This window comes from Gossypium hirsutum, chromosome D11, assembly GCF_007990345.1.
Source record: "Gossypium hirsutum isolate 1008001.06 chromosome D11, Gossypium_hirsutum_v2.1, whole genome shotgun sequence".
In the NCBI taxonomy this organism is placed as follows: domain Eukaryota; kingdom Viridiplantae; phylum Streptophyta; class Magnoliopsida; order Malvales; family Malvaceae; genus Gossypium; species Gossypium hirsutum.
The window spans coordinates 35,111,581-35,183,669 of record NC_053447.1 but is presented as its reverse complement, the minus strand read 5'-3'; the positions used below and the strand labels follow the sequence as shown (position 1 = coordinate 35,183,669).

Here is a 72,089-nt window from a genome sequence, read left to right as displayed (position 1 = left end):
TTCAATGACTCCATCTTTAGTTCTTCCAAACTGTAATAAAACATCAGTAGTACCTTGTAAGTATCTTAAAATCCACTGAACTGTTTTCCAATGTTCTTTACCAAGATTCACCATGTATCTGCTAACTACACTGACTGCATATGATAAATCTGGACGTGAACAAACCATAGCATACATGAGAGATCCCACTGCACTAGAGTATGGAACATGTGACATGTACTCAATCTCATCATCTGATTGTGGAGATAAAGCCGATGAAAGTCTGAAATGGGCTGCTAAAGGACTACTAACAGGCTTAGCACTCTGCATATTAAACCTGTAAAGAACTTTCTCAATGTACCCCTTCTGACTTAGGTACAATTTACTTACTTTTCTATCTCTGAGAATCTCCATACCAAGTATCTTCTTTGCTGGCCCCAAATCTTTCATCTCAAATTTTTCACTTAGTTGGGCTTTGACATTTCCTATCTCTCCTTTATCTTTCACTGCTATCAACATGTCATCAACATAAAGGAGTAGATACACAAAAGAACCATCACTATTTTTCTTAAAGTAAACACAACTGTCAAAGCTACTTCTTTTGAAATCATGAGAAGTCATAAAGGAATCAAACCTCTTGTACCACTATCTTGGTGACTGTTTCAAACCGTAAAAGGACTTTTTCAGCAAGCAAACATAGTCATCTTTTTCTGAGGCTGTAAAACCCTCTAGTTGTTGCATGTAAATATCCTCCTCAAGTTTTTCATGCAAAAATACAGTTTTTACATCTAACTGCTCAAGCTTCAAATCATACATGACCACAATACTAAGCAAAGCTCAAATCGAACTATGCTTCACAACTGGGGAGAACACATCTGTGAAGTCCACTCTTGGAATTTGACTGTAACCCTTTGCAACAAGTCTTGTTTTATATCTGGGTTCTTCAACTCCTAGAGTCTCTTGTTTCTTTTTAAACACCCATTTACAACAAACAACATTTTTACATTTAAGAAGTTTCACAAGATCTCATGTTTTGTTTCTATTGAGTGATTCCATCTCCTCTTACATAGCAAACATCCACTTTTCTGAGTCTTCACAACTAACTGCATCAGAATAATTAGATGGCTCTTGGTTTGCATCTATATCTTCAGACACATTTAAAGTATAAGCAACTAGATCAGCCTCGGCATAATTCTTTGGAGGTTTAGTTTCTCTTCTAGTTCTGTTTTTGGCGATAGAGTATTATGGTGAAGAAACAACTCTATTTTGAATTTTAGTACTGGCTTAAGGAGTCGACTCTGTTGTAGATTCTGGATTAATCTGATGCTCTACCTGCTTTTTATTTTCTTTATTGGAAGAGTCTTTAAGAGATAAGTTAGGTAGCATAGTAGTTTCATCAAAAACAACATCTTTGCTAATCACAACTTTTCTATTTTTAGGACACCATAACTTATATCATTTTACACCAGCTTTATAACCAAGAAAAACATATTTAATTGATCTCGGTTTCAATTTTCCATTATCAACATGAGTATACGCAGGACACCAAAAGATTTTTAAATCAGAATAGTCAGCAGGATCACCAGACCATACCTCTTATGGAGTCTTTTTTCTCAATGGCAATGAATGGAGATCGATTGATTAAAAAACATGCAGTAGAGGTTGTTTCGGCCTAAAAAAAACTTTGCTAAGTTGGCATTTGACAACATACATCGAACCTTCTCTATGATCGTTTTGTTCATTTGTTCTACAACGCCGTTTTGCTGTGGAGTATGACGAATTGTCAAGTGTCTCATGATCCCTTCTGACTAACACAGTTTATTAAACTTATCAGAACTGAACTCTAAGCCATTGTAAGTGTGGAGGTATTTATTTGTTTTCTCGTCTATTTTTCAATCATAGTTTTCCAAGACTTAAATGCAGAAAACACATCGCTTTTCTGCTTCAGGAAGAACGCCCAAACTTTTTTGAAAAAATTATTAATAAAACTTAGCATATAATTAACTCCACCTCTCGAAGGCACTCTAGATGACCCCCACAGATTAGAATGAATATATTCCAATGTTCCCTTCGTGTTATGGATTCCTCTAGTGAATCGAACTCTCTTTTGCTTCCCAAAAACGCAGTGCTCACAGAACTTCTATTTGCAAATTCCTTGCCCATCAAGAAGTCCTCTGTTGCTCAATTTTGCCACATCATTCTCACTCATATGCCCTAGGCGCATATGCCAAAATTTAGTAATATCATCATCTGACAATGATAAGAAAGCGACAGCTATATCACCAGTAACAGTAGAACCCTGCAGAACATATAACTTGGTAGTCTTTCTCTGCCCTTTCATCACAATTGTTCCAACACCTACAATTCTACATGAAGCTTTATTTCCCATCAAAATAATACCTTCACACACTGTTTCGTAAGTTGTAAACCAATCCCGATTGGGACTCATGTGGAAGGTGTAGCCCGAATCAAGGATCCACTCCTCGTTCACTTTAGAATTATTGACAGAAGCGACTAGAAGTTCATCATCGCTGTAGTCTTCTACAACATCAGCTTTACCAGAATTTTCTGGTTGTTTTCCATTTTGATTCGCAGCCTCTCTTTTGGTCTTGTTCTATAGCTTATATACTCAGATTTAATGTGCCTTTTCTTCTTGCAGAAGTTACAAGTTTTACCTCTGTTTGAATACTTCGATCTACCCTTAGATTTAACTCGAGGATTCTGTTCTTGTGTCATTCCACGATCATCATCAGCATTCCGATCTTGCCTTCCACGAACAATGAGACCCTCTACCTGAGAGTCAGTTTTAACTACAAGATGTTCCATCTTATCATACGAGGTTAAAGAATCATAAGTCTCATCAACTGTAAGAGACTCGCAGCTATATAAAATCGTATCTCTAAAGGTTGAATAAGACAGTTGCAATGAACAAAGTAGAATCAACCCTAGATCTTCTTATCATACTGAACCTCCACGGCCTCCAAGTTTGAGAGAATTTCTTTAAACACTTTTAAGTGTTCGTGCACAAACGCACATTCCTCCAAATGATGAGCATAAAGACGCTGTTTCATATGCAGCTTGCTAGTTAGAGTTTTCGACATACATATTTGTTTCAACCTCTTCCATAATCCAGCAGCGGTCTTCTCCTTCATCACATCCTGCAAAATTTAGTTAGACAAATGCAGATGTAACTGTATTAATGCCTTTCGATCCTTGTGCTTCTTCTCTTCCCCCGTCAATGTTGAAGGCATCTTATCTACCCCTAGCAAGGCTTCCTCTAAGTCCATCTAAACAAGAACTGTCTGTATTTTTATCTGCCACAACGCGAATCTGGTGTTGCGATCCAACAACCGAATTTCATACTTCAAAGACGCCATTACTGTGATTGAGATGAACAAACCGAAAGCTCGGATACCAATTTGAAAAAAAATGAAACATCGGTAATGACAATGTATCACGAAGAAAAAGGGAGAGAAAAATAAAGAACACACTGATTTTACGTGGAAACCCTTTCGAAAAAAAACCATTGGCAGAGGAGAAGATAATTCACTATGTCGAATTCGAATGAATTACAAGAGGAGTAGACTATGTCTATTTATAGGCTTGTAAAATCATATTCTAATAGGAGTGTAGTAAGATTGAAACACATTATTCTAATCAATATCAAATAGATGGAGCTTAATAAGGTTTAAAAAAACCTTATTCTAAAATAAAATAAAATAAGTGTAGTTTTATATGGATTTTACTTTTATTTTATTTTTCCAATGTATTTTATTTAAATAAGGATCCGGGTCACTTAATTCTAACAGTATCAATACCCCTGTGCTGTATCAATACCGTTTTGAGCTTTGAAGTTGAAATATTCAAGAAAAATACCTTATGTATCAACACCTTGTCCAATGTATACAAACTTCTTTCAAAGTATCAATACTTTGAGCTTAATATCGATACCAAAACGTCACTTGATGTTTTATTTCATGTCAAGGTTAACTTACCACCTTAGTCTTTCATATTTTACCCTTTTTTAGCCTTTGTTTACTTGTCAACTTTAACCATATCAATCCATATACCAAATTATCTCCAAACATCCTTTAATATTAATTTCATGTACCAATTCATAAGCATATAATTATCTCATATGATTTTAAGCAAATATCAAGTTTTTCAATTAAGTCCCTTTTTCATTTCAGCCTTAAAATATATCAACTTTGTTATCAAAAGTCATTACCTAACCACTTGTTTCTAAACACATGATGTTTTGTAATGAACCTTATGAACATGACATTAATTCCAAATGTAGAAATTTAACACATTTATCAACATTTTACAAATAAGTTGCTTATAGGACTTATTCTAAAAATCCTCTTTATATGACATTACTATCATTAAAATTTACCAATAAATTTGTCAGTTAGGGTCTCCTTAGTTCATTTTATATCAACCACTTACTCAGTATTTCAATAAAACATTTACACTTCCTTTATGTATTAGCAAAAGCATCTTTTGTAACAATTTCTTAGTATTATAATTCTTTAATTATTTATTCCTCCTCCTCTGCAATCCACATCCTTAATTAAATATATATATTTGGCTCTTAACATATCATGCCTATGTGTGACATTAATTAAGGATTCTTTAATCACACACATACTCTTATCAAGGTTGTCCATTTGAGTGAGGATCACTAAAATATTTATATCTTGGTCTACAAGATTAGAAATTAAGATCAGCCTTTTTTTCTTGAAACTAGAGCCGATAAAAATTTTACCATAAAAAATTTTGGGATTTTAATTAAGTCAATTAATAAAATTTTGGGATTCGAGAACTTTTTTTCTTGACCAAAACACTTTTTATACTTTTAAGATTTAGTCCCTAGTTCCAATTAATGTAACACCCCATACCCGTCCTAGACCCGTAGCCCAATATCGAGATGCCACACCACAGTCTCATATCGAATTCATTGTAAATCAGAGTTGAAATGCATGCAATTTCGTTTTACTTTAGTTATTCTAGCATTTATGAGAATATCAAGTCATGAAAGCTTAGTTTAACATTTAATCATACAAACATACGACAAATAAACATAGAATGTATATATCTCGAGCTGTAACACCCCAAACCCGGCCTAGACATTATGGCCGAATCTAGCGATGTCATATGGAAAGGGATTTGAAGACAAGATTGTTGAGTTTAAAAACCGTTACCGTAAGTTAGCTTTTATTTAATTAAAAAAACTAGTTGATTTGCTTTAAAACTTGTCTCTTAGTGGAAGCTTTTGTAAACAATTAATTTAGGGAAAATTGTTTCTATTTACAAAAAAACCTTAGTTTTTAAAAAAAATCGTGTTTTGTGGAGTTACAATTTTTAAAAAAAATCCATAAAAAATAATATAAAGTCCCAAATTTAAAGCCAACCAGTCCATAGTCCAAAAGATACATCAAAAACCCCAAATAAGTAATAAATTATATGCATTAATGGAAAACAGTCTAAAATTTATATGTGGCCACCGTCGAGTCCTCCGCTGCACCGACCCATCAACTCTGGGGATTACCTGTACAGATTAAACAGAGAAAGGGTGAGTTTTCACAAACTCAGTGTGTAATCCCCACAGAAAACATGCATACAGATAATCAACAGAATTCAGTTAGATACAGTCTGGGGCCTGTGCCCATCATAGAATCAGTTTGGGCCTTAGCCCATTCAGATACAGTCTAAAAAATACATTAGGGCCTTGGCCCATATCAGATATAGAATGCAGATACAGTAAATCAGAATCCTACCCACCAGCCTCTACACACCATCTCCGTCCAACCCTACACACTATGTGGGGATTAAATCAACCCACCCATCCCTACACACCAAGCTGTACAGAAATGCGACACATAATCAGAAGGTTGCAGCTGAGCTGCCAGATAACAGGCTTAATAGACTTTCAGACACTTCCTCCAAATATCACCAACCCACCCCGATGCAAAGCAACATACAAAATATGTCATGCCATTATGCAATTAATAGTACATACATTTAGATATCATAAGTCATGCTCGGTATAGAAATCAAATAGACAGATCACACATATAGAGGTCTAAGTAAAGCTTACAAACCTACAGTAGGTCCACAATCGACTTGGGCGACCCGTGCAACCTTACAGAACTTTTTAGAAAAATGGGCTCACACGTCCATGTGGCCTACTCGACCCAAATTGGCCTTAGCCACGTGATCCATTTTTAATGTAACTCGTGCTAGTTAATTATTCATATATGTTTTCATTATTTACTTATATGTTCCTTCAAAGTTGTCTACTTGAGTCACTATTACTAAATTATTTATATCTTGAGCTAAAAAATTTCGAATTAAGATCCGCTTGATGTCGTTGAAACTAGACTCAAATACCTTTCTACCATGAAATTTTTAAAATTTTTGGTTTAGCCAATAAGTACAATAAAATCTTCAAACTTACCCCTATTTTGCTATCTAATAGCTTAGTCCCTTCTTTGCTAAAAATTAATTATCTCTTACTAAAAAATTTGGATGATGTTTCCATTTGTTTTTATTGAAAATAGACTCATTAATAATTTAAACATGTAAATTTTTACCCCTAATTATTTTTCTCCAATTTTTGACGATTTTCCAAAGTCAGAACAGGGGAACCCGAATTCAATCTGCCCATGTCTCACAAATCTTATTATACCTCACGATTTACAATTCCATTACTTACACTGTTTCTTCTATGAGAAACTAGAATTAATAAGCTTTAATTAAATATTTTGTTCATTCTCTAATTCGATTTCCACAATTTATGGCGATATTTCAAAGTTAGCCTACTGCTACTGTCCAAACAGCAAGCAATTTTGGCTTTTCGCTGAATCCCTTTTTTTATGTTTCGGGTACACACCTGGTTTTGTTTGATGCTCAAGTAGTCCCCGAGCACTCAAAAGCCTATAATCAATATGCTCAACATCAATTGAATGGATTTACAAGCGAATTGACAACCAAGAACGAACAGAAACCCAACACACCATCAACGATAACCCTCCATTTAACTATTGTTAAGACGAGAACACCGAATTCACCAGTCCGAGCCACCCCCTACGCCCAAATCGCAGCGAAAAAACATTACCACTTCAGTCATTAAGGGATTTATGACAGAAGCAAAGTGAAACACTTACCGAAACTAAGCGAGCACTAACCGCGTGCGAAAACGAAGGAAAATAAATAAATTAGGGAAAAATTAAGAAGAAGAAAAAGAAGAGAAAGATAGAAAAACTCAGAGAATTTTGGCAAGAGGAGAGGGTGAAGAATAGACGACAGAATTTTTTTGGAAAAGAGAGTCAAAATTCGGTTATGGGAAAAAAATAAATTAAAATCCCGATAACCCCCAAAATGCCTTAATCTTCTCCCCTAATTCCCACCACACATCCACTACTCAGAATCCCCCTATTACACAAGTTTATCTTGAAATTTGAGCAAAATAATAATAATACCCTTGCCTACATAGGGATTCGAACACAAGACCTCCACCACAATAACACACCATTTAACCATTAGACCAACAGACCCATTCTGATGTAATTTACCCAACAATCAAATAAAAGCCTACTGAACAAGAGTAATGCCTAATTCATTCAAAATACCAAAATTTTCCCAAGCGAAAGCTTGAACTTGGGACCTCCCAAACACTCCCAGAACACATAACCACTAAAGTTGATAGATATTTGTGTCATATTTTCACAATAACGTACTTAGAAATTATAGATTACAACTCTACCCTCTAAAAGAAAATTTCGTCCTCGAAATTTTACTTGATCAGAACAGATGAGGATATTGCTGATGCATCGCATCCTCAGGCTCCCACGTGGCCTCATCAGTGCTATGATTACGTCACAAAACCTTCATTAAGGGAATAGACTTTTTCTGAAGGACCTTTACATCACGCTCCAGAATCTGAACCGGCTCCTCCTCGAAGGTCAAGTCTGGCATAACCTCAATCTCCTCAACAGAAACAACATACGTGAGATCAGAGTGGTAGAGCCCCAATATCGAGACGTGAAAAATATCATGAATATGGTTCAATCCCAGAGGTAACTCCAACAGATAAGCGACAGGTCCCACAAGTTTCAAAATGCGGTAAGGTTCAATAAACCGAGGGCTCAGCTTGCCCTTGCGGCCGAACCTCAGAACCTTTTTTCATGGCGAGACACTGAGAAAAACTAAGTCCCCCACAAAATACTTGATCTCACGTCTTTTCAAATCCGCATACAATTTTCGCATATCAGAAGCCGCTTTTAAATGATCCTGAATCAATCTAACATTATCCTCTGTCTCAGAGACCAACTCAGGACCCAAAACACATCGCTAGCCCAACTCAGTCTAACATAAAGGAGGGCGACACTTACGACCATACAGTGTCTCGTAAGGTGCTATCTAGATGTTAGACTAGAAGCAATTATTATAGGCAAACTTCACTAACGGCAAGTACTCCTCCCAACTGCCTCGAAAATCAATAACACAGCTCCTCAACATGTCCTTCAGTATCTGAATCACCCTCTCCGACTGACCATCTTTCTGAGGATAAAAAGCAGTACTGAAGTCTGATCTTGAATCCAGAGCCTCATGAAGCTTCTTCCAGAATCGAGACGTGAAACGATAATCCCGATCGAAAATGATCAAGAAAGATACCCCATGCAGTCTCACTATTTCCAATATGTAGAGCTTAGCTAATTTCTGAAGAGAGAAGTCTGTCCTTACTAGGATGAAGTAAGCAGACTTGGTCAATCAATCCACGATGACCCAGACAGAATCCTTCTTAGTGGGTGTTCGAGGCAACCCACTAACGAAGTCCATCATTACTCGCTCCCATTTCCATAACGGTATATTAACTAGCTGCAGTAAACCTTAAGGTAACTGATGCTCAGCCTCAACCTGCTAACAAGTCAAACAGTGAGCAACGAAGTCAGTAACCTCACGCTTCAACCCTAGCCACCAGTACAATTCCTGAAGATCTCGGTACATCTTGTTCCCGCCGGGATGCATAGTATAGGGACTACCATGCGCCTCTCTTAGAATCGACTGCCTTAAATCCTCATCATTCAGTACACAAATTCGATCGCGGAAACAAAGTACCCCATCACTATTTATCCCAAAATCAGTAGTGTCACCATTCTCAACCGACGACAACGCAACCTAAGAGACTTATCCCCCAACTGTTTACCTCGAATATGTTTAATCCATATCAGTTTGACCTAAAGTTCTACCAACAAACTTCTATTGTCGAATAGGCTAAGTCAAGCGAACATCGCTCCCAGATCGGTCATAGCCTTACGGCTCAACGCATCGGCCACAATCCTAAATAATAATCATAATCCTTAAGCAGCTCAACCCATCTATGTTGCCTAATATTTAACTCCTTCTGAGTGAGGAGATATTTGAGGCTCTTATGATCAATGTAGATAATACATTTCTCACCATACAGATAATGCCTCCAGATTTTTAATGCAAAGACTACGGCGGCCATCTCCAAATCGTGCGTCAGATAGTTCGCCTCGTGTGTCTTAAGCTGACGAACCATCCTACATCAACACACATCCCAACCCACTATGTGATGCATTACTATAAACCGTGAACTCCTTTTCAGGTTCAGGCTATACCAAAACAGGAGCCTTAGTCAGTACAGTCTTAAGCTTCTCAAAGCTCTCTTACTGCGTATTAGTCCAATCAAATGGTACACCTTTACGTAACAGCTTAGTCAAGAGTGCTGCGATTAGTGAAAATCCTTCCACAAATCGTCGGTAATAACCAGCCAGCCCCAAAAAGTTACGGATCTCAGATACATTCTTAGGGTGCTTCTAGTCCAATACAGCCTCAATTTTTTGAGGATCGACTCGAATCCCCTCAGCAGACACCATATGACCCAGAAATGTTACTTCACGTAACCAGAACTCACACTTGTTGAACTTAGCATAGAGCTATTTTTCCCTTAAAATCTGAAGAATAATCCTAAGATGCTTGTCATGCTCATCCTCAGTCCTCGAATAAACTGATATGTCATCAATGAACACAACTACAAACCGATCTAAGTAGGGCTAAAACACTCGATTTATTAAATCCATAAAAGTTGTCGGTGCATTAGTCAGTCCGAATAGCATCATTAGGAACTCGTAGTGACCATGACGAGTCCTAAACGCCATCTTATGAACATCAGCCTCCTTAACCCTTAATTGATGATATCTAGATCGAAGATCAAAGCTCCTCGAAACTGGTCAAACAGATCATCTATCCTCGGTAGGGGGTACTTGTTCTTAATGGTCATCTTGTTCAGTTACCGGTAGTCGATGCACATCTGCATGGATCCGTCCTTCTTCTTTACAAGAAATATCAGTGCTCCCCACGGAGACATACTAGGGCAGATGAACCCACGATTCAATAACTCATAAATCCACGGAGACATATCGGGAAGGAACTTTACTCCAAACTCCACTTCACGATTCAGAGGTAAACCCAGTAGCTCTTTAGGAAAGACGTCTAAAACATCTTTTAACATTCTGATATCCTTAACTGTAGAGTTTCCATAATCCAAAACACTTACATAAGCCAAGAATGTCTAACATCCCTTACGAACCAATTTCTCAGCTACTAGTGCAGAGATCACATTAGCTAAGTAATTCTGATATTCCCCAATCACAAATACTTCATTACCCCCTTCAGTCCTCAAAATGACCCTCTTAGTCGCACAGTCCAAACTGACACAATGTTTGACCAACCAGTCCATCCCTAATATCATATCGAACTCCCCAACGGAAGCTCCATCAAATCAACCAGAAATACCGTCCCTTGAACCTCTAAAGGAACATCCCTGTGCAATTTACTAACTCTAATAAATTACCCTAGCCGGCTCAGCACAGTCACGTCACTAGAAGTACTCTCAACTGGAATCCCTAGGTTTTTGGAAACAGAACAGGAAACATAGGAATGTGTAGATCCTATATCTATCAAAGTAGTGTAAGGCACATCAAAAATAAGAAACGTACCCGTGATGACGTCCAGAGCATCTCTATCCTCTCAGAAACAAACAGTATAAACTAGGGCCGACTGTCTCACCTCAGCCTGTCCAGCACCTCTACTCGGTGCTCTCTATCCACGACCCATACCATTACCACCCCTAGCCTGACCACGACCCCTAGGCGGCTACTGAACTACCGTCGGTGGCTGTGCAGTACCATAACCCGCAGCTTGCACCTGATTAGCCCTCAGTGGACACTCTCGAACACAGTGCTCAGTAGACCCACATCTTGAACAAGCCCCAATCATCCTCCAATATTTGCCCAGATGGCGTTTTCCACAATGCCCATAAAGCGTGATCCGAGTAGGTGCAATAGGGGCCCCAACTCTAATTGACCCACCAGATCTGACCTTTTTCTTAGGCCTCATCACAGAACTCGAGGGCTTTGAATCTCTCTTATTATTGCCTCTCTCCTTATCCCGATTTTGGCGCTCAACACACTCCATCTCCTCAGCGATCTTCACTTTTTCTACCAGTGTTAAAAACCTCTGCAGAGCTATCAAAACTTGCAAACTGTCCCTGAATCCATTCTCGAAATGAACACAACGATCATATTCAGTCGCCACTATGCCTGCACATAGTGACTCAATCCAAGAAAATCGACCTCATACTCGGCCACTGAACGATCCCCTTGCGTAAGATTCAAAAACTCACGTCTTCTAGCGTCAATGTAGCTTGCCCCCACATATTTACCTTGAAAATTAGACTTAGAGAAATCCCAAGTTAGTCGTTCGGGCTGAGTGCCCTCCTTCACGGCTAGGAATCATTGGTATGCTTCATTGCGAAGTAAGGAAACAACCCCTTTCAATTTTTGTTCAAGGGTAAAGCCCAAATCGTCCATGATTCTTTTCGTGGCCTCCATCCAGTATTCAGTCACACTAAGGGCGACTCCAATGACACCCATGAATAGCTTAGCCCTATTGGACCGGAGCCGTTCCGTAACCGACCCTCGGCCTCCAGATCCAATACAGTGTACTACCAATAGTAGTTTCAGAATATGCTACTCATTTTCAAAAACTTATCAGAGCTTTTCAAACACTTACAGAATCGATGCCGGAAACTCGATGTACAACATACTCAGTCAAAAATATTTTAAATCATTTAACAATCATCTCTTTAATACCAAGTTTTAAAACCCAAATCCACAGCCGATTTTTACAACCTGGCTCTGATACAACTAAATGTAACACCCCAAATCTGGCCTAAACGTTATGGCCGAATCTGGCGATGTCACATGAAAAGGGATTTGAATACAAGATTGTCGAGTTTAAAAACTGTTACAGTAAGTTAGCTTTTATTTAATTCGAAAAAAAAAAGTTGATTTGCTTTAAAACTTGTCTCTTAGCGAAAGCTTTTGTAACCAATTAGTTTAGGGAAAATTATTTCTATTTACGAAAAACCTTAGTTTTTACAAAAAAATCGTGTTTTATGGAGTTACAGTTTTTAAAAAAATCCATAAAACTAGTATAAAGTCCCAAATTTAAAGCCAACCAGTCCATAGTCCAGAAGATACATCAAAAAACCCAAATAACTAATAAATTATAGGCATTAACGAAAAATAGTCTAAAATTTACGTGTGGCCACCATCGAGTCCTCCGTTTCACCGACCCATCAACTCTGACGATTACTTGTACAGATTAAACAGAGAAAGGGTGAGTTTTTGCAAACTCAGTGTGTAATCCCCACAGAAAACATGCATACAGATAATTAACAGAATTCAGTTAGATACAGTCTGGGGCCTGTGCCCATCACAGAATCAGTTTAGGCCTTAGCCCATTCAGATACAGTCTCAAAAATACATTAGGGCCTTGGCCTATATCAGATATAGAATGCAGATACAATAAATCAGAATCCTACCCACCAGCCTCTACAAACTATCTTCGTCTAACCCTACACACCATGTGGGGATTAAATCAACCCACTCATCCCTACACACCATGCTGTACCGAAATGCGGCACATAATCAGAAAGTTGCAGCTGAGCTGCCAGATAACAAGCTTAATAGCCTTTCAGACACTTCCTCCAAATATCATCAACCTACCCCAATGCAACGCAACATATAAAATATGTCATGCCATTATGCAATTAATAGTACATATATTTAGATATCATAAGTCATGCTCGGTATAGAAATCAGACAGACAGATCACATATATAGGAGTTTAAGTAAAGCTTACAGACCTACAGTAGGTCCATAGTCGACTTGGGCGACCCGTGCAACCTTACAAAACTTTTCAGAAAAATGGGCTCACACGCCCATGTGGCCCACTCGACCCAAATTGGCCTTGGCCACGTGATCCATTTTTAATGTAACTTGTGCTAGTTAATTATTCATATATGTTATCACTATTTACTTATATGTTCCTTCAAAGTTTTCTACTTGAGTCACTGTTACTAAATTATTTATATCTTGAGCTAAAAAATTTCGAATTAAGATACGCTTGATGTCATTGAAACTAGAATCAAATACCTTTCTACCATACAATTTTTAGAATTTTTGGTTTAGCCAATAAGTATAGTAAAATCTTCAAACTTACCCCTATTTTATTGTCTAACAGCTTCGTCCCTTTTCTGCTAAAAATTAATTATCTCTTAGTACAAAATTTGGATGATGTTTCCATTTATTTTTATTGAAAATAGACTCATTAATAATTTAAACATGTAAATTTTAACCCCTAATTATTTTTCTCTAATTTTTGATGATTTTCCAATGTCAGAACAGGGGAACCCAAATTCAATCTACCCTTGTCTTACAAATCTTATTATACCTCAAAATTTACAATTTCATTACTTACATCGTTTCTTCTATGAGAAACTAGACTCAATAAGCTTTAATTCTATATTTTTTTCATCCTCTAATTCGATTTCCACAATTTATGCTGATTTTTTAAAGTTAGCCTACTGTTGCTGTCCAAACAGCAAGCAATTTCGGCTTTTCACCGAATCCTTTTTTTTTGCGTTTCGGGTACACACCTGGTCTTATTTGATGCTAAAATAGTCTTCGAGCACTCAAAAGCCTATAATAAAGATACTCAACATCAATTGAATGGATTTAGAAGCGAATTGACAACCAAGAACGAACAGAAACCCAACTTACCACCAACGATAACCCTTTGTTTAACTGTTGTTAAGACGAGAACACCGAACTCACCAATCCGAGCCTCCCCCTACGCCCAAATCGCAGAGAAAAAACATTATCACTTCAGTCATTTAGAGATTCATGACAAAAACAAAGAGAAACACTTACTGAAACTAAACGAGCACTAACCGCGTGCTAAAATGAAGGAAAATAAATGGATTAGGGAAAAATCAAGAAGAAGAAAAAGAAGAGAAAGATGGAAAAACTCAGAGAATTTCAGTAAGAGGAGGGGGAGAAGAATAGGCAGCAGAATTTTTTTGGAAATGAAAGTCAAAATTCGATTATGGGAAAAAATAAATTAAAATCCAAATAACCCCCAAAATCTCTTAATCTTCTCCCCTAATTCCCACTACACATCCACTATTCAGAATTCCCTTATTACACAACTCTATCCCAAAATCTAAGAAAAAAAATAATACCCTTGCCTGCATAAGGATTCAAACACAAGACCTCCACCATAATAACACACCATTTAACCACCAGACCAGCCGGCCCATTCTAAAGTAATTTACCTAATAGTCAAATAAAAGCCTACTAAAATACCAAAATTTTCCCCAGCGAAGGCTAGAACTTGGGACCTCCCAAACACTCCCAGAACACATAACCACTAAAGCTGATAGATATTTGTGTCATATTTTCACAATAACAAAATTAGAAATTTTGGGGCGTTACACAAGCACTGAGATCACTTAGAAAATTTTCCCAAAAATGTTACGTAGGTATCAGTACCACCTCTATGGTATCAATGGTATCGATATTTCCTTTAAGTGGTACCAATACCACTTAAAAAATTAATACCAAATTAGCATTCTGTTTCTCACCAAATTTCAAAGCATCAAAAAATATTGGTACCTTTTGCAATGTATCGATAATTACAACACGAGTATTGATACTCAGGCCAGGGTATCGATACCAAATTGATATTCTGACTCCCTGCACTTTTGAAAATACAGAGACATCGTTCTAAAAGCCTTAATATCATTACCTTTGCTTAAGGTTACAAAAATTTAGCATATAAGAGCATTTAAATCATTCAAACTTAGTCCCTAATCATCATGCTTCATTCACCTAGCCACATATGCATCAAAATGTCTAAACAATAAACCACAAACCCGAAATTCACCATTAATGACCCAATTTTTTGCTTTTATCAAGAACATGCGTTTTAACGATTAACAACTTAGTTTTAAATACTAGATAACATTAAAAACTAATAAGGAATTAAACTGTTACCCTAGATGAAGAAATGAAGAAAATCCATGCGTTTGATCGAAAACCTGAAAGCTTGAAAATGGAGGACCTATGGCATTTTTGGGTGTTTTTCTTGATCTTTTATAGAGGTTTAAAGGTTCAAGGGTGATAGATGCTACAAAGGATTCAGAATTGGAGTTCAAATTTGATTGAAATAGCAAGAGAGAATCAAGGGACGGCAACACTAATTTTGGGAAAGAGTTAATGTGAAAAACTATAGGTGGGAAGAAGAAATAGGTTGGTTTTTAAATTTTGGTCTAATTGCTTCTTAAAAACTCACAATTTTGACTCTTTTACAAATCAATCCTTTTTCTAAAATTAAAGGTATTTAAAACTCATTTTCAGAAATTGATTTAATTTTCTAAAAACCATAGTTGAAAACATTACCGGTATGTCATGTCATAGAATTCCAAACACTCGAAGGCTAAAATTCCTAAAATACCTCTAAAACTCCTAGGCCATATTTTGGGGTGTGACAATTAACATTTCACAACATACTTTTTATTTCATTTTTCTCTATCATCCTTTATTCTTTACTTTTTTTATATATTATTTTACTAAAAAAATCTATCTCATATTATTTTCGACCCAAGGGGTTTTGGGGATATTACAATAAATATCATAGTCCGGCTCGATTTTCATAATTTTATTTTTTCGTTATGCCGAAAAATAATTTTTGAACCAGATTTTTTTCAACACTTTTACCATTAAAAAATATGTTTGATATTCAAATGAAATATTCCCATTTTTAAAAAAAAAAGAGAAGAAGAATATTTATGGTAGAAGTCCTTGAATAGATGATCTATAAATAAATAGTAGTATAAGAAATTGTGATCATTTTTAGAGGAAACTATCAGAGATGAAAACAAAGAGGATTTTTAGTAAGAGCATGTGGTTAAGTTAAAAATCTAGTATGGAGTTCAAGGATTAAATTGAATAAGTTAGAAAAGTATAGAGACTAAAGTGAAATTATCCTATTTTTATTTTGATGGAAAGGACTTAATGGCAATTTTACCATTACTAAAAAAATCAATGGTTTCATGATGGCTTTTAAATGATTTTTTATTAAGTAATAATATTTTAATAAGTAATAATATTTTATTAATTAATTTTATAATACATTAAAAAAGAGAAAAAAAAAGAGAAAGATGATCATCTTTCTTTCTTTTTCACGTAAAAGAAAAAGGGGGAAAGAAAAAAAATTGCTTCCATTATTTTTCTTCAAATTCAAGTATAAGGTATGGTTTTTCTTCAAAAAAATTTAGATTTTGAGTCTTTAAAGCTTACTTTACATATATATATCAATAGTTTTTTTATTTTATCAAGTATTTTGAAAGTTGTCATTAAAGGATATTGATGGAAGCTTAGAAAACTTAAGTGAAGTAGGTATATTTTTAGATAGGAAATTATTAGAAGATGAATTCTACCTTGTTAGAAGTGTGAAAAAGAAATAAAAATGGATGGAAAGTTTACTTGGTATATTTGGCCATGTTAAAGGGAAAGTAGAGAACATTGGCCACTTCGTGTAATATTGATGCTAAATGATAGCTTGTGAAATAGTGAGTACTTTAGTGAAGATGGAATTGAAAACGGATAATCGAGTCGAAAGATATGCGAATTTCAGACTAGGAAACTTAAATTGCTAACTTGATCAACCATTCATATTTAAGTTTGTTTTTATTAGTTTTAGTATTAGAATGGATAAATGGCATTGTTTCGTATTGAATTGCTCCTATTGTAGCTAAAAACGAAGCGAACATCTTGAAGGAGAAAGGCAAAGAGAAGGAGTAAAGGGATTGAAACTTTGGGCTAATATCTTATTTTCATTACATAAAGCTTTAGAATATCTAGTTTACTATGACTAGTTATATTTATATTATTTTATTTTATTTTATGAGTTTTGGATGAGTTTGAATGATTTAGTTAATATTTATAAAATTATGTTTCGAGATGAATACTATGTTTTTCATATGATCAAATTAGCAAATTCATGGTTATGATTTTGATTTAAGTATTATGATTTTAGATGATTTAGCAAGAAAATGTTTAATATGATTCAAATTGGAAGCCTAATTTTCCATTAGGCGATATATGATTTAAAAATGAAAAGAAATTGAAATGAGAATGATATGAAAATGGAATTGAATTGAAACGGATCATGAAACTTGGTTTTTACCCCGTTACACTATGTTAGACTAAATCAGATATAATTGGCATGTCATAGAGTCTTTATATTAGAGGATTTAGAACTCCTCAATTCTCAAATGGTCGAGGGAAGAAAGGCCAAATTGGTCAGATTTTATTATTATTAGCCCCAATTCCCAGAGGGTCGTGGACTACTTTGATAACCATCGTTGTCAAACAACTCGAGGTGGTAGATTCGTGTATCTAGTTATGAGTTTAAACTTTAGTACGGGGTCCAAATTGAAATAAAAGCAAAAAAAATTGAATTTATTTGTGTTGAGTATGAATCCTATTTCAGTCAAATTTGAGAAATAATCTTTCAGTTAAACTCTGTTTATTTGTTTCAATCAAACTCTGATTAGTCTAGATTATTTTATTATTATTTGACCTATGAATTTAGCCTATAAATAGACTCTTTTACAACATTAGAAAAACACCCATTAGAAATTAGAACTCATAACACATTTAAAGAATTTTGTGTTCACGTTTTGAGGGTTCTTAATTTTTGGGTTTTTGGGGTTTAGTTTTTATCTCTATCTTTCGTACTCTTCGTTCTTTTGCCATTATAGTAAAATTATCTTTGCCCATGGTTTTTTATCCTCTTTGGAGGTGTTTTTGTGTGTTCAATTTCTCAATTTATTCCTCTATTTTTTTACTTGTTACTTAATCGGGTCGATCCCCAACAAGTGGTATCAGAGCTAGTTTAATTTCATAGATCAGCCCGTTCAGAGATGGCAGCAACATGGTTTGAAATTAAGAAGTTCGATGGTGAGATAAATTTCAATCTGTAGCAAGTTCGAATGATGGCAATTCTAGTTCAAACCGGCTTGAAAAAGGTTGTTACCGGGAAAAAGCCTGAGAATCTAAATCAAACAGAATGGGAAGAGCTTGATGAAAAGGCCTTATCTGCAATCCAGTTGTGGCTCGCGAATACGGTATTACAGGAGGTATTGATGGAGAAGATCTCATCCACCTTGTGGAAAATGTTAGAAACTCTTTATGCGACTAAGTCTCTAGCTAACTGTTTAGTGTTGAAACAATGTCTATTTACGTTTCGCATGAGCGAAGATGAGCTTCTTAGAGATCACATCAGTCAATTCATTACTCTTTTAAATGATTTAAAGAACGTTGAGGTTCATATTGACGATGAAGATCAGGCTATGCTATTATTGTGCTCTTTACCCCCTTCATACAAGTCTTTCAGGGAGACCCTGATTTATGGTAGAGATAAACTCTCATTCAAAGATGTGAAGGGTCATTTGTTGAGTAGAGACAAACTCGAAAATAAGCTTGGTTTAGATAGCAAGGCAAATAGGCAAGCTTCTGTTTTGGTAGCATCAAAGAAACGAGACCAAAGGTGTTGCTATTGTAAAAAGTTAGATCACGTCAAAGCAGGTTGTTATAAACTGCGAAATAAAAGAGCTGCTGAGAGTAACGAGGAAGATGTAACTGGTGCTAATTTGGTCGATAAAAATGATGATGATTTCTTGTTAGTGTCAACGAGCGATAACTCCAAGCTCACGTCCGAGTAGATCCTAGATTCAGGATGCTCTTTCCACATATGTCCTAATAGAGAATGGTTCTCCACATACAGTTCGATTGAAGGTGGAGTTGTGTGCATGGGAAACAATTCATTTAGTAAGATAATTGGTATTAGTACTGTTAAAATTAGGATACACGATAGGACGATTAGGACACTCTTAGATGACAGGTATGTATCTGATTTACAAAAGAATCTCATCTCTTTGAGTATTTTAGACCTGAAAGGATCTAAAATCAACATCGAGTCGAGCAACATTAAAGTATCTCGTGGAGCATCATTTTGTTAAAAGGTAAAAGAACCGGCAGTCTTTATATTCTGGAAGGTTCTATAGTGACCGGTGAAATCAGACATCCCTCGTCTGTTACGGAGTCGAAGTCAACTCGTTTGGAGCGGAGAAAACTTGGTCGTAGAAAGGAAAAAGGTATGACCGTTTAGTTGAAGAGAGGTTCTCTTTTGGATGCAGGTTTTCAAAAGTTAGGGCACTGTGTTCATGAAAATCAAACTCGGGTTAGTTTTAATTTGGCTGTGTACAAGTCGAAGGATAGAAGTCTTCCAGTTTTTAAGCACAGATTCGACTCAATCAATTCCCTGCATAGTCCAAGATAGGCCCATGGCAGGCTTTGACAAAGATGGCGTTGTGGAAGTATGAGTCAAGGTGGAGATTTGTTGAGTACGACTCCTATTTCAGTCAAATTTGAGAAATAATCTTTCAGTTAAACTCTGTTTATTTGTTTCAATCAAACTCTAATTAGTCTGATTATTTTATTATTATTTAACCTATGAATTTAGCCTATAAATAGGCTCTTTTACAACATTAGAAAAATACCCATTAAAGATTAGAACTCATAACACATTTAGAGAATTTTGTGTTTATGTTTTGAGGGTTCTTAGTTTTCGGGTTTTCGGGGTTTAGTTTTTATCTCCATCTTTTTTACTCTTCGTTCTTTTGCCATTATAGTAAATTTATCTTTACCCATGGTTTTTTATCCTTTTTGGAGATGTTTTTCCACGTTAAATTTGTGTGTTCAATTTCTCAATTTATTCCGCTATTTTTTTTACTTGTTGCTTAATCGGGTCGATCCCCAACAATTTGCATTTCTATATTGTGTGAATTAAATTAATTACGCGATTTTGAATTTAATTTAAAAGCTTATTTTCTTTATTCGATTTGTCAATATCAAAATATTAAAGTTTATTAATATTATATATTTCTTTTATTGTGATGTTATTAATAATATTTATAATCATGTTTTAATTTATTTCTATCATTTAATTTATGTTCAATACTTATGTAATGATTTATATGATATTAGCACCACTGAGCATAAAAATTGCGCAGTATATGGTTTGTCTATTTTTCCGTGCGCAGGTAGTTAGATTCGATAAGTCGTTCCAATAGCATCTGAAGAACCGAAGATTAGCTCAAATAATGTTGGAGAAAGGTTTACTTTATAGTTGATATAAATGGCATGTACCTACGCATGTGTATATATAATACTATGTTGTAAACTAAACTTAAATATTTTCGTTATGTTTTCTTTGCTAGTACTTTATAACTAATATTTTGGATGAAATAGTAAAGCATAGAAATCTAGTTTATTGGTATGTTTTGAGAAATCGAAGTGTGGGAAATTGACTTGGGAGATGATTTAAATGTGATTATATTGTGAAATCTAAATTTTTGCAGGGGGTTTTACGTAAAATAGGCAGAAATGTTATCAAAATTTTTATAAAATAATTTTAGCACTATGTTTCCTTTTCAAAAAAAAAAGATAGAAAAGTAAGTTGCTTTGGCAACTGAATATGACATTTTATATTCGGATCCAACAATAGGTTGGGTATAAGGTGTCACAGCAAATTTCAGCACTAGGAATTTTTCAAGTATTTTTGAGTTTTTTTTTTTTACTATTAGAACCATCATGTACTCTTGTCTATTTTCTTCTGGCTCGAGTTCAGTTTCTAAAGAACTATTTTCTAGGATTTCATGCTCTAGAGTTTGTGTTTGTTTCTTCATCGCTTGTTGTTCAGTTTTAAGCTATGAAAGCTCTAACTTAATTTGTTTTGTTTTAAATTGTAATTCATAATTTGTGATTTATCCAGGTTTCATTTTTTCATGTTTATTAAATATTATTTGTTGTATATTATACATTTGTGATTGGCTAGAAATAATCTCTTTTTCTTTTTATGGTTTGTCTTTTAACGAGGATTTTAATTTTAAAAGACATTCCCTTTTAAGTTTTGGTTCTTGTATTTTATTAATAACTTCAATCATAAGTTTTTAGTCTTTGGTTAACATATTTATTGAAGGTTTGTTTTCACCAGAGGATTGGGACATTGTATGTAAGTTGTTTATTTGTAATCCATCTAATTCGATAGATGTATCATTTTCAAAGGTAGTGGATTATAGAAGAACTTTATTGATCGTTTGTTCTATTTCTTTATCTAGATTCAAATTATTAATTTTTCTCTTGATCTTACAGTATTTTGAGATGTTGCTTAGTTTTTCATATCTATAATATTTTATTGTTTTATCTATTTTAGTTTCTAATTTTTGTTGTTTATTTTCTTTTCTATATTTCCTATATTTTGGTTTTTTTATAATATTTTGAGATATTCTTTTTCCTAATTTTTGGTTTTATAGGACACTATGTTTTTAGGAAGAATGCTCACTTTTAATGTTAAATTGGCGGCATAATGATCCTAATTCCTTTTTACATTGATATCTTTCCTTTTTAAACTATTTTTGTAATTTTAAATCTTAACAAATATTTAATCATTCATTTTGTGTAAAATTAATTAGTTCACCAGATGTAAGTTTTTCATAGGGAATAATACCTTTGTAATTTTCCCTAATTTGATTTCTAACTTTTCTCCTAATAAAGTAGGAAGTCCTGCAAGAAATTTTTCTTCCAGAATGGTTATTGGTTATCAAATATTTGCATTACTCTGATCATAAAAACATCTTTATACCATTTAAAACCTATTAAATTTTTGCATTTTAAATTTGATAATAATTCTGAATTTGTATTTTTAAGATGAGAAAAATCTCCTATAAAGTGTTTAGAGATTGAGAAAATCAAAGTTGCAACCGCATCTTGGATTTCTCTTTTTTGCTCATCTAAAATAATTTTTTTCTTTAATCATCCTTTTTTATTGCTTTTAGGATTTCTTCTTGTTGGGTTTTAGTGAGTGCATAGTCTCACTATCCTTTTAATTTACTAGTAAATCCAATAACTAAAAGATTCATTATAGCATATTAATAATCAACCCATTTTGGTTTTGAGTTTTATAAATATTTGAAACTATTGTCATTTGTTTTAATAAATTGAGAATAGTACATTCAGACATTTTGTTTATATTCCATTCATTAATAGCGTTAGCATTGATTCATTTGGGAAAACAAATTTTTCTTCTATATTGAGGTCGGGTGCAGTGATTTTTGGGTAATATAATTTTTTTGTTCTTTTCGAGTCATTTTGTTAATTTGTTGTTCTTTTAACTGGTCAGAGTCAGATTGAGAATGTTGGTGTAATGTGTTAACTGAGTATTGAGCCTGCATTGGGATATCTAAGGCTACTAATTCAGGCTTGTAATTTTCCAAAGCATAAGTTTATTTTGGATTTCTGTTAAGAAATCATTTGGAGTTTATGGAAAGATTTTGGTATTTCATATGGCATAAATATTGGTTCTTTAGAACTTTTTTTAGTCATTTCTTTTATTGGTTCTTTCCTAATCGATTGGCTTTCTACCAAATTTTCAATATAATCTAATTATTTTCCTATTGTATGAAAGTTGAGATTTGCATAGTTGTTTTGTTGTACTATCATTTTATGTCTTTTGAGATTTGTTCCCCTTCATTAGGAGCTCTCATTCTTAAAGGGCTTGCTTTTTATTCTAGTATTTTTATGAGATATTCAACCTTCGTTAAGATGGGATGTTGAGATTCAACTTCTCCTCTATTTGTTTGTCATCTAATATTAGTTTTTATTGTATTGATAGATTCCATATAATATTCTTCAAACCATTCAAATAAATTTATATGAATTTTATGAGTGTCCATAAATTTGTAATATTCTTGGAGAATGCTCTCTTTCTCATTATTATAAGTTTTAAGGCAATTCTTTTTGTAATAGAAGTGTTTTTTACATCATTCTTTATTGATCTCAAAAGATTTTTCTAGTATAAAATTTTTAGAATTTTCTTCTAGTCTTGTATTATTAGTCATTGATGAGTATGTTGGTGACATACTAGGTGAACTTTGGGGGCTCCCTTCGTGTCTGGTATAGATAGGTTGGGCTATATTTGAGAAATTATTTAGTCCTTATAAATTGGTTCTAAATGTAGTTAGGATGGAAAAGACAGAGGCTCTAACAATCCTATAATATGTTCATTGTGTTTTGAGATTGAATTCTTCTTTTATATTTAACCGTCTAAAGGTTGTACTGGGACTTTTTATTTCAAAAGAATATTTCTTTAAATATAGATTTTTTTTCCATTTAATTTAATTTGGATAAAATTGGTTAGAAACTGAACGAAATTATACGATTTGAGTGCTAACATCAACATGAAATCGAGCCACATATCAATTTGAATAAATTTTTCGATTTTCTCAAATTTTTTTCATGGTTTATGCAGTTTGGTATAGAAAATTATTGAAGTGTATACAATTAACATAATTCTAGTTCGAATAAAAAGGTAATTGTAGTTAATAAATTAAATTAATATATTTTTTTATTTTTATAATATGGATATCAAATTATTTGAAAACTTATGTGTATAATTAAGAAATACTGCAACAACGAATTTATGAAAATATCGTAATAATAATAAATAATAGTAGACAGAATTATACGAGAGCAGGCAGGAGTTATGTTGACGGCCCATTAATTAATAGTAGACAGAATTGTAGTCCAGCCCACATAGCAGCACAACATTGGAAATTTAGAACAGTAGTAACCGAGGAAGGGAAGCTTTCTCTCTGCAAAACCCTCAACCCCTCTCCCTTTATCAGTTACTTTCTTCCAGCTCCATCAAAAGATAACAATGGCGGGTAGATTAGGCAGACGAGTTGTCCACTTCGCCAACCTTCCAATCAAGCTACTAATGCCCAACACCTTCACCAACATCACAGAAATAGCCCTCAAAACCATCCCATCCGCATCCAAGATTGAGATCAAACGCGTCCTGGAATCCCTCTACGGTTTCGACGTCGACAAAGTCCGTACCCTCAACATGGACGGAAAGAAGAAGAAGCGCGGCGGTTTCTTAATCGCCCGGCCCGATTACAAGAAAGCTTACGTCACCCTGAGAACCCCTCTTTCCATATCCGAGAACCTCTTCCCTATCCAGGTGATTAAAGAGGAAAAAGACAGTATTAATAAGACCAGTAAGAGTAAGAGCATTGTGGAAGAAGGGGAAAAGAAGAAGCATTGGCTTGACGGCAAGGTGAAGGATGATGGAGCAGACAGGGGGAAAGGGAAAGGGAAAGGCTCTTATGCCTCAGCCCGTGGCGGTGACCGCCGCGGTGGAGGAGAGGCCAAGTTTCCTTGGAGCAGCATGAGGAAAGCTAGTTAGGTAGGTAGGGTTTGTGGCTTTTTGAGTTTTCCTTTCCCCTGGTAAGGGTTTGAATTGCAAAATTGGACCATACATGAAGAAAGATATTTACATTATTGATGAGAAGTTATTAGCGATGCTAGTATTGAAGTAATAATTTGAAATGGGGTTTTATTTGTTTATTTGGAGGTGTTTTTAAATTTAGTTTTTGTTCAATTATTTGAGCATGATTAGTTCTGGTGTGAAATTCTAGTTTTATTATGTATTAAACTTGATTAGCTGAATGGAGTTGATAAACTTGTTGATGGAATCATTGGAGAAGTGAATACCCCCCTCTGTTTCATTTGAGACTAAGTTGTTCTCTACCTGGTGAATTAGTAAGAATGCATTTTAACCCTCAGATTAATGAGTCTGAAATCACAGTTCCTTTTCCATTTTTGACTGTCTAGTTACAGTAGGAACCTTTAGGAAAATGTGCTATATGTTCTAATAATTAGAACCATCGCAATTTACATTACCGGGATGTTTTAGGGTGAGGTATGATATGATGATAACATCCACTCCAGACCTTGTAAATTCATTGGCTATTGACATTACATGATGCTTAATTCTAATCAATTTTGTAATTTCTACATTTTGTACTTTACGCACTCAAGTTCTGTTTTGAAGTTCTTTATCTCTGTGATTGTGGATGATCGATGTTCATTTCATTCAGAATTGTCTCCTCTTGTTAGTTCCTTACTAGCATAGACATCTCTTTTTTGCTTTCTACATAAAATAAAATCTGCATGTATCGAGTTGATGGATTATAAATAGCACTCATAGGATGAATTTTATGCCTGGTGAGTTTGTCTATAATCCAAGTATGAATAGCTTTTCTTCATATGCCTTCTCTTCATTTTGTTAGCATTTTATTTTATTATCTTGTTGCAGAGGCTTGTGATCCTGATAAATCCTGATTTCTTGTTACAATTCGCCACAATGAAATCCATAAACTGTATTATGCAAGCGCAATGTGGTTGATTTCTTAGGTAACATCTAAACATTACCTTTTGGTGCTCTTGACCCTGTTACCTTCTCTAGTGAATATATGCATATACTTTAGAGTGTTGTGGTTATAAGTGTTCTGTGATCGATTTCTCTCTGGGTTTTGTGCTCGTAGTTCATTATTTTGCACATCTTCTGGATTCGTGATTAGATAGTGAAGGATGAGTTTGAAAAGGATGTCAAGAATTCAAAAAGAAAAAAGATCTGCATCAACAAATGATCTAAAAAGCATAAGAGGCTTGAAAAGTACATGCACAGGAAATTAGTCTAATTGCATGCATGGTTACAAAGGGACTTGCTTTCTGGAGATTGTTCTGTTTGTGTTAGCAGCAATGCTAAATGGGACAAATCTAGAATTGAGGTATAGAATACTCAGTTTCATCTTTCTACCTGAAAGGAAACCATAACAAAAGTTTAGGGTCATTTCTATTAATGTTTCTAATTCACCTGGAGTATTTTGAAGCTAATACTAAGGGGTACTGTTTGAGGAGAGAGATTTTAGAGCTAGTGGTTTGAAACCAAGGCTGAAGGTTGGCTCTTCATCATAATCTATATATTAGTAACTCTCTCTCTCCAAATCTATATCTATACTACTATATATAAAAGGAAGGCTGTAAGGCCTTTCTTCTTTCTTACTTGACACCTGTCCAATGCCATTTCTTTTCTCTTTTTCTTTGACATAATAATATAATGGCTAAATTTTAATTCTAATCCCTCTGTTTTTCTGAGATTATATAAGAATAGTTAATTTTCAATTTTGATCCCTATACTTCTCTCAAATTTGAGATTTAATCTCTATACTTAAATTTTGAAATAATTTGGTACCTCAACTCTTATAATGTCATTCATCTAAATACCTTATTTCGATTAAAATATTTACGTGAATTTTTAAGAAATTGTTAACACTGTTAAGATTTTTTATTAAGTTTAAGTACATTACAATGTCATTTGTTATATGTATAATAAGTGAGTATTTTTTTTTATTTTAAATTGTCACACCAAAAAATTTAATAAATAAATTTTAATAGTGTTAATAAATAAATTTACATTTTTAAACTTAAAAAGTAGAGGAATTAAATTCTTAAAAATAAAAATATAAAGACTAAATTCTAAATATATGAATGGTATAATAACTTAGAGGATATTGCAACTTGAATGTACACTCTATAACAAAAAATTTATATATTTAACCCGACGTGGGTGGGAATCATACTTTTAACTATATATAAAAAGAATGTCCTCGTGCTAACACGTGGAATTGCCTCCTTATTTTCGCCTTTTTTTTTTGCATTTTATATGCAAATGGTAAATTTTCAATTTTGGTCCTTATACTACACTCAATTTTTAGATTATATATAAGAGTCAAATTATTTTGATATTTGTGTTAGACTCAAATTTAAGATTCAATCTTTATACTTCGACTTTTTTATATAATTTGATAACTCAATTTTTTTACAACGTCATTAATTAGTCCTAATACTTTGTTTTGATTAAAATGCTTATGTAACTTTTAAGAGTTATTCAAGTTTATTGCAATGTTATTTTTTGTTATATGGCTATTAAGTGAGTGTTTTTTTTTTTTTTAATTTCAAAATGTTTCACCATTATATTTAACAAAAGAATTTAATGGTGTTAACAAATGGATCCAAATTTTTAATTTAAAAAAATAGAGGGATTAAATTTTTATAATTAAAATTAAAAATACTAAATTTCAAATATACAAAGAGTACAAAGACTTAAATTATATGTTGATATTCAAATAATTATTTTACAATTTGATAAAAAAATAATTAATAATTGACACAATGTGAAACGCGGAAAGATCCATACTAGTATATATATAAAAGGAAGGCTCTTAAAAATGGTTTAATTTTAGTTTTGATTATTTTATTATGCTTGAATTTGAAACTTAATTTTTAACATAATTTATCCCTATATTTTTATGAAATTTATCCCTATATTTTTATGATGTTACTAATTAGTTCAAGTAGTTCATATCGTTAATTTTTTACTTGAAATATTATATCGTTGTATATAATTTGGATGCCATAAAGGGTTTTAGATATTACCATGTAATTTTCTATTTTTGGGTTTGCTTTACTTTTATATATATATATATATTATAAAACAATGGTCAAATCTCAATTTCGGCTCCTATACTATATTGAAACTTGATATTTAATTTATATATTTTAATTTTTGACATAATTTAGTCTCTCTACTTTTATAATGTTATTAATTAGTCTAAATAGTTAATATTGTTAACTATTCTGATTAAAATGCTTAAATCAAAATTTCTTAAAAATACTATTACAACAAAAGAAGTTATTTTATCATTACAAGTTTGAATGGGTGCTTTTAAGGAAAATCCACTTCAGTATTTTAGACGTTATTTTTATTGTTATATGATAACTAAGTAAATATTTTTTTTAATTTTAAAATTTCATACTAGTGATTTTAATAGAAATGTTTTAACTATAGTAACTGTAATAAGGCTCAATTGGCCCAGACCATTACAAAACAAAAATAAACTAAACCTTGGCCCAAACCCAATAAACTAAACCTAAGCCCAATACAGACCCTAGCCCAAAAACGTTAAAATTTCAGAAAACCCTAGACAGTAGCAGCAAGTAGCCGCCGCTCCTCAAGCACGTACCTACAACAAGCGAAAGAGAAGAGCAAAAAAAATCAGGCCAACAAACAACCGAATAGATTTGTTTGGATTTATTTTCTTTCCCATTTTCGGCTATAAAAGAGCCGATTAAAATCTGTAAAAGTGGGGGGAGAAAAGATTGTATTGGCAAAAATACTGAATCAAAAGGAAAAAGAATTTTTGAAGGTATTTTCGGGGATTTGTTTTTATTTTTTTTCATTTTTGTTCTTTATTTTAAAACCAAACGAAAAGAAAAGAAAAAGAGAGACTTATCGGCGTTGAGTAATCGGAGGACCTTCACTCCGTCGTCATCGGAGTTGGAGGCTCCATCTCCAGAGGCGGCGATGGTGGCCGAAAGTTAGAACCCTAGCAGAGGAGGCTAGGGTTTCAAGAGGTTTTTTTTGAAAAGCATAGCAGGAAATGATTTTTTTTAAAGATGTTGCTTTTATAATTTAATTGAAACGGCGTCGTTTTGGGGGAAAAGATCCGCGTGTTGACCCGACCCGACCCGGAGGATCCGCGCGTTGGGCTTTAAGGGGTAAATTGCGCATTAAGGCCCTCTTGTTTGTGGAGCGTCACGATCAAGCCTGATTTGCTTCTTTTTAAATTGAGCCGCAACTTTTATTTGTTTTTCAATTTAGCCCATTTCTGCGCAGCGTTTTGGAAGGAGGGAATAATTTCCCTTTTGGTCCTCCACACTTGCGCGCGCATTCAATGTGGTCCTGTTTTCAGATTTATTTCGAATTTAGCTTTTTTTTCTTTTTTGAGTTCAATTTAAACCTTTTTTTATTTTATTCATTTTTTTAAAATTATGTTATACTATGACTTTATTATTATTATTATCATCATCATCATTATTATTACTGTACATATATACGCATGTTTTAAATAATATACATACATACTTTTTTATATTTTATATTTTTACTTTTCTAATATTTATACATTTTATATTTTATATATATGCATATATATTATATAACATATACACTTTTCACACTTTATAATTCAAGATACCCATACATTTTTCGTATATTTATGTACACGTTTTTCTTTAAATTTTTTTATATATATCTCATTTTTTACATACATATTGTACACATATATATATATGTATTTGAATATATATGTATGCGAATTTTCATGATTGGCCTATGTTTATACTTATACATTCTATTTTCCTATTTTGTAAATATATACACATATACATATATTTTGTATTTTATCCTTTTTCACGATTTTCAAATACATATACATGCATTTTTTTTTTAGTTTTTTGTTTGATATATTCCATTCTATCTTTTTATGTATCCTTGTACATGTGTGTCAAATATATGCATGCACGTATTTGTGAATTTACTTGTATATTGTACTTGTATATATATTTGTAAATATTTATTCATATATGCTTTAACTTAAAGTATTTGCCTCATAATTGTACATTGAGGTTTTCAACATATCTTTTAGAAAATTTTTTTTGGGTTTTATCAAAGCCTTAAAATCAATTTTTCTCAATTCATGAGTTTTTTTTTGAATAAAAAACAATATTCAAGGTTTTGGGATTTTCGAGGAAAATTGAGCCCTAACGTATTGGGTTCTGATTTTCTTTGCTGATTTCAAATTACCGAGGATATTCTTTATTTTAAATACACGAGCACCAAAAATCATTTTTGGGAACTTAATTTGTCGTGCCCTAACGTATTGGGTGTGGCATGTTACCTTCTCGAAATGAAGATTTTCGAATAAAATAAAAAAGTGATATTCAAAGTTCGGGGATTATGAGGAATTGTACCCTAACGTATTGGGACTCGATTTCTTTACATGACTTGAACAATTTGTTATCCTTTTGCAAATTTCATCATTCAAGCTTATTTTTAAATCTTTTTTTTCGACACTAAGACATTAAATAATCGACTTGGTACCGATTTTGGGCGTTGCGAGGGTGCTAACCCTTCCTCGCTCGTAACTGACTCCCGAACTCATTTTCTTAAAACTCGTAGACCAAAATAATTTTTAGGGTGGGCCGATCACACCTTAATAAAGGATCGGTGGCGACTCCAATTTTTATTTTTAAAGTCGACAACTTAAATATTTTGTTTTCAAAAAAACGGTTTCGACAGCTTAGCGACTCCACTGGGGACTTTAGAGAGTCGAGCCATAAACTGATTATGTTTGTCTTTGTGTCGGGAATCAAAATTTTTTTAAAAAAATTCATAAGTTCCCTTCATACTCATTGATTTTTTTTTCTTTCCCATCATGGTGTTAGCAACTTTGTATTTGCATTTACATTTTGCATTACATGGTCAGTTTTACCCTTTAAGTGGGAGCGAGAAACTAGTCCTTCGTGAGGTCTTCACCTCCGTGTAGGGTAGTGGACCGCTTCCGGGATACATCCGTACCTATGTCTTCATGAGATTTTCATCTCCGTGCAGCCATAGGGAAATGTATCCCCCTGAACTGAACTCGATCCACATGAGCCTATAATGGGTGAGGATCGAGGAATCTACTAGTTCGGGTACCCTTACTCTAGAAACTAAGCCTCATATAGTGAGCTTTAGGAACTTGCCCTAGGTAGAGCTATACCAAACCCTAGGTAGAGCTATACCAAACCCTAGGGGACTCCTGAATAAATGCTCTTGCTATTTCATGTTTGTATTGAATTATATCTTTTTGGTGTGATACTGACTTGGGTTTATTTTGTTTTGATTGCATGACATCATGATTGCATTGCATTTTCATCATAAAAAGAGGTGTTGATTCACGTTCGGTTGTTAAATAGAGAGCTTGTCATAAGGAAATGGGTTTCTTGATAAAGTAGAAAATAATACAGTTACCCGAATATGTTCCAAGAAAACACAACAAGAGAAAGATAATAGTTTAATGGAGGACTACACAACCATTGCTCCGTTGCCCGAAGGCTCAAGCTGACGAAGATTATTCGAGAGCCGCTGAACCTTTTTTTAAAGGGAAGCCAACGAGCATCACGACGATAAAGGAGCAACGAGTCACGGCCCGGATCAAGTAAAAAGGAGATAGAAGAGACATCCCTTTTGAAGAGTTCGTGAGATTTATCTTAATGCTTGAATGAAGAAGGGGATCGAATGACTCCGCCTATAAGGGCAAATTCGTATATATATCTGATTTATGTAAAGAGATTTGTTTTCTAGTAAAGTTGTTCTAATAGAATTGAACCAAGAATTAACGTCTCTTTTCGCATTCACTTCATGCATTTGCATTACACAACATTACGTGCATTAAAAGACCCTAATTGAGTAAATTTATTTCAGCTAAAAAACCAACATTCCTGCGTTACCCAAACAGAAACTAAAAGAATGGACCAAAGGTTGGAGAGATTAGAGCTAATGCAAATACAGATGCTAGAGCAATTGGCCAAATTTCAACAAGATATGAAGGATCAGATACTAGAAATCCAAAGAAATTTGATGAGCCAGTTAACCCAGTTATTGGATATGAGGTTAGGAAAAGGTAAAAACCCAGTGGTCTACTTTGGGAATGATAATGAAGGCCCTGCATATCTTCCAGGCTTTACCCCAACAAACATCCAAGCACAACCAAACACATATCCACAAAGGGTAACTGTTAACATTCGACCACAGTACCAGACCAATACCTCGACACCGGTGAATTTCGCGACAGGCTCAGGTTCCAATCTTAGGGGCAATCTAACTAATCTTGTTGTCCTCGATGATCTAGCAGAAACAAAACAGGTGAAAGTAGAGTTTTCAAAACAATTTGAAGATCGTTGCAAACGGAATGGGCAAGAGTGGAACTCCCAAGACAATACTTCAAAAGTCTCGAGGAAGAGGAAAAATGAGATGAATAATGTGGGTAGGTATAACGAGAGTTATTCAAAGCCGATTACCGCAAACCAGCCAAAGACGGTTACTATTGGCCATCAGATCCCCCCAAGACAAGAATCTGGCACAAAGCAAAACATTAAGAAGTCTCAATTTGCACCAATCCCAATGTCGTACCAGGAGCTGTATCAAAGTTTATTTGACGCACATGTTGCCTCCCCTTTCTACTTAAAGCCTTTACAACCTCCGTACCCCAAATGGTACGACACAAATGCGCAATGTGACTATCATGCGGGAATTACGGGGCATTCTATAGAAAATTGCACTGCCTTTAGAAAGCTGGTCGAAAGGTTTATCAATATGGGCATTGTCAAATTTGAGGATTCATTCTGTACAGAAAACCCGCTACTCAATCATACGGATAATGAAGGGACTGCGATGAATGAAGAAATGTTGGGAAACGTTCACATCAGTGCCGAACACGAAGAAACAGCTGGAGAAGAGATCTTATTAGATGTTCGCCCTTTATAAACCTGGGAATGTTCTAAATAGTTGGACTGCGGAGGAAACCCTGTAGTATTTAGAGTCTGTTAGAGTAATGTCCAGAACACACTTGTTGCTTTCAGCCTAGAAGCAATAAGAATTTCTTTGTGAGATAGGCTCACGTCTAAACATTATTATTTTAATGAAATACATTATTGCAATCATCTTTGAGCAAATGTTCTTTCATTCTTTACGTTTTTTTCCATTCTTTCAAATTTTTTCTGCCAAATTATTCATTCATTTATTCATATTACTCATACATTCTTTTGTATATTCTTCGGTACCCACTATGGGTCCCCAAATATCAATGACATGAGCGATGCTGCAACAGACCTAGAATCTCCTTTTGAGTGAGACATGTGTTTAGAGGGATCTCACAACTTTGAAGATGACATGGATTGTAGCTTATTTCTGGACTTATTAAGGATGGTAGAGCAGGAAGGAAATTTTACCTCATGAGGAGACAATAGAAACTGTGACCTTGAGGGAACATACATGATCGAAAAAATAAAGCAAGACGTTGCTGAGCTACTTCAAGCATTCAAAGATGCCTTCGCATGGTCATACCAGGATGTACCCAATTTAAGTGCTGTCATTGCAATTTGAACAACAGCCCGATATCAGAAATTTGCAGTATGTTCAAGGTGAATATCATGAATGGTGCAGTGAAAACTCTACCGGGGCAATGCCACTCTTTTTAGTTTATCACGTTTTTTCATTAAAGTTGACATTCCTTCTCTTCGAGTTTTGACTGAGCTGAAGTAGGATAAAGATCCAATCCCGACACGATTAGTTGAACTTAATTGAAGAAAAAGGCTAGAAACTATTCATCAGGGTCAGATGTACCAAGAAATGAATGATGCGAGCCTATAGCAAAAGGTTTGTCCCAAAGAATTCCACAATGGCAACCTAATGCTGAAGAAGATCCTCACTCTACAAAAAAATATAACGGATGTCAAATTGGGAAGAACCTTATAGAGAAGGTTTTTTTCTCCCAAAGGAGCTTTGATTGTGAGCGAGATGGATGATAAGTCCTGTAAACTCAGATTCAGTCAGAAAATACTTCGCTTAAAAAAGGAGAGGACTAAAGTAAAAACCTGCAAAGGGCAGTTTGAGTCCCAAAAAGAAAAAATAAAAAAAGAAGTGATGTGAAAAAATGAAAAGATGAAAATGAAAAATGAAAAATGAGAAATGAAAAAATAAAATGGAGAGGCTAAGGTAAAAACTCGCAAAGGGCGCCTTAGACCAAAGGAGATTTGAGTTGAAAACCCAAAAAGGGCGGCTCAAATATTGATCAGAATGTGGTATGAGATTATCGGAGTAGCTCAAATACTGATCAGAATGGGGCATGCAGTGGTCTTGCTATACCTGAATCAACAGGAAAGGGTAGGCGACATTTTGGGGCATCGACAAAGTACTGTAGATCTCCTAAACACGTGTTAAACTCAGAATGATCTTCAGAAAGTCTGTACAGCAAAGTTCAAGCTGCGGTATCTGGGGCACCTAATGCTTATACTATTTTTGTTATTCTTGGAACATTTCATTCACTTATAAGATACGTATTCCTAAATCAATTTCTTTGTTATCCATCTTTATTATCCTTGATAATTTATTCATTTCGAGCTATGGTCAGAGCCAACTCTATTCTTATTCATGATCTTTTTGCAAGCATGTTTCATTAGAATAATGATTCATAGACTAATAAAACTTTCACAAGGGAAGTTTTGCATATTACTCTAGAAGTTTCTAAATAATACAGGAACCTAAAATAGGACTATTGTTTAGAACGCACTAGGTTAGAAATCTGATAAAGAAGAGTCTAAATTAAGACTATCCCTTTGAATTTTATTGTCTAAAGTATTACTTGAACAAAATGGCAAGATGTCGTGTTGGTGACAAAGCTTCAATGAACAAGCAAGCAATAATCACCGAATAATAAGAAGAAGTTGTTCTTGGAGAAGATTTCTTCATTTATGCATGAGCATTTGGTACAACATCCTGGGAATGGTGTAAGAGACCAAAAAGTTTCACATCCTGTATCCTTGAATTGTGATAACAGATGATTGAGAAAAGGTCAAATCTTTTTACTCTTGGGTTACAACGAGAGAAAGATGGTACAAATTTTGCATCCCAGTGGATCAAACTTGGAAGTTTACAGTTGGGGCAATCCGGTCAAGTGTTTCTTTGGAGATGCCAGCTGAGCAAGAAGGTGTTATAACACATTAGTGATGAAACCTTAATAAACTTGAAGTAATAATAACCCAAGCGTTAAAATATCATTTTCATGACATTCTGCATTCATTCAAATGTCATTCATACATGACTAGTTAGGAGCATTTGATTCATTCTGATCATGACATCCTAATCACTAGGCATAATTAGGTTCATAAAGTTCATTATACAGGTCATGTTCCCCAGAGAACAGATCAGTGATGATAACAAATCTTACCTTCCTGCATCGACAGTGAAGCAGATCGAAGACACCAACCTCGCCTCCCTCGGAGACAGGGGAGCAGGTTGAAGATAGCAGATCTTATCTTCCTAAGCAGTAATGGAGCAGATCAAAGATGGTGGATTTTACCTCCCTGAGGTTGCAGTGGAGTACATTGAAGCCAGTAATTCTATCTCTCTGGGCAGCAGTGGAATAGATTGAAGATTACAGATCTTATCTCCCTAAGCAATAGTGGAGCAGATCGAAGATGGTGGATTTTACCTCCCTGAGGTTGCAGTGGAGTACATTGAAGCCAGTACTTCTACTTCCCTAGGTAGCAGTGGAATAGATTGAAGATTTCAGATCTTGCCTCCCTAAGCAGTAGTGGAGCAGGTCGAAGATGGCAGATTTTACCTCCCTGAAGTTATAGTGGAGTACATTAAAGCCAGTAATTTTACTTCCCTGGGCAGCAGCGGAATAGATTGAAGATTTCAGATCTTGTCTCCTTAAGCAGTAGTGGAGCAGATCAAAGATGGCAGATTTTACCTCCATGTGGTTACAGTGGAGTACATTGAAGCCGGTAATTCTACTTCCCTAGGCAGCAGCGGAATAGATTGAAGATTTCAGATCTTGCCTCCCTAAGCAGTAGTGGAGCAGGTCGAAGATGGCGGATTTTACCTCCCTGAAGTTGCAGTGGAGTACATTGAAGCCAGTAATTCTACCTCCTTGGGCAGCAGCGGAATAGATTGAAGATTTCAGATCTTATCTCCCTAAGCAGTAGTGGAGCAGATCAAAGATGGCAGATTTTACCTCCCTGTGGTTACAGTGGAGTACATTGAAGCCAGTAATTCTACCTCCTTGGGCAGCAGCAGAATAGATTGAAGATTTCAGATCTTGTCTCCCTAAGCAGTAGTGGGGCAGATCAAATATGGCAGATTTTACCTCCCTGTGGTTATAGTGGAGTACATTGAAGCCAGTAATTCTACTTCCCTGGGCAGCAGCGGAATAGATTGAAGATTTTAGATCTTGTCTCCCTAAGCAGTAGTGGAGCAGATCAAAGATGGTGGCTTTTACCTCCCTGAGGTTGTAATGGAGTATATTGAAGCCAGTAATTCTATTTCCCCGGTCAGCAGTGGAATCGATCGAAGAAAGCAGATATTGTCTTCATGTATTGGCATGAAGTAGAGCAGAAAAAGTAGATCTTGTCTTCCCATACTGGTGGTGAAGTAGATCGAGGATACAAGTCTTATCTCCCTGAAGTTGCAGTGGAGCAGACAAAAGTAACCAATCCTATTTCCTTGAAGTTGCAATGGAGTGGATTAAAACCGCAGATCTCATCTCTCTGAAGTTACAGTAAAGCAGATCACATCAGATTTACCCTTAAGTTGTAACAGAACAAGTTGAAGCTATAAGTCTTATCCTCCTGAAGTTGCAGTGGAACAGACTAAAAATAGCAAATTTTGTTCTTTTGAGAAGCCATAAGGTACGAATCCTATCTCCCTGAAGTTGCAGTGGAGTGGATCGAAGCATTGGTTCCTATACTTCTGAAGATGCAGTAGGAAGGAATGATGCTACCTGAAGAAAGAAGCACTGAAGAAGTCGAGGCTTAGTAAGACTGGGCACAATTGGGCTTATAGTCTTTGCTCTGTCCCCGTTACACGACAACGAGCAAAGAGAGGCAGCTGTAATAAGGCCCAGGCCCAGACCATTACAAAACAAAAATAAACTAAACCTTGGCCCAAACCCAATAAACTAAACCTAAGCCCAATACAGACCCTAGCCCCAAAACGTTAAAATTTCAGAAAACCTTAGGCAGTAGCAGCAAGTAGCCGCCGCAGTCTCCAGTCGCCGCAAGTTTCGGCCTCCACGCGTGGCGTTTCTCCGCAAACACCGCTCCTCAAGCACGTACCTACAACAAGCGAAAGAGAAGAGCAAAAAAAATAGGGCCAACAAACAACCGAATAGATTTGTTTGGATTTATTTTCTTTCCCATTTTCGGCTATAAAAGAGCCAATTAAAATCTGTAAAAGTGGGGGGAGAAAAGATTGTATTGGCAAAAATACTGAATCAAAAGGAAAAAGAATTTTTGAAGGTATTTTCGGGGATTTGTTTTTATTTTTTTCATTTTTGTTCTTTATTTTAAAACCAAACGAAAAGAAAAGAAAAAGAGAGACTTGCCGGCGTTGAGTAATCGAAGGACCTTCACTCCGTCGTCATCGGAGTTGGAGGCTCCATCTCCAGAGGCGGCGGTGGTGGCCAAAAGTTAGAACCCTAGCAGAGGAGGCTAGGGTTTCAAGAGGTTTTTTTTTGAAAAGCATAGCAGGAAATGATTTTTTTTAAGATGTTGCTTTTATAATTTAATTGAAATGGCGTCGTTTTGGAGGAAAAGATCCGCGTGTTGACCCGACCCGACCCGGAGGATCCGCGCGTTGGGCTTTAAGGGGTAAATTGCGCATTAAGGCCCTCTTGTTTGTGGAGCGTCACGATCAAGCCCGATTTGCTTCTTTTTAAATTGAGCCGCAACTTTTATTTGTTTTTCAATTTAGCCCATTTCTGCTCAGCGTTTTGGAAGGAGGGAATAATTTCCCTTTTGGTCCTCCACACTTGCACGCGCATTCAATGTGGTCCTGTTTTCAGATTTATTTCGAATTTAGCTTTTTTTTCTTTTTTGAGTTCAATTTAACCCTTTTTTTATTTTATTCATTTTTTTAAAATTATGTTATACTATGACTTTATTATTATTATTATTATTATTATTATCATCATCATTATTATTACTGTACATATATACGCATGTTTTAAATAATATACATACATACTTTTTTATATTTTATATTTTTACTTTTCTAATATTTATACATTTTATATTTTATATATATGCATATATATTATATAACATATACACTTTTCACACTTTATAATTCAAGATACCCATACATTTTTCGTATATTTATGTACACGTTTTTCTTTAAATTTTTTTTATATATATCTCATTTTTTACATACATATTGTACACATATATATATATGTATTTGAATATATATGTATGCGAATTTTCATGATTGGCCTATGTTTATACTTATACATTCTATTTTCCTATTTTGTAAATATATACACATATACATATATTTTGTATTTTATCCTTTTTCACGATTTTCAAATACATATACATGCATTTTTTTTTTAGTTTTTTGTTTGATATATTCCATTCTATCTTTTTATGTATCCTTGTACATGTGTGTCAAATATATGCATGCACGTATTTGTGAATTTACTTGTATATTGTACTTATATATATATTTGTAAATATTTATTCATATATGCTTTAAATTAAAGTATTTGCCTCATAATTGTACATTGAGGTTTTCAACATACCTTTTAGAAAATTTTTTTGGGTTTTATCAAAGCCTTAAAATCAATTTTTCTCAATTCATGAGTTTTTTTTGAATAAAAAACAATATTCAAGGTTTTGGGATTTTCGAGGAAAATTGAGCCCTAACGTATTGGGTTCTGATTTTCTTTGCTGATTTCAAATTACCGAGGATATTCTTTATTTTAAATACACGAGCACCAAAAATCATTTTTGGGAACTTAATTTGTCGTGCCCTAACGTATTGGGTGTGGCATGTTACCTTCTCGAAATGAAGATTTTCGCATAAAATAAAAAAGTGATATTCAAAGTTCGGGGATTATGAGGAATTGTACCCTAACGTATTGGGACTCGATTTCTTTACATGACTTGGACAATTTGTTATCCTTTTGCAAATTTCATCATTCAAGCTTATTTTTAAATCTTTTTTTCGACACTAAGACATTAAATAATCGACTTGGTACCGATTTTGGGCGTTGCGAGGGTGCTAACCCTTCCTCGCGCGTAACTGACTCCCGAACTCATTTTCTTAAAACTCGTAGACCAAAATAATTTTTAGGGTGGGCCGATCACACCTTAATAAAGGATCGGTGGCGACTCCAATTTTTATTTTTAAATTCGACAACTTAAAATTTTGTTTTTCAAAAAAAACGGTTTCGATAGTAACAACTAAATCTAAATTTTAAATCCAAAAAGTAGAGGAATTAAATTACTAAAAGTAAAATTAAGGGATTAAAATCCAAATATACAAAATATATAGGGCTTAAAGTATATTTTAACTTCTAAGTTTTACACTAAAATTTGATATAAAGAAATCATACTAACAGCCTGATTTTCAGTGGTGTCGAAAATAATGGTTCGAGACCACCAAATCTGATGAGTAGGATCGTAAATTTTATCATTTAGTACTTACGAGTTAAATGTGGTTTTAGAAAGATTTTTAAATTAGTAATTTGTGTTTTATAAGGATTTATTAGGTCAAGTGGTTTAGAAAATGAGGTATCGAGACCTCGTTTCTATAAATCGAGCCTTACATATTTTTATAAATATTTACGGAGTGCCATTAAGGTAGTATTAAAGTTTTGTTAAAAAATTTTAACGTTGTGATAGTTAATTAATTAAAAAGGACTAAATTGAAAAATATACAAAACTTGTTAATTAAAAGAAATAGTGATTAAATGACTTAAATGGTAAATAAGGGAGGACTTAAAGAGTAAATGAGCCAAAAGGAGATGGCTGACGCAGTATAAGAAAAGAAAATTAATAAAATTATGTGATTTAAGGGTAAAATTGGAAATAAAATGAAATTAAATAGCCAAATTGGATTTTTAATAGTTTCTAGACAATTTCTTCTCCAATTTTTTGTCCAAAAACACCATTGAAGAGCTCTTAAAGCTGGTTTTCATATTTTAGCTCCATGTGTGTTCAATTCTTGCCTTTTTCTTGTAATCTTTATGTTTTTGAGACTTTTACAAATAGGTCCAACTAGTTATTACTTTAGTTTTTATTTTATTGAGAATTTTTAAAATTACCATTGATGAATTCTGGATGTTTTTGATGAAATAACATGGATTTAGAGCTTTAATTGTTTTTGTATGATGATTTTATAAAGTGATTTTGTTATATATTGATTTTAGGACTAAATTGTGAAAAGGTTAAATATTAGGGTTTGGTATTAAATTTATGTTTATCAAGGGCTGTATGATAGCTTAGAATATTTAGATAAATTATCAATTGAGAAAAATTAGTTCATTTAATGGACTAACTAGTTAAGGGATTAAATTGAAAAAGTTGTAAAAGTTGGGGTAATTGTGTAATTTCAAAAAAAATGAGGGGTATTAATTGTGAAGTGAATTGGAACTGAAATATATGCTAATTAATGAGTAATTTTATATTTTAGATCAAGATCCCGTTGATACTCGTGAAAAAGAAAAATTAGCGGAATAGTCTCTAAACTTCTGCAAATATTACAATTCAATCCAGGTAAGTTCGTATGGTTAAACTTTAATATATAAATATATATATTGAATTGATGAATGGTATTATGTATTTATTCATATCTATTGTTGAAAGTGAAATATTGTTAAAGTTATGAATTTAAATTGAATGTTCGAAACGATTGGAACGCGGGATTTGAGTACATTCGGCATTTGGCGGATTGATGGCATTGGAGGAAAATGTGGAAAATTACCCATATGAGTTTCCGTTTAGCTCTATTGAGCTTCTGTTTAACCCTTATGGGTTTCCGTTCAGCTTTATTGAGCTTCTGTTTAACCCTTATGGGTTTCCGTCTAGCTCTTATGAGCTTCTGTTTAACCCTTATGGGTTTCCATTAAGCTCTTATGAGCTTTCGTTCAACCCTTATGGGTTTCTATTTAGCTCTCATGAGCTTCTGTTCAGTCTTTGGGCTTCTGAAAACGATATACTCTTATCCGTAAGCCATTCTCCAATTTGGTAAGATTTGGTAAGTGACTTATGTAATTGAAATTGAAAGACTTATTGTTATTATTGGTATTGATCTGAAATAAGTGTATTCATCGATTAAAGTTGTGATTGACAGAGAATTTACATTGAATGAATTTATTTAATTGATGTGTTATAGTAGGTTCGGTAAGATTTATGTTTAACCCATCGAACTTACTAAGCTTCATTAAGCTTACTCGAGTTGTTTAATGTCTTTGTAGATTTTCAAGAGGTCGGAAGATCGGATCAGCACATCAAGTCACACTATCCAACTTATTCCGATAGTTTTTTTTTTGCAACGTACACTATGGTTTAATGGCATGTATAGGGTTTGTGTGGATTTAATCAAAGTTTGTCTTGTGTAAATGTTAGCAATTGTGATTTTGCATATATACATATATGTTAGGTTGGGTATGACATATATTAATGATGTTGGTGTGAATAATATATGTGTTTGTGGAAATTTCAATTATGGTGAACTTAGGTAGAGTTGTTGAATGAATTAAATAGGTAAGTTTGAGTAATTGGGTATATATGATGATATACTATGTTTAAATCATGATTTTGGCTTGTTATGAATGTCTTGTTGTGGTTCATTGATGTGTTTAAAAGTTGTGTATAGGTTGATACTAAAATGGGTGAGAAATGTAGCCTTGAAATGACCTATTTTCGTCCATACCGGCAGAGACACGAGCGTGTGTCTCAGCCATGTGTGACGCACGGTCAAGTGATACGATCGTGTATCCCTTGTAACTTAGAAATTTTGCAAGTCAGTATACTCAAAATTGTTCACACGGCCTGTTACACGGGCATGTGGTTTGGCCATGTGTCCCCTGCATATTTAGAATTGTAAAACAGAATGCTCAAGTATTTTTACACGGCCTAGCACACGGGAATATGGCTTAGCCGTGTGACCCCTGCACCTTAATATTACAAGTCAATATGCTCACACGGCCTAGCACACGGGCGTGTGGCTTGGCCGTGTGACCCAAGTCAATAAGCACCCTAAATTGGACACGGGCTGGGGCACGGCCATGTGCCCTACTTCAAATGCCCACACGGCCTGGCCACACGGGCGTGGACACCCTGCACCTAAGAAAAATTTTGAAGTTTTGTAAAAAATTCTCTGAGTTTTCGGTTTAGTCCTGATTTGTTTCTAATGTGTATTTTGGGTCTCGAGGGCTCATACAAGGAACAATATGAGTGATTTATAATTAGTTTTTGATATGTATGTTAAATGCTATGAAATGTTCGTAATTGATTTGAAAAGTCCAGTAATGCTCCGTAACCTTGTTCCGGTGACAGATAAAGGTTAGGGGTGTTACAATACATTAATATCAAAGTTGTTAATTGATGAGTAATTTGACCTGACCATATCAGTGATAAATTAATCCTTTACTTGTTAATTATCTATTTAGTATATGATATCCGGATGTATTTATGGGTTGGGCTAGGTTCAAATTGAGTCTATGGATGTTTTCAATATTATACATAGTTGCCTAAGCTCAATCCAACTTCAAATATAGATATCAAAATTTGTCCAAGCTATCTATATTGTTTTTAATAAATGTATAAAAAGTTATTTTATATTTTGTAATTATATATACTTTTACTATGATTATAATTTTTTATTTTATTAAATTTATAAACACAAGTGACAACATATTGTTTAGGTTAATATAAAAAATCCTTAAATTATTGCACTTTGTTTTAAAAAACCATTATATTTTTTTAATTAAATAATCCCCTTAAACTACATCAGTATTAAATATAAATTAGTTTAAAATTTCAAAATATTTTCATTTAATATTAAAATCAAGTGCTTTCATGAATAAAAATAATAGATTAGGGGCTTACTTGGGCTTACTTAACTATAAAAATAGTATTAAGGTTTGTTTAAACAAAGTTTAGTAATTTAAGGGATTTTTTAGTATATTAACCTTTTTTTATTTATAATAGTATTTTCAATTTAATATGTTATAAATTATATTATATATCTATGATATATATAAAAGCATGAGTTTGGAGAAACTTTGGAACTAACGAGAATATCTTTATTTTTCATCATATTACTAAATTTATAAATAGCATCCAACAGTTAGATATATTCAATGAAGTAGCATCTAATAAAAATACCGATAAAAAAAATGAGATTGTTAGCATTAATAAGTTAGAATTATATAAAAAAAGAATGAAACATTAAAGTAATAGTTTTCCGAAGAGACAATATCGAATCGTATTCGAACAACAATGGTACTTGAGAGGTATTAAAGATTATGGGGTAATATAATATTATGATAATATTATTACTTTAATTTTTTTATAACTACTGAAAGAAGTAAACCCTCTTAAAATTATTATTTTTTATCTATTCGTTATTCGTTCGGTGTAGGTAAAAAACGATTTCTGTGGACTAGGTTTGAAAAAAAAATCAACAATTATTTATTAATTATTAAATATATTTACTAATTTAATGTAAATATCTTTTTACTAAATTATTTATTATTTTTTCAATTTAATATTATATTTTACTTTGTTACATAGTTTCAGAATTGTGTATTATTTTTAATAATTAATTGTTTAGTTAAATATTGATTGATTTAAATTCTTTTATCTCATTATTGACTACTTTACCATCCTCCTATTTACACTTTTTATTATTATTTCCAAACAAATACTCATTTGATTAGTAATTCTTTTTGGATGTAATTAATTAAAAATGAGAGAGAGAAGAAAAAAAGAAAACTCAAATGCAAGAGTCAAAAATCCAGGTGAAGAAGTCATTCAGAATCCTTCCACTTACAAACAATCAAAAAATTTGCATGCTCAACACACACAATATCGTCTTTAAATTATTTTTTGTTTTAATTTTTTTAAAATAAATTTGGATTTATTTTAATTTCGACGAAGCAGAACTAAAGTGATAACCTTATTATTATTATTATTATTATTATTATTATTATTAAATTCAGATTTAAATTTAAATTAATTAAATCAAAACTTTTGAGTTAAAACTAAAAGAATATTCATTTAACATTGTAAAATTAGATAAAATTGCACATCGGACAAAAAAAAAACAGATGAACAAAAATTAATCACTTAATCCTGCAATGAAAAATTTCGTCCACTATCATTTTCCTCAATATTTATATTTTTATCAATTTAATTTATTTTTTTAAAGTTAAATTTAATCATTAATTTTTCAAAAAAGTCAAATAATTTTTTTTAACAAAAACGCTAACTAAAATATTAATAACACTATTTATTTAATATGCAAGTCAACAAATAATTTAAAAAGTTATAAAAAATGTTCAAAAAAATAAAAAATTCATAAACTGTAGCATAAAGTAGACCTGTATTGTGATGAAAGCTGTTATGTTTAAAATTTTAATGTTTTAATTTGTATTCCCGTTAAAATATAATAATTTAATTCTTTTTAAAAAATTAAAAACTAGATTTAGCTAAAAAAAAAAAGGACCAAATAAAAGAAAATATAAATATTAATAGCCGATTATGCCAAATCAAAAGGATTTTATTATTAAGAAAGAAAGAAAGAAAAATGTGGTGGTAGGGGTAAAAAAGGAAAGAGAATACCGGTTCAAAGATTTTGACTGAGCCGTCCTACTCGTCACACTTCGTTTATATAATAAAAATATGAACTCATTTCTCAAAGCTTTCCATCCTTTTTCATCTCCATTAAATTTCCATTTCCATCTATAGTATTCATCATAATAATTTGAGAACCATATTTCTTCCATATATCAGATCTGAATCTCTCTCGTTTACCATAAAAAATCGAGAGAACAAATTGCAAAGAAAATGGCGACAGTGTCCCCTCTCGCCAAATACAAGCTGGTCTTCCTAGGCGATCAATCCGTTGGCAAAACCAGCATCATCACCCGCTTCATGTACGATAAATTCGACACCACTTATCAGGTTTTCCTTTTTCCCTTTTCTTTTAAACAATTCGACGTGCCTTTTCATTGATTCTCGCCGATTCAAGCATGATTTGACCCTTTTCCTCTGTTTCCTACATTGTCATTAAACGTATTCGAGTTACATATTGATCTGAAGCGTTAATCACGGATTTCATATCGTTTTTGCTTGTTTTGTTGATCTCTAACGAAATTATTTTTAGTTCTGAAATATGCTTGTTTTTAAAAGTAAATGGATTTGTTATCAATTTTGCATAATATATTAAACAGATAAACAGATCTTTTTTCTTTTTCTTTTTAAATTTTATAATTTATATGATGTTTTTGTTCCTATCTTAATTGTTTCAAATTTGTTGAATTTGGGTTTACCGTAGTCTAGATCATAGCATAGGTGAATCGACAGTTTATATGTATATTTTCCTTGAATATGCTCGTGATTTATTGACGTAAATCAATTGCAGGCCACTATAGGAATTGATTTTTTGTCAAAAACAATGTATCTTGAAGATAGAACGGTTCGATTGCAGCTTTGGTACTACGATTCCTTCCTTTTCTCTCTTTTTAACGATGTAAAATCTTGGATAACTCTGTTCAACGCCTATTTTATACGACTCTTCAACGGTTTCCATCAATGTTGAATGAGCATAAGCACATTTCTTGTGAACTTAAATAGGACTTTGTTTGATTGCTTTGAATTAGTTCCAAAAAGAGCTTGCCTTTGTTGTGAGGCAGATATAATGTGTTGTCACCCTTGGAGCTTCGAATTGGTGAAACAAACAAACAAAAAATCACGTTTTCTTGTTGAAATCTCCTAGCATTTCCTCTTCTATGCAGTTGGGAAATGCGACAACTTTTTAGAGATAGAAACTAGTTCATCAGTTGTGAACTCTGCCTTCTTGAAGAAAACTATCCAGAGTCATCGATTCCCAAGTCATTTTGCTTAGTTGAAATTTGGTATAACCGTCTAGTCTCTCCCATATTCGGTTCCTGATGATCCCTTTTGAGAATATAGCATGCTAATGAATCCAATTTATTGGTTGATATAATTGATAGGCTCTTCAAAATTTTCAGTTGACTTATCTTCATTTGAGTTCTATCGTATAATCTCACAGGGATACGGCTGGCCAGGAGAGATTTAGGAGTCTGATTCCAAGTTATATTAGAGATTCTTCTGTTGCAGTAATTGTCTATGATGTAGCTAGTAAGTATATAAAACAACTCTCCCATGATAACCAGGAACATTAGATTATTTATATTCCTCACTTAGATATCTCCTTGCAGATAGACAATCATTTTTGAACACTTCAAAGTGGGTTGAAGAGGTACGCACAGAACGAGGCAGTGATGTCATTATTGTCCTTGTTGGCAACAAAACTGATCTTGTTGATAAAAGGTCAGTGTTGAGTTGGAAACTTCAACCTTTTAGATTGATTTTCAATATCTAAATGATTAAGAGGGTTTTAAACACTCACGGCTTAGAGTAATTCTTAATGTTATTTCCATTTATACCGTCGATTGGTGATTAAACAGGCAGGTTTCTATAGAGGAAGGAGATAACAAGGCAAAAGAATTTGGAATCATGTTCATTGAAACCAGTGCCAAAGCCGGATTCAACATCAAGGTGATAAACAAAACAACATTATTTGATAGTTATATACATATACACATGCGTGTTTGTTAACTTGGGAGTTGCATGAATGAATGTGAAATGGCAGCCACTGTTCCGCAAGATAGCAGCAGCATTACCAGGGATGGAAACCCTTTCTTCAACAAAACAGGAAGACATGGTTGATGTGAACTTGAAGTCGAGCGGCAATTCATCCCAGAATACAGAGCAGCAAGGAGGCGGTTGTGCATGTTAAAACAGATAGTGTTTTACTAAACAAGAAAGCATTTAAGCATTTTTATTTAACCACACAAGTAAAACTTAGCAGACACGGTAAAAGCATTGTGATTCATTTTGTTTGTGGTAGTTCGTGAAGTCTTTTTATATTATTCCATGCATTTGGGTGGGAAGTAGAGTTCCAACTCTCTTTTTTTTTTTTTTTGTCTCGGAAAATTACATTCTAGGAATAGTCATTTATTGGGAGTTGGGGATCTTTAATGTTCATGATGTCAGATTAATATTCTATATTAAAATGAAAGCTTCCTTTTCATTTTCCCCTCCTTCTGGGGGGTCGTGGGAACGGACAGTGCAGCCGTTAAAAAAAAAAACCCTCAAAACATAATTTCATGGTATAAAAATTAAGTTTGCTTACCTAATAAAAAATTTCTCGATTTTCATTTGCTTCACTTCAAATCAATTATTTATTCTTGAATTTATTAAATAGGAATTTTTATTAACATGGAAAAAAACGAAATTATATCAAACTTGAATTTAGTTCAAGCCATTAATCAATGTTATTAGAATTAAATCAAATTAATTGAACCCGATTGAATCAAATTTGGTGAATGCTCATTTATTGAGAGCCATACTAGGTTATCATGTAATGAAACAGGTGACACTAGAAGTTTCCAACTATATTCGGAAAATCTGTTGGCACATGCTGAATCTCTCTACTCGTATTTACAATGGAAACTCAGAAAAAAAGGAACATAAAAAGCCAGCCAGCCAGCTGCCTGCTCTGAAGACGGAAAAAGAAAACAAGTTGAAGGAAGTGCTACACATGATTGAACCCATCAATTGTTTGTCTAACTCTCAGCGTCAGATAAATCAATATCAATGTCCCCACACTTGACCTGATCCGAACAAACAATCAAATGTTTCAGTTTACAAACAACTTATAACCTAAACACATTCTCTAAAACATATTAAAATTCCATAAACCCTTCTATTTTTTTATCTCCAAGAGAATATTTCCTACCCTCCCTCACATTAGATTTGAAATATGTCCGCACGAGATTATTACTCATCTATTGTCTTTGCTAAATGGAAGTATCAATTATGAAAATTTGCCAGAAAAGTGCTTACAAGATTGAGAAAAGGAGGACAATTTTCCTCGAATCAAATGATGCAGCTCGTTTGTATCTTCTCCATCTGTTGCTTGGTGCATCATGAACCCTCTCGTTCGATGATTTCTCTGCTCCAATCAAATTCAGTTTTTAGTTGTAAACAAATTCCGCATGGCATGAGGAAGCAAACATGTAATATGCACAAATGGAAGTAGACAGTCAATGGCACAGAGAAAAGGTAGCAGACAATTCCAAAAACCACATAGCTTTTACTGATCGAGATAATCGAGTTCAATCTTACAATTCCTCAAAGCCCTTTGAAGTAAAAGTTTCTAAACTGTTAGTGCACTGAAATTAAATGTGTCAATGAAGTTCTTTTGTCAGCTTTAATCTTCTTGAAGGTGAAAGTTTGGGTCTACGGCCACGGCTACAAGAATATAAACCTGTTTTCCGACTCTAATAGCTTCCACATGAACATATTACCAAGGGAACCTCTGTTTTTCTTATAGTTATCATAAACATTCTATTGAAAAAATGTAAGTCTTGATGTCAAAACACCACATCAAACAATATGCATGAAACATTAGACAGAATTTTCTTCATGACAGCTAGGTTACTAGCAGAATGTTCTACTCCTTTGGATGTTTTTTGTTCAGAAGAAACTATCAACCAAGTCTTAAGCAAAAGAATGCAATCATGGCTAAATCATGGAAATGGAAAATGAATCCATAGATAATTTATGGGGGATACTCAGAAAAGTGTTCAAAAAATTATATATAGTACTAGCGTTGGAGATTGAATGCGGCCCAGTCCTATTTATTTCACACTCATCAACCATCATGTTTGACAATGGTTCACGTGTTTATTGCCAGTGCATGGTTTTTCTTTTATTCTCCATATGGCGCTAACTCTCTTAATCTTACATTTACTCTTTTCTACTCACCTCCTGTCTATGTATCAAACTTTTGCATCAATGACCTTTATATAGGTAATGGCACCATCCAGATTGTGTGACAAAGAAATTTTCTTTCTTCTTTTCCAGCTCTACACTGGTTGCTGAGATTGCTATCAGCTGCTTTCTTAAATGAATGGCCTTTGGACATTTATTTCAAAACCATGATTTGTCAATAAATTCACCATTGTCAAACAAGATGGTCAATCAGTGTGAAGAGAATGCGACTAGACCCCACTCAATCTCCAACAAATAGAGTATGCTTACTACCTCTCAGAGTATGTTTTAGTGCAATTAACTCATTGACAGATCAAAGCTGAGTGAACTCTCACCTACGTTTAAGCTTGCTTGTCTTTGTAACACCTTCTGCAAATGCTGTAATTCATTGAGATTTAATGTTAGCATCGAGAGTAAAGGAAGATAAAGACCAAGAGTCCAAGACTCAAGGAAAATCAGCAATGCTTTGATGATTAGATGATTAAAGTAGGTATATAGTAACTGTGTATGATCTGCAATTCACTGCATATGCCCCTTAAAATGAAGAGAAACTTTCCACAAGATCAATGTAAAGATAAGTAAATCGAACTTACTGTAACCACGCCTTCACTTTTTGAATTACCAACAATTTCATCATTAGACTTCAGTAGGTCGGGAGTCTCTTTCTCAATGTTTATATCCAGAATGCACGATGAATAAGCATCTTCACTATCCACTTTCAAATCGACGCAGTTCTGGCAACTCAATTGCGCATCCAAACACATCTGGTTTTTTGATGAAAAAGGAACTTCTAAGAGGCTCAAAAAAGTTAACTGTGGTGTGCATTTTGGACTCATGTTTCCTTCCTCAGGCAAGACAGAAATGCTATAGACATCCTGGCCCTGCATAAAGATTGAAAATAAATAGAAGCATAGAATGCTCAAGCACAATTCAAATAATTTCCAATTTCCCATTTTATAGTCTCATTTTATAGATTGAAAATGAACAAAGGGTTTGAACTAACTTTTAAACAGAGATCATTGGGATCAGAAATATTATTTACAGAGTATAGAATCTAGAAAATACCAAAAATAGAAGCCAAAAAGGAATTTACTTCAGCATTAAATCTAATGGGACATGAACAGATTTAAAGTTAAGCACATGTTCTATAATGAAAGCATCTCAGCGGGCTGGCAGTAGTGTACACTTAATTTAATTTCCAAGTTATGAGAATTTTCTCTTTGCCAACAAATGAACTGATCCGATCTAAAGAAGACACAAGGAGGGATTTTAAGCTGATTTCCAGGAAGGTGAGCATAACAAAAAGCCAAAATGCAGGTCTTTCAAAGAGTAGTGTGCTTGCCTTTCAATTTTTACAGGAGAAACTGATTTTCAAGCCATATCAAGTTTTAAACAGGCCTTTTATACTAATGATCAAAAGGTTACAAAACTGATATAAACATGTAACTGACATTTTTGCAGGTTTACACCTGTCAGTTCAGGAAAGTGTTTAAGCTGCATTTTTCTCTTACTGGAACTGAATTTCCATCAACAACAATGCAGACTGCTATTAAGAGAAATAGGGTTGATTAAGAGCACCTCAGGTTATTCAATCGATCAAGTCAGTTTCTAAAAGTTCTCCCCTCAGACCAAGACAATCGGATTGTTTTATAGGGTAGGAGAAAAAGACTGCAGCAGATTAGGAATGAACTTACATGTGAAGTGTTTAAGCTGCATTTTTCTCTTGCTGAAAATGAAGTTTCCTCTATTAGAATAGGCAAGACATCTGAAATTTCAGAAAAAGGAATTCATTAAACATGCGGATAAGAATGGGCAAGACATCTATTAGAATAGGACATTGAACACTATTATATCTGACATTAATATCCTTACCAAGAGAACAATGCTGGTTGGTCTCATCCAAGCTTGGTTTAATCAGCTCAAAGCAGGAAAGGTTGACTGGCAAATTGGTGCTTCCATCCACCATCCCTGATAAGAATGGTTTTTCCTGGAAGTAATTATGTGTTAAAATCAAGCATTGAAAACAAAATTTGATGATGAAAGCCACAGTGATTGCGGAACAATGGGAAAAATTAATTGGTTTTCCATTTTTGGATTATTTCCAAACTAAAAGCACAAGTTGGTGTCAACACTATTCTCGGATTCAGTAATGGGAGGCAATTTACTGCAAAAAATTGAAGGAAAAAGAATCTAATTTACTAATTTACAGAGACATTGTTTTTACTTGTTTTTCTTTCTTCTTTTTTCAATGTGAATTAGGAATCATAAATAGACATAATGCAATGCAAGAAAGAAAACAGCAATTCCATTTGGCCAAGAAACAGAAGAAAATGCAACAATTTGAAGTGAAATAATCTTCTTTTCTTACATTTTCGGAATTACCAAACAGGAAATTCAAGTTTCCTAAAATAATTAAAAAAAGGAAACGAAATAACTTTAAAAAAAAAAGAGCAATGGAAGATGACGAAATCAAAACGGCTATGAATTTGCCATTAAAAGAAAAGTCCACCGCCTAGAAAAAGAAGAAGAACGAGAGAATGAAACCAAGCAGTGAAAATGCAAGAAATCTTGAATTATCAAAATTTCCTTCACCGTTTTCCCTACAATTTCTCAAGCGGTAAATCTAGAACACAATCCAAAAAAAAAACACAGAAACAGCTCCAATTTAAAAACAGAAACATAAAGGAACCAATAGTAATAAAAAAAAATAAAAAAAACTAAAGAAAAGAAATCTGACCTCCTGGATCGATTCAACTAACATTGGAGAGAAAAAGGAGGCAGAGAGTGAGAAAAATCTGAGAAAAATAAAGAAATGTAGATGAAATTTCTTTTTGCTGTGTAAGTTGCAGTGAAGTTGTTATAATTCTATATTTATAGTATAAGAAATAAAAAAGAGAACGTTAAAAAGGGGTTACATCGGAGGGTGGCGCGATTAGCCTAAGAAATGCTGGCGATCACGACTTGGACGACAACGACATTCCTTCTCTTTGACCTAATTGCCCCTTCGCTTCTTTCCCTTGTTATCCCCCTTTCTTTCTTTTGATTCTAAGTTTATCCTAAAATGAAAAATCTTTTAAATTTTAATAATTGAAAAGATATTGTAATTAGTTTGAATTTAGAGATATTGATTATTTGTCATGTAAAAGATAAAATAAGAAATTGGTGGATTGTGGAGGGCAAGATGAGAAAAACAGAAAAGATTGAATATACAAGATTTAAGGTAAGGTGCACGTGAAGCTACAAGCTGAAAGCAAAAAAAGAAAATATTAGAGGAGACAAAGGTTGTTCAGGAAAAAGAGATCACGGGTCACTCCCCTCTGCTGTCACCTCTCGGTGTTTTCTGTCTGTCACCATCAACTTAGATCCACTCTTTTCTCTTTCTATTTCCTTATTTGTATGGACGTCTAATTAAATTTTACTATATCTTCAATTTTGAAAATTGCTTTATTAACCAAATATGGCATACTGCTTCCATTGCAAAATTAATCACATGCATTAGAATTTTTATTGAAAAAAAATAAATAAATCTTTATTATTTTGAAATGTCTAAATTAATCTTCTATTAAATTAAAATGTGGGCATGCTGAAAATTATTATTTTTATGAATAAACTATAAAAATGATCACCTAATTATTATTATTATTATTATTATTATGATCTATTTAGTCACTAATTTTTTCGAAATTAAATATTTTAGTTACTTTGAGCTTATATAGGCTTTTTTTATTATTAATTTAGTAACAAAATTAGCCCTCTAATGTTTACACATTCTATCAATTTAAAAATAAATTTAAAAAATTCAACAAATTTAGCCCTCAATGTTTACTAAATTTTCCATTTTAGTTCTAATTCAAAAAATTCAATAATTTGACCCTCAATATTTACAAAAACTGTCAATTTAATCCTAACTTTAAAAATTAAAAAAATATTTTTTTTTTGAAAAATCACTTTTAGCCCTTTATAACCCATTGGCTAACTCATGTGAGATATTAAAAATAAGAAAACGAGTATCTTCTTTTAAGTCACTTGTAAAAGAACTCTAAAAAGTCAGGATAAAACACAAAAAAACTTAAGATCCAAAGAAAATAAAGACATTAAAAACGTTATCTGTTAGGTAGTAATGCAACCAATTATTTTAGATAGGCTCCAAATCAATTGGTTTGATCTAGTGTGAAGCCTAAATTATAGTAAAAGAAATTGTTGCAATGTTAAGTGAGAGACTCTGATACCATTGTAGAAACAAGGGGGTATTTGCTTTGCAAAATAGAAACTATGGCTAAAATAATGCCTGAAACTATGGCCGCAATTTCTTCATTCCATTTTTCCTCTTGAATAACTTTGGTAAGTTCATATGGTTTAATTTTGTATAAATTTAAATGTTATATTATTTGTGAATTGAGATTGTTGAATATCCTGAAATTAGTAAATTGAAGTAGTGAATGTGAGTTGAAAAAGTAATTAAATTGAGCATTGATGTTTGAAATATATATAGTGAACCGATGAACATAGGATAGGATACAATTGGTATGCTAATAGTTTTTTTAATGCACGCGATACGGGTTTGGTTTATGAAGAGATGGTAACTATTGATTCATTATTGTTCACTGAATATATAGAAGTCCAACATTTGTTGCGGACTATCATGTTACATTACAGTGATTTTGTTGTGTTACCGGGGGCGGATATAAGGCCTTCGGGCATGGCATTTAGTGCTCAGGTGTGTTTCGAAGGGATGTTAGCCTACGAGCTAGGAACTTGGTGCCTAGGTGTGTTTTCGGTTGGTTAAGCTCGTTTGAGCGTTCTGGTGGGTTTTGGATGGTTAACCGCGTACCCGAATTCGTTATATCGTTCATCGGGTAGATTTCAATGGTTATATGATTTGTTATCGAATTGTATAAATGTGCACATGATTTATGAAATGTATAAATAACTTGATAATTAATGATCTAATATGGTTGATTGGATTATACAATATGTTTATAGTCATAAGGACTCACCTGTTGAATGATTGTGGTTGGCGGACTTATCATTGTAAATTGTTACTATGACTTGGCACCTAAGTAATGGGTTATGTTTTGACTTGTTTTTGAAGGTATTTAAGATATACATGGCCTGGAACACGGGCTGTCACACGGTCGTGTGTCACACATAGCCTACCCACACAGTCGTGTGTCTTATTGTTTTTAAATGCAAGTTTCATACGATCTAGCACATGGCTTGTGACATGATCGTGTGACCTTATTTCGAATATACACACGTCTGCGACACGACCGTGTGACCATATTTCGAATACTCACACGAGCAGGTACACAGGCTAAAATACGACCGTGTGACCCATATTTCGAATTGTACACGATCAGGCACACGGGCTATGACATGGTCATGTCCTTGAGCCACACGGCCTAGGCTTTTTCACACGGTCGTGATTTTCAAAATTTTTAGATTTTTTTTAAAACTTTCTGTTTTGTATCAAATCAATCCCTGATTGTTCTCAAATTATTTTTAGAACCCCATAAGCTCGATTTAAGGCCTATAATTGTAATTATGCAATGAATGAAAGGTAGGTTTGAATGGACTTAAATTGTTATGTTATGTGTTGTGATACTCTGTAACTCTAATCCGGCGATGGAGATGGATTAAGGATGTTACATTTGAACCCCTCAACTTTTACTTACTTTTACTATGGCCCCATCACTTTTCACTTCTTTATAATTTTGTTAATACATCAAATTTATTTCTCTCAATACATGAGTCTTTTCAATTTCTTCTGGCATTCAACCATCTTCTCTACTAGTACCAATAATACCTATTTTATTTCTTTCGAAATTTCTAACACTTGTCATCTCATTTTAGCACTATTCTTGACTCAGGGTGTATTAGGGATGTTACAAAAGAAGCTGGTGTGAGAAATTATTTGGTACACTGCTAGTGGAGTCTTTAGACTCCACAAGTAGGGTCAGGCGGTTGACAAGTGTCCTAGAGGGGTATAGTAAAATATTTTTTTTAAAAGGATACAATTGTCAATTTTTCAAGGTTGTTGTGGAATAAAAAAACTAAACTACGAGTGTACCAAAAACTAACTCGATTTAATATATAAATATGGATTGTTTGTTTCTATATACTTACTATAATAAGAAGTTTAAATATGTGTCACATTCTTTTTTTCTCTAGTTTAATGGTGGAGGCTCAAGACCCATACTATTTATTTTTTATGCAAAAAAATACAATAATGCTGGAAGTTATAGTGCTACTAACGATCCTTTTAATCGAAGGTGATACAAGTAAGGGAGGTAGTTCATTCTTGCTGCTGGAGAACATTCGCTAGATTGTTGGGTGCATTCCTATGAACATGAGGGATTTCAGTGGATTGCAAGTGATATTTACATGGTTACAGAGTCAATTTTGTTATCTCTTTGAAAGTGCAACTGAGGTACAAATTGATCAATATGCTAAAGTTTACATCATCCAACTAATTGGAGGAATGCTAATGTCAGACATGTTTGGGCAAACTTGAACATATAATTTTTTATACAATTCCTACTACTACTACCACCCATAACCTTCCAAACCATTAAATCAAAGGATATAAGTGCTTAAGTGCGCTCAAATCCGTATCCTCCTAGTTGTTGCAACAACAATAATGTCAATAGCTCAATCAACACATATAATTTTAAATAAATGAATGGGAAAACAAATTTGAAATTCTTAACAAACACAATTCAAACACAAACAAGCTAAAAAATAAACAAAACATCAACAAAAATTAATTTGTGCAAGCTTGATTTACAACCCTATTAAACTTCAACATATTTGATGTTGGATTCTTGATGCAATTGTCGTAGGACTATTACTTTCTTGCCAAAAGACATGTCTAATAAGATATGCAACAAACCTATTTATATGCTTAAAGACATTTTCGTTCCTTTCCAATATGCAATTAATGCGCCTTACTTATTCTTTTAGTGTGCTTGGTGTGACAGATCCAAGTTGCGACTAGTGATGATAATGGGGTGGGATGAATTGGATTTTTGGTCACCCTAACCTTGGCTTGAACCTTCACTACAATGCCTCGACTTGACTCTAACCTATAAAAAAAATAATTCACCCCAAACTTGACCCTACAATCTTATTAAGGACTTGATCCGAATTTTATTTATTTATGTAATTTATTGATATAAATTTATTAATAATGCGTTGATCTCACATATATATGTATATATATACCACACACACATGATTTTTTGCAAACAAATTTTGCTATACTTACAAACATATAAAATATTATATATGTATATATTAGCCGGACTATAATTTTGAGAAAGGAAAGCAGTACATGAGTGTGTATCAAGATCTAAAGCTAGTAACTATAGTGTTGTTAATCAAGTATATATTAAATAACTGCGCTAGTAGTTATCTAATTATTGGTAAATTTCTTTTTTGATCTCTTAATTATGAAATATTAAAAAAAATGTCACTCAACTATTTGATTTTATCTTTTTGGTCACTAGTCGTTAAATGGCTAAAAGAAAGATGGCATGTCAGCTTTTAAAATTGGCATACTATTAACTTTAACCCTCAACAGTTATACATTGTGTCAATATAGTCTTGATTCTAAAAAAATTAACCATCAATGTTTATGCATTGTCTGATTTAGTCTTTTTTTTAATTACGTTTTTTTGTGTGTGACCCTATCACCTAAAAAGCTATATATATATCAACTAAATTTGATAAAAAATATATATAAAAATGAAACACCCAAAACTCCAAGATGATAATTTTCATCTTTTCCCATTCTTTTAGAACTATCACTCAACCACAATAAAAAAAATCTAATTACACGATGTGTAAATGTTGAGGGTTAATTTTTTTGGAATCAAGACTAAATTGATATAATATATAAATTTTGAGAGTTAAAGTTGCTATTATACTACTTTTAAAACACAACAAGTTATTTTTTCGCTAGTAATTTCATGGGTGGCGACCAAAAAAGAAATTTTGAAATAATTGAATGTCCATTTTGTAACATTTCATAGTTAGTGACCAAAAAAAAAATTACTAAAAATTGGATGATTACTAGTATAGTTTACCAAAAAATAAACAAAGTAACTACATAGAGTGAATTTACTGTAGTATTGTAAATAAGAAAAGGTAATATTGTAAATAGATTAAGATTTAAATCTAACTAATATATAAGAAAAGATAATATTCTAAATATCTCAAGACATCTCAAGACTGGATGAATTTACTCTTAACCCAACCTCAACCCAACTACTTTTTAAAGTAAACTTGATATAATCTAATCTCAATTCCATTTATAAAAAGAAAATGAACCTATTGGATTAGGTCGAAAGCCGTTAATTTTGAGTTTTTTTTTGCCAATCCCTAGTTGTGGCTAGCGTTCACGCAATCTGATACCCTTGTGCAGCTTTAAATTTTTTTTCAAAGTAGCCTTTGTTTAGCCCAACAGTTCTTATCCTCATTATGTCTAGTAATCCATTTTGTCCAAAAGAATCAAAGCAAACTATCAAAATCTGCCCTACTAGCTTTCTTTGCCGCTATCTCTAGCATGGCACTCCACTTTCAATACTATCATTTTGGACATGCTGGAACAGGTTAGTTAAAGTTAATATTTTGATCGAGGTGGGAGAGACAATCCCTTGGCGCATGGAAATCAGTTTCCACTGCTAACTTGCATATCGCACAAATAGTGTCTATCCACATGGCAAGATCGACACGAGTGAGGATAACTGCATGGCTTAACCTCCAACTGGAAATCCTAACTTTTGGTGGCACATTGGCCGACCATGATGCATTTCAAACTCGCCTACGTGGTCTGTATTTTTGCAAATGTGACATCTATAGACTGCATGCACTTCTAACAGGAAACTGGCCATCTACCCGGAAATGCCATACAGCTTTGTCCTTAGTGTCTACCAAGAGTAGCGGTATATTACATATAATTTCCACTTAACTCTTATCACTGATTCTTTCCATCGCATCTTGTCTTCATCTATCAACAGATAGAAGGACAAATCGATTGAACCTGAAAGGTTTCATCATGCAGCAGCCGGGTATGGTCACTTTTTTTCTATTGCCATATGGCACCCATTTTCAAAATATGCTTCCACTCTGTCCAGTGCATGAAGTGTTTGCACCTAGTCTCGCTTCAGAAAGATCTCCCCCATCAAAGTACTAACTTTGAGTGCTCGAGTCAGTATGTTGCAGCATTAATCTCCATCCCTACTTGCTCAGTAAAACTAAATTAAAAGTTTAATGTGTCCAAACCCAAGCCTCAGTGATAAAAAAGGGATATATGCTCATAATTTCATCACATAACATCAGCAACAAAAAAATAGTTTAACTATGAAGTGTGGTATAGTAATTGCTTGCCTCATCCCTTAATCATGAGATCAGGGATTTGATCACTACACCAAAACAGGTTTTTAGCGGCGCTTTTTTAGGCCTTTAGTGGCACTTTTTAGCGCCGCTAAAAGAAAAGCGCCGCAAAAAATGCCGCTAAAGGCCATGACCTTTAACGGCGCTTTTCCCAAAAACGCCGCTAAAGGCCATGACCTTTAGCGGCGCTTTTCCAAAAACGCCGCTAAAGATCCTAATCTTTAACGGCGCTTCTCCAACAAACGCCGCTAAAGACCATGGCCTTTAGCGACGCTTTTACGAGAAACGCCGCTATAGATCAGGATCTTTAGCGGCGCTTTTCCCATAAACGCCGCTATAGCTAAAGACCTTTAGCAGCACTTTTACCACAAACGCCGCTATAGAACAAACCTTTAGCGACGCTTCTTGAAAAACGCCACTAAAAACATAACATTTAAAAAAATTATTTTAATCAAATAATTTTTTTATAATAAATATTATATTATGTTTTATTTGTTAAATTTAAACTTTAAATATACTTTTAAGGATAAATAAAAAAATATTATTTAAATTAATATAATTTTAATCAAATCAATTTTATAGTGAATCGATATTTTTCACCACGATTATCCTTTTCTGAAGCATTAAATTTCAAGATAGCATCACTCAATCTCGGGCATATTAAATGTTAAATTGGTTTGCTACCATCAAATCTTATCTATAAGATAAAAGCAGTATAATGCTTCTAGAAAATAAACCAAGTGAGAAACTATGGAAGTAATACTGCAGAAATCAATAACAAGGGTTTTAACAAACATGTTCATATATCCAGCTCGCAATTGAATAACATATATCATACATCCAATATTTTAAAGCAGTAAGCAAATCAATGACGAAACAAGGATAGCAGTAAAATATGTAATGCCCACCGGTGACCAAAAGGAGCCCAGAAGTAAGTTGCTTCAAGAAAACAACTCTCTTCCCCATAAACCTTCCAGCCAACAAAATCAACACAGTCCCTGGTGTAATGCTTGCTGTAAACAAATAAAAAACAAGTAAAAACCCAAAAATAAGGAACATTTCTTCAGAAATCTATAAAAAAATTTAAGTGCCTCAATAAGGTATGTTTGATGGGAAAATTTATAAACAAATTCCTACTCTAACTTTGCTACGGTAATCTCGAGAACAACTATGCTATCTAAAAGCTCCTGGGCCTGAAATCCAAGTTTCAGAAATTGAGAAAAGAACATAAAAAAAGAACAGAAGTCCCACGGAAGGAGACTGACCTTATCCGGAAGCTTGCCTGGAGAACTAGAAGAAGGTGAACCACAATGTTCAACAACACTTGCTAGAGCTAAGTGCAAATCGGTCTCTTCCTGCAACTGTTGCTGCAACTTTTTAACCTGTATCACCCAAGTGGTAGCATGTTGCATGAGAATGAGATATAAATCCTGCACAAAGTTGGCTGTTACCGGTAAGAAAAAAAAGAAAATCAAAACATGTATATCATGATAACGACATGTCATTCATTAGCAAAACCGTTAATTCTGAACGAGTAAACAATTGTTTCATGTTTTCATATGTCTCCCCTTAAAAGTCTATTGTTATGCCGATGCTTCTTTGCTTCCTAGTAGAATACATCAAATCAACCCTCGATAAGCTTAAGATTTATAAAGACGAGGAGTGAGAGTGATGTAGATTCGTAGACTAAAAACGAGTTCAAAAACCCTTACTTCTTGCAATTTCCATCTTTTTGGGGGGACAAAAACATAAGAAAGGGAAAATTTTCTAGAGAAATTGATTTTCGAACAAATACGCCAAAACAAATATGAAATAGAATTAGAATCCTCTTACTTCTTGCTCAAGCTGGTATTTATAATTTCACATCTGTTGATTTGTCTCTTGTCCACTCCTTTCATGGGACTTACCATCCTGGTATAACAACATGATTTCAGAATCTAAAACTCTTTTCAACAAACCTAAACAAATATATCATAAATTCATAATAAAAACCCTTGCTCTCTTAGTAAAATGACTTGCTCCAAACCTTACCACTCTTCAATTGTAAATACCCATTAATAGAACTTCTTCCCCTGCAAAACCATCAACCATACTGCATTCACCATTACAAAACCAGAAAAAAAAAGCAGAAAATGAAAAAGGACAAAAAAAAAAGACCCACCAACTGATTGGTAGAATAAAACCCCCATTATAACCATCTCAAAAATGAAAAGCTATTAAACTAAAATATGAGCATGAATTTAATAGTTAAAACAATTGCACATAAAAGAATCATGTAAAACAAACCTTATTGGTGAGAATTCCTTTGATAATCCTGCAAAACACTTCCATTGCATATTTGTTCAACACAAACTCAAATATTGAATATCCTACCATGGTACGATACAGATTTGCACAAACAGAAGCATAACACATTCATATCGAAACACCAATTTCAATAGGCTATGCCTAATTTCCAATTTTTCATATTTGGAATGCAAAGGCATATATAATTTCAACTTAGATATAGGTATAATAAGGAGTAAATCTATCTAATTCACTAACAGTATAAGCTATTAAAAAAATAAAGCAAGTAATACATAATTCCACAAATTTTCAAGTAAACTCAACAGAATAAATTGAAACAAATGTATATATATATTATAATCTCGCATTTCTAGATAAGGATTCCCTTGAAGGGGCCTTGGTGTATATCATTGAACCACGCCTTGTAAATGAACTACTTGGTTTCCTCACCTAATCGAACACAAGGTTAGTAAATAAATTAAAATTAACGATTTATAGTTCATATATTTACCGGCAATAGGGCTAAATCTTCAATTTCTATAACGATTTATATGCAACAAATTAACAAAAATCAATGGTTCAAGTTCATGTATTTACCAATGAAATTTTCAATTTTTATAAAATAAGAGGATGGAAGTCTAACAAATTAAAGTTTCCAATGAAATTCAGACTTACACCATTAAGTAAATAAGAGTTTTAAACTATCGGAGATCAAAACAAATTAGCAAAAACCAACTGTTCAAGTGCATGTATGCACCAAAAACAGGATCAAATTTCCAATTTTTGCAAATTAAGAGGATCAAATTCTAACAAATTAAAGTTGCCAATGAAATTCAAGATTACACCATTAAGTAAATAAGAGTTTTAAATTACCTGAGATCAAAAACCCATTTTGGGTATAAACTTTTGTGACTATTTATTAAATCTGCAACGTCGTTTTGATGCTTTGGTTCAATATTAGCTGAAGCTTCTCTAAGTTCCTGCAATTTTAAAACAACAAAATTTAAAAGAATAAAAAAAAACAAAAGCTTTTTTCCAGATGGGGATTCAATGAGGCAAAATACTTGTTCATCAACGACGTTGATCTCACTGAGTTTACGAGCAAATTTCTTCTCAGAACTGCCCATTTCTTTTGCTTCATGAAAACTTTATCTGGAATGAATCTGGCAGCCTTGAAATATACTAATGAATGGCTTCTACATAAGAGAAGAATGATCTACTTGCACAACAGAATGCGTCAAAATTAAGTTAGATTTAATAGATCTAAGAACAAAAATAGAATAAAACACAAAGGAGTGCATACATGTATGCAAGCATCAAAAGGAATTAATCCACAATGAATAAAACAAAGTTTCTGGACTTGTAAAATAACACATTACCTTCAATTGACCAATGATACATAGAAGTTTGTGTGACTAGGCCAAGCATTTTTGGGGAAATCCATTTCCAAAATACAACCTGGACAAGAACCCAGGATGGTTTGATAAGCTCATGCAATCAAGTTTACCATCAAGGAAAAACAATAAAGGTCGAGAGCCCAAAATCTAATGGCAGAATGTAATAGAACCATTACAAAGAAAATTTGAGAAAACAAATGAATTTGACCTGTTCAGGCATCTGATGTGACTTCATTTTTGCTTTCATCTCTATGTTAAATATTTGCAAGTGATCTTGAGTTGTTCCCGGCAGTTGAGCTATAAAAAGCAATGTCAAAGATTATAAGTATGCTGCATAGATAAATACAAAATCAAAGGAAACATAATACTAGAGATATTGAATTCCTTCTCCATTAAATTGAAGCAAGTTACAGGAATATATGTACTTCACGACCTCTACTTCAAGCATATATTTCATTTCTTCGCGGACCCAAATTGAAGCAAAATTTTCTATACATATAGACCCGGAAATTTTGTATCTGCGTCGTAATCTTGTTTAAGGTATTTTATATTACTATGAATTTTGTAATTGAGTCATATTCATGTTATTGCTCAATGTCGTGTCATATTTTATGTTGTGATTAAGTTATTTTTTCATCTAATATTGCCAACTCTCTATATGAAGAAACAAAAAACCACTCAACACTGCTGACAATTGTACCAGGCAAAGTAAACAAGCAGATGTGCAGATGCTGAACCGATCAACATGCTGATAAAACAGTGGAGCAGAAAAGTGTTAATCACTATAAACACTGTAATTCACAAGCACTATGATGCCATAAGTAGGATTCTTCATTAACAAGTATCGTATCACATTCTTTGTTCATTTTAGAAGATGGAGGAACAATGCGACAGATTCCATATTGTTCTGCTCTTGGTCGTATGCTGGCTATATACTTCAAAGTATCTTCAAACTCCTGGAGAAACAAAATGAAACCAGTTAAGATACTTCAATTCTATAAAGTAGAACTCTAGATTTTACAAGCAAAAGTAACAAGCATGGCACGAAAAATTAAGAAAATTAAACAACTCAAAATATTGTAAGCAACATTAAGTACCTCGTCTGTTGGGTAGAACACAGGTACATCCTCAATATCTGGCCGACATGCCTCTTCTGGACGCCATCTTGCAGTCACCTGTTTCAACACTTGTTCCACTTCATTATCGGAAACTTTGCTTGCTTGTCCTATTCTCTTGTTCAACTTTCATGTAAATTTTTCAGAAGTAACATTTGAAGACAATGGTTAATAAAGTAAAACATCATATCAATTATACATTCTAGAAAGCATAGTCCATCTGCTTTATAGCCACTGAATTACGCAACTCTACAATACAAAATAAACATGAAGTTATCCTACCAAAAAAACCTTAACTATAAGGGACTTCTAAGTCATTTCATGCATTTAAGATGCTGCAGCTATGCAATGATAAAACAAACAACTTAACAAGGAAAGAAGAAACTAACTTGATTGAGCTTTCCATGATCGGGTTCATCTTCTGAACTGTTACCATATTGACCATAGTTTATCCAAGGTCGACGCCTCATAGACATTGACCTTGTAATCTTTGAACTTTCATCATTGGCCAACCCAGTTCCCTTTTCAACTAGAATGGCTCTAGTAGAGGCTGAACAACAGATCAAATTATCACGCTCATGTCTTTTAGTATCATGTGCCTCACTCTTTAAGGTAAACAATGCACGAGGCTCGAAACCTGGTGGAACTGATGAAATATCATCATTCTTTTCTTCAAGACAAACTCTCACAAGTTCCATCCCTATCCGTATTACTACACAAGACAATGGATGACAATTCAAAAAACTAAATTTTGTACGAGGAATAGATAACAAATTAATACAAAAGAGACCCACCTTAAAAGCCAGAGCCTAATCTAACAACATAAGAAAACCAGTTTATCAAAATTGTCAAAATTGAACAAATATCAAACAGCTTTTTCAATCTTTCTTTCCTCTAAGAACTACAATCTCCAAGTAAGGAAATAGAGAACTAGCTACTCATGGCTCCCGTACTTGAAACTTGAAACTTGAAACTTGAAACTTGATGTTGTTGTATTGTAGAGCCTCTACATTAAACCCAATCGCTGCAAAAAGAATAGTTCAAAAAAATGGCGCATCGAAGCTGTCAGTCATTTAGAAAAAAAAATGAAAACCCAAAACAAGAATGATAAAGAAGAATTGAGAGAGTAGCCGGCAAAGGCAAAGAATGATAAACAGAACCACATTAGCCAAAAAGAAACAAAACCGTAAACTTCTGGAATTTCGCTCCCTGTTACAGCCTTCGGTTATGGACGTTGGCTTTAGTCGGAGAAAACAAACTGGGATTCTGATGTTTCGAAAACAACGTCCCTACACGGCAGTGACTTTGTTGTTCTCCGGTTATTGCCAACACCAATATGAACACTAATTAATTACTAAAAACAAAAACAATTTTATTTTCAAGCTGCTGTAACCTACCTTGCCAACCTTTTACATTGCTATTTATCATCTTCATTTTTCTCATTGACCGTCTTTGAATAATTTTTCTTTATTTCTCGATTTGATTCAATGGGGGAAGATGCTTCGGATCCTGTTGTATTTTTGCATGGCGACCTTGATTTGAAAATTATCGAAGCTCGATGTTTACCAAACATGGATTTAATGGCGGAGCGTCTCCGTCGATGTTTCACGGTGTTCGTCGTGTGCAAAGCCCCGTGTACTAGAGGAAAGAAGAAGAATGATAAAGTTGGGGGTTTTAGGGGGGAAATTTGGGAAAAAATCAGCGCGAATTCTTTCAAGGAGAATGTCGTTTTGCTTTGTTAAAAATTTTTATTTTATTTGTTAAAAATTATTAATTAAGTGATTTTATTTATTTATTAATTTTTTTAAAATTTAATATTTAAATATATCAAATGGTTTAGATTAAAAATTTTTAAATATAAAAGCATTAATTGATTGTATAAAATTTTTTCATTTAACAAATCTCAAATAAATCTTAAATCCTAAACTATTTAATATATATAAAGTTTATCGATTATCTCTTAAATAATTTAAACTATAATCATAATTTTAATATATTAAAATTAATATTATATCTTTCACAATTATATAATAAATTATTTAATATATAAATTAAAAAATACTAATTAATCTAAACCCTAAACCCTTATCCCCTAAACCATAAATCATAAAATATAACTCTAAAATCCTAAACCCCTAACCCCTAAACTTTAAATCCCAACCCTTAAACAATAAACTATAAACCGTAATTCCTAAACCCATAATCCATAAACCTTAAAATAGTAACTCTTAAACTTTAAACCCTAAATCATATACCCTAAACTATAATCATAATTAATTCAATATTTTAAAATTAATACTATCTATCTTACGATTATATAAATTAAAAAACAATCAGTCATGTACCAAGAACACTATAATCATTATTTTAATAAATAAATTATTTATAAATAATTTAAACTATAATCATAATTTTAATATATCAATTTAATATTATCTCTTTTACAATTATATAAGAAATTATTTAATATATAAATTTAAAAACTAATTAATTTAAACCCTAAATCTTAAACCCCTAACTCTTAACCATCAACCCCTAACCCTTAACCCTTAAACCTTAAACCCCAGCCCTTAATCTATACCCTTAAACCATAAACCGTAACCCTTAAACCATAAATCTTAAACCATAAAGTGTAAACCATAACCCCTAAACTCATAATCCATAAACCTTAAAATAGTAACTCCTAAACCTTAAACTCTAAATCATATACCCTAAACAAAAAACCTTAAACTATAGAGACAATTAATTCAATATTTTAAAATTAATACTATCTCTTTTACGATTATATAAGAGATTATTTAATATGTAAATTAAAAAACACTCAGTAATGTACCCAAAAAACTTTAAAATTATTTTAAATAATAGTATTTTAATTTTTTCATTTTTAACAAATATTTTTCTATTTTTTTATTTCAAATTATTTCTACGTGTCATTATTTCAAATTTATCCATTTTTAACAAATATTCAATTAAAAATAAATTGAATTTTAATTAATATAAATAAACAAATTAAATAGTAATTAGACAGATAAACTGTTTTTGTGGCGCTTTCCCAAAAACGCCACTAAAGACTAGAGCATTAGCGGCGCTTCTCCAAAAACGCCGCTAAAGCCTAGAGCATTAGCGGCGCTTTCCCAAAACCGCCGCTAAAGACCAAAGCATTAGCGGCGCTTCCCCAAAAACGCCGCTAAAGACCAGAGTATTAGCGGCGCTTCCCCAAAAACGCCGCTAAAGACCAGAGCATTAGCGGCGCTTTTCCAAAAACACCGCTAAAACCCTGAGCATTAGCGGCGCTTTTCTAAAAAACACCGCTAAAGCCTCAAATGGTCAATCTTTAATGGCGTTTTATGTAAAGCGCCGCTAATGCTCGATTTTTAGCGGCGTTTTTACCTAAACGCCACTAAAAATACCGCTAAAAGCCTGTTTTGGTGTAGTGTCTTTGCCCATGAAAATAGGGCACATTTCATTCCAATCATTTATCTTTACAGAAAGCATCCACGGTAAAAAAAAATAGTTTATTATATATGATTTTAAAGCTTGGATTATAGGTTTAACTTAGTTCAAAATTGATAGGAGAGACTTCTTTTCTCTCCCCACCATAATAGGTATTCCTAAATGTTTCTGGGTATTGGCTACAATTTGAATGTTGCATAGTTGTCACATGTATCTTTTGCTCCTCCTACGACTTTTTTTTCCAGGAATCACAGTTTGAAAATAAAATTGATGACGAGATGTGTTATAATTTTTTTTTTATTTTCATGTGTTTCTTTTAACGCTTGTGGTTCAAGTGATTGGGACACCGTTTAGTTGACTGAGGTTTCAACCTCTCCAGAACTTTTTTTTCCATTTAAAAAATATATAATTTAATATTATTTTTAAAAATTCAAAAAATCTAGCAACATTAAAAAATTCTAAAAAAATAAAATAAAATATATAATTTATTTTTAAAATTATAAAAAATAAATTTGAAATTATAATTATACGAAAAAAATTAAAGAATTATAAAATTTTAAGGGAGGAATTATTGTTAAAAAGTTTCAAAATTTTCTCATATAGATGACAACAAACCACATTTTACTATAGGGTAAATGTATATTTTAGTACACTAAACTTTGGTTATTTATATCTAGTTAGTATTTAAAAAATTTTTTAATCTAATTGACACTTGAACTTAGAAACCGTTAATTAAGTTGATATTTTGTTTAGATATATGGTTGACGTTATTAATTTTTGTGTTGACAATAAAATAGTGACACATGTCTTCAAAATTTGAATATAGTTTTTAGAATTAAAAATATTTTTTTTATTTCACGCATGTAATAAATCTAAACAAATGGATGTCCAAATTTAGATGAATCTAGAAGTCCTCAATTCCCGGGCGATCGCACCAAAAATTTGAGTTCCTTTTAGATTTCCTTCTTGATCAATGACAACGGCAGCATTGCCATCATATCGTATTATCATCATATTGTCGCGTTTGAGTTCTTTACGAGTACTTACAATTACAGCTCTAATCACTTCTGATCTTTTTAGAGGTGTATTTGGTATTGTTTCCTTGATCACAACAACAATAACGTCACCAATATGAGCATATCGGCTCCTATGACTCGAATACACATCAATTCTCGGGCCTCGCTTTTATCTACTACATTCAAATGGGTCTGAAGTTGAATCATTTTTTAAATCTCTTTTTTCAATGTAACAAAGGACGAAGAAAAAAGGAAATATTGTTTGTTAAAAAAAATGGAAACTTGCAATTGTTTTTTTATTCCCAAGACAAGACTTCTTTCCTTTGGTTCTATATTCTTATATTGAAATAATGAATTGAGTTTTTATAGGCATTTTTTACGCTGCTATTGAAATAGCCTTTCTGGCTATATTTTCAACTACTCTGCTCATTTCATAAAGTATTCTACCCGATTTAACAATTTGTTTAAGTTCATTCTAAACGCATATTTTTTTTAGCAATTTTGTATCCTTTTTTATAATTTAAAAAATATAATATAAAAACTTAATATTTTTAATTTTACATGCAACCTAGACAAATGAATGTCTAGATTCAAAGTGATATAGATGTCTATTTGTCTAAGTTCATTCTAGCATGCATTTTTTTAGTCATTTTTTATATATAATTTAAAAATAATAACATAAAACTTATATCTTTAGATAAAACTTATATCTTTAGAAAAGCTTCCAAATATTTTTAGGAATTTGTGATTTAACCTCGAAGAGTATGATAGATTTACTATTAGGTGATAGATAAACAGATGACAACAACTGTGTTGTCGGGATAAGATCTCATCTTGATGTCTTAAATGAAATCAAGATCACCTAAAGAGGATCAATAGTGAGTGTTGAGAGAAAGCGTATGCTTGTTCATATAGTACAACATCACAAACTTTTCTCTTTAGAATTTTATGATTTTAAAGGAAAATATTATAGAATTATAATTTTTGAAATTAAATTAAAAAAATAAGATTTTTTTTATTTTTTATTTTTTTGAAACTATTGTTAAGAAAAATTCGAAAAGTAGGAAAATGATCATTTAGCTATAGTTTAAAGGTCAAATTAGTTATTAACCCTTTGAGTTAACATGTCATGTCATCATTTTGTTATGGGAGTAATGGAAGTTAACAGGGGAGTAGCTAAAATGCAATAACTCGATAACATAACTTTAGAAAGTTAAGAGATTGAAACATAATTATAATTAAAGGTTAGTGATTATTCATGTAATTTACCCATTAAAAATGTACATATAATTAAGGCTAAATGGTTAAGCCCTTAAACTCCCCCTCCCAAATCTATTAAACCCTTATATTTTTTTCACACCCTTAAACATTAAAATTTCAATCAATTAAGTCCATTGACCATTAAATTTAATGGTCATCAAAGAGTAACAACTACCATTTTTTGGGTTATTTTTGTCATGTGGCATGCCAAGATTATGCATGGCAAAAAAAATGATATTTTTCACTAAAATCATAAAAAATTAAGAAAATCATTAAAAATTAGAAAAATGAAAAAAATCATAAAAATATTATAAATGACAAAAAATTCTATAAATTATAAAATATATATTAAAAATTACAAAGATATTAAAAATAAAAAACTATAATATATTAAGAAAAATTAAATTTTGTAAAAATTAAGAAAAATATTAAAATATTAAAATATTAAAATATTAAAAAATTAATAAAAATTAGAAAATATTTAAAAATATAAAAATAAAAAATACATGAAAAACTATAAAAAACCATTTTTTTCTTTTGTAGACTAACCATAGTTAGCATGACAACATCTATTAAAAATTATAAAATATTTATTTAATCATTGAAACTATCAGTTATGCTCAACCACCACAAACCTTCCTAAAGTTTGCATCTTTTTATCCATTGTTGATGATACGGAAGTGTTTTGAGATGCAAACTAAAGTGGAAAAATGGGTTGTGGAGACAAGTGATAGCTGAGGTATATAAAATTGTAGATATTATATATATATATATTTGTTTTATATTTTTTTCACTTTTATTTATTTTTATAATTTTTATATTTTTGATTTTTATATTTTTAAATATATTTAATGAAATATGTAGATTTTTGTCTTGCCATAATCTTAGCATATTTTAAAAGAATTTCAAAAAATTCAAAATTCAAAAGATTTTTTTTTTAAAGTTATCCATATCAATCACATGGATTACCATTACTGCCACATAGGCTATCAAATCAATGTGTTGTTTTTAATAGTTGATCAAAATTTTTATTCAAAAAGTAATTCAATAAAAATTTAAAAGTTAAGGATTAAAGTGATAAAAGAAGGCTTTGAAAAACGTAATAAAATTTACAATTTATAATTTAAAATTCAAAATAAATCATAATAAAAGAAGGCAATTCAATTAAAATTTAAAATTTAAAATTTAAAATTCAAAATAAATCGTAATAAAAGAAGGCTTTGAAAAACGCTCTCGATGTCTAGTGCTTCTGCTTCTCTTTCTCTATTAGCCATGGTGGAGGATAAAGCTACTAAGAAGGTTTGTATGAGATGTGACCAGTCTGGTATTGAGGAGCCGGTAATGGTTATGGAGGATACAGAAACTCCCAAAGGACTTGAGGAAAAGCCTCATGAGAGACTGTCTTTCAAAGATATATTAGTTGGTTCTTTGAAATCATTGGGAAAGGTTGTGCAAGGAAGTGAGAAGAACGACTTGTAGTTACTGGAGAGTGATGTTTCCATTGGAACAGAAGATGGTTTACTTTCGATAAGGTTCTCTGAGCGGGTTCACCAAGTTTTACACAAAAGTATGGCTAGAACGATTGTTGTCAAGTTATTGGGTCGGAAAATTGGAATTTAGACTTTGTCTAATAGAATTTATCGTCTCTAGAAACCTTCCACCCCCGTCAGTATTATGGATTTAGAAAATGATTATTTTCTGTTGAAATTTCAGGAGGAAGTAGATTATGTTAGGGCCCTTACAAAAGGACCATGGATCGTGTTTGGGCAATACCTAACGGTTCAACAATGGTCACAATATTTTTCTACTTCTTAGCCTAATCCTTCAAATGTGGTGGCCTGGATTTGTTTTCCGGGTATCTCGGGTTTCATATACCAACAGAGCACTTTAACAAAGATAGGTGAAATGGTGGGACATGTCATAAAACATGATGATCAAATGGGTAGTGCACAAAGAAGCTAATTTGCTAGGATGGCTGTAATCCTGGACATTAATAAACCTCTTATCTCTAAAATAAAAGTGGATGGACGTATTCAACGGGTTGAGTATGAATCACTTCCAAATGTTTGTTTTTTATGTGGATGCTACAGGTATTTGAAAGATATGTGTAATGTTGGATTGGAACATGAAGAACAAAATGGTGAAGGAGTACAATCTTCTGTGGTTGTTGGAGAATCATCTTTAACAAATAGGGATGTTGAAATTGAAAATTTTGGACCTTGGATGTTAGTTGATCGCCGGAGTAAGAGGACTGACTAGAAGCAGAATGTTGATCAGGAAGCTAAGACAGGGGCAGATTTTTTGGGATCTAGGTTTAATCCATTACAAATTTTAAGGGAAAATAATTAGAGAAATAGGGAATCTAATCCCATTAATTTTGCTAACTTACAAGGAAAATAAATTTCCATGTATAATAATCCTTTGGGAGAGGATCTCCCAATGCACAAAACTGTTTTGAATTTGGGAGTGAATTTCTCCAGTTCGGGCTTGGGGCCTGTTTTGACTAGTGGGTTTGGAATGAAAGCTAAAAATGGTGAAGTTGGTGTCTGTTGAAAAACTGATCAAGAATTTATTGATGAATGAGAACTAACAGTACATTGAGTGAGTAAAACTATCAGTCTATCTTTACTCATAAACTCATTAGTTTTTATAGATTGTCTGCTAACTAACTAACTAACTAACTAACTAACTAACTTATGTATACTAAGTCTAACTACCCGGCTAACTGTTTGCTTTCTTCTCAACACTCCCCCTCAAGTTGAGGGTTGGTACAAATCTTTAACCCCCAACTTGGGCACCAAATATTAATGGTGCTTGATTCCAATAGCTTTAGTCATCAAATCTGCAAGCTGTTTAGTCGTCCCAATATGTTGCATCTGAATCAAGCCTTCTCCAATTTTATCTCGTACAAAATGACAATCAATTTCTATATGTTTAATGCGTTCATGAAAAACAGGGTTTGCTTCAATCTGTAGTATTGCCCGACTATCTAAAAAAAGTACAGACTTGTCAAGCTGACTAAGACAAACCTCTTTTAACAAGCCATCCAACTAAATAACCTCTGCTGCTATTGCTGGCATGCTTCTATATTCAACCTCTGCTAACAATCGAGAAACAATAGTTTGTTTTTTTTCCATGAAACGAGAGAATCTCCAAGTTTAACACAAAAACCAATGACAGATCGTTTGGACATGGGACATGAAGCCCAATCAGAATCACAAAAGGCAATAAGTTGTGGTTTACTAGATGCAACCAACAGGATACCTTGACCATGATTTTTTTATGTATCGAACCACC

The 72,089-nt window shown here is 33.1% G+C and overlaps 4 protein-coding genes across 10 annotated transcripts; 2 read left to right on the top strand and 2 right to left on the bottom strand.

Moving 5' to 3' along the window:
* The first annotated feature begins 24,065 nt into the window (after positions 1-24,065).
* On the top strand, positions 24,066-25,021 carry LOC121223084 (uncharacterized). The gene has a single exon (XM_041104071.1). It carries the CDS (start codon positions 24,199-24,201, stop codon positions 24,727-24,729), a length of 531 nt encoding a protein of 176 aa, XP_040960005.1. The 5' UTR covers positions 24,066-24,198; the 3' UTR covers positions 24,730-25,021.
* A 19,675-nt stretch (positions 25,022-44,696) lies between these two features.
* On the top strand, positions 44,697-47,124 carry LOC107898520 (ras-related protein RABH1e). The gene is made up of 6 exons (XM_016823998.2): positions 44,697-44,969; positions 45,430-45,500; positions 46,081-46,169; positions 46,250-46,361; positions 46,499-46,589; positions 46,684-47,124. The coding sequence occupies exons 1-6, from the start codon at positions 44,853-44,855 to the stop codon at positions 46,828-46,830; spliced, it is 627 nt and encodes a 208-aa protein (XP_016679487.1). The 5' UTR covers positions 44,697-44,852; the 3' UTR covers positions 46,831-47,124.
* Positions 47,125-47,411: 287 nt separating this feature from the next.
* Positions 47,412-52,230, bottom strand: LOC121223083 (uncharacterized). 4 transcript variants are annotated; one of them, XM_041104067.1, is made up of 8 exons: positions 51,785-52,230; positions 51,607-51,664; positions 50,742-50,856; positions 50,564-50,634; positions 49,463-49,750; positions 49,205-49,247; positions 47,940-48,048; positions 47,412-47,707 (listed from the first exon to the last, which is right to left on the bottom strand). In XM_041104067.1, exons 2-8 carry the CDS (start codon positions 51,628-51,630, stop codon positions 47,629-47,631), a joined length of 729 nt encoding a protein of 242 aa, XP_040960001.1. In that variant the 5' UTR covers positions 51,631-51,664; positions 51,785-52,230; the 3' UTR covers positions 47,412-47,628. The 4 variants fall into 4 exon arrangements, with proteins under 4 accessions (XP_040960001.1, XP_040960002.1, XP_040960003.1 ...); XM_041104068.1 differs by having other exon boundaries at positions 51,607-51,925; positions 52,080-52,216; XM_041104069.1 differs by lacking the exon at positions 51,607-51,664 and having other exon boundaries at positions 51,785-52,220.
* Positions 52,231-59,006: 6,776 nt separating this feature from the next.
* On the bottom strand, positions 59,007-64,767 carry LOC121223082 (putative lysine-specific demethylase JMJ16). 4 transcript variants are annotated; one of them, XM_041104065.1, is made up of 10 exons: positions 64,461-64,767; positions 64,031-64,087; positions 63,453-63,775; positions 63,046-63,189; positions 62,157-62,904; positions 61,931-62,009; positions 61,616-61,767; positions 61,425-61,531; positions 60,292-61,001; positions 60,097-60,176 (listed from the first exon to the last, which is right to left on the bottom strand). In XM_041104065.1, exons 1-5 carry the CDS (start codon positions 64,504-64,506, stop codon positions 62,731-62,733), a joined length of 744 nt encoding a protein of 247 aa, XP_040959999.1. In that variant the 5' UTR covers positions 64,507-64,767; the 3' UTR covers positions 60,097-60,176; positions 60,292-61,001; positions 61,425-61,531; positions 61,616-61,767; positions 61,931-62,009; positions 62,157-62,730. The 4 variants fall into 4 exon arrangements, 3 of the variants coding, with proteins under 3 accessions (XP_040960000.1, XP_040959999.1, XP_040959998.1); XM_041104064.1 differs by having other exon boundaries at positions 60,297-61,001; XM_041104066.1 differs by lacking the exons at positions 60,097-60,176; positions 60,292-61,001 and adding an exon at positions 59,007-59,278.
* Between the last annotated feature and the right edge of the window lie 7,322 nt (positions 64,768-72,089).

Excerpts from the sequence above, each read along its gene's own strand:
- LOC121223084 (XM_041104071.1), top strand. The coding sequence starts at position 24,199 with ATGGCGGGTAGATTAGGCAGACGAGTTGTCCACTTCGCCAACCTTCCA.
- LOC121223082 (XM_041104066.1), bottom strand. The coding sequence starts at position 64,506 with ATGAGAAAAATGAAGATGATAAATAGCAATGTAAAAGGTTGGCAAG. Across the intron at positions 63,776-64,030 it reads CATCAAGTTTCAAGTTTCAA|TAATACGGATAGGGATGGAA; the intron begins GTTTCAAGTTTC and ends TGTCTTGTGTAG. Across the intron at positions 62,905-63,045 it reads TGTTCTACCCAACAGACGAG|GAGTTTGAAGATACTTTGAA; the intron begins GTACTTAATGTT and ends TTGTTTCTCCAG.
- LOC107898520 (XM_016823998.2), top strand. The coding sequence starts at position 44,853 with ATGGCGACAGTGTCCCCTCTCGCCAAATACAAGCTGGTCTTCCTAGGC. Across the intron at positions 44,970-45,429 it reads AATTCGACACCACTTATCAG|GCCACTATAGGAATTGATTT; the intron begins GTTTTCCTTTTT and ends AATCAATTGCAG. Across the intron at positions 46,362-46,498 it reads ACTGATCTTGTTGATAAAAG|GCAGGTTTCTATAGAGGAAG; the intron begins GTCAGTGTTGAG and ends GTGATTAAACAG.
- LOC121223083 (XM_041104067.1), bottom strand. The coding sequence starts at position 51,630 with ATGTTAGTTGAATCGATCCAGGAG. Across the intron at positions 50,857-51,606 it reads TAGTTGAATCGATCCAGGAG|GAAAAACCATTCTTATCAGG; the intron begins GTCAGATTTCTT and ends AATTACTTCCAG. Across the intron at positions 47,708-47,939 it reads GTCCTCCTTTTCTCAATCTT|GTCAAGTGTGGGGACATTGA; the intron begins GTAAGCACTTTT and ends TGTTCGGATCAG.